General features: G+C 40.5%; 3 protein-coding genes across 6 annotated transcripts in view; 1 reads left to right on the top strand and 2 right to left on the bottom strand.

Annotated features, from left to right (window-relative positions):
* The window catches only part of LOC126637190 (C-C chemokine receptor type 4-like), a 3140-nt gene extending 1134 nt beyond the window's left edge, over positions 1–2006 (top strand). The window contains exon 2 of the mRNA XM_050310187.1: positions 205–2006. Within this exon, the coding sequence (XP_050166144.1) occupies positions 221–1291 (1071 nt within the window). The 5' untranslated portion in view covers positions 205–220 and the 3' untranslated portion in view covers positions 1292–2006. The remainder of the gene's footprint in view (positions 1–204) is intronic.
* Positions 2007–16724: 14718 nt separating this feature from the next.
* GLB1 (galactosidase beta 1) lies at positions 16725–57948 on the bottom strand. The gene is made up of 16 exons (XM_050310118.1): positions 57849–57948; positions 48117–48286; positions 41929–42079; positions 41558–41618; positions 40624–40718; positions 39190–39370; positions 37937–37995; positions 36910–37031; positions 36766–36806; positions 36214–36326; positions 33221–33295; positions 28297–28386; positions 26902–27015; positions 25829–25960; positions 21624–21863; positions 16725–18173 (listed from the first exon to the last, which is right to left on the bottom strand). The coding sequence occupies exons 1-16, from the start codon at positions 57900–57902 to the stop codon at positions 17913–17915; spliced, it is 1959 nt and encodes a 652-aa protein (XP_050166075.1). The 5' UTR covers positions 57903–57948; the 3' UTR covers positions 16725–17912.
* TMPPE (transmembrane protein with metallophosphoesterase domain) lies at positions 50959–57937 on the bottom strand. 4 transcript variants are annotated; one of them, XM_050310146.1, is made up of 3 exons: positions 57849–57927; positions 55614–55763; positions 50959–55138 (listed from the first exon to the last, which is right to left on the bottom strand). In XM_050310146.1, exon 3 carries the CDS (start codon positions 55047–55049, stop codon positions 53733–53735), a length of 1317 nt encoding a protein of 438 aa, XP_050166103.1. In that variant the 5' UTR covers positions 55050–55138; positions 55614–55763; positions 57849–57927; the 3' UTR covers positions 50959–53732. The 4 variants fall into 4 exon arrangements, with proteins under 4 accessions (XP_050166103.1, XP_050166124.1, XP_050166092.1 ...); XM_050310167.1 differs by lacking the exon at positions 55614–55763 and having other exon boundaries at positions 57849–57937; XM_050310135.1 differs by lacking the exon at positions 57849–57927 and having other exon boundaries at positions 55614–57408.
* Positions 57949–63551: the final 5603 nt, after the last annotated feature.

Raw genomic sequence — 63551 nt, forward strand, 5'->3', positions numbered from 1 at the left:
GACTCAGCACGTGCATGTTAAGGGCAGTACATTATGCAAGCATGCACATGCATCCCATAATGCTTACATAATGCCTGAGAACCTGTAGTACGACACGCACGGGAACTGCAAGTCAGTCACTGCTCGTGATTCAGGGCTGCGGAGTAACCGTACGGTCTTGACGCACCGAAAGTCACTGACATTTTCATATTCTTTCCTTCTCAGGAACTGGGGAAAAAGCATGAGTTCTGCAAGTACAGAGTCCCTTGACCTCTCAACCTTCTATGAGTATTATGATAATTATAACGATGCTCCAAAGCCGTGCAGTAAGGAAAGCGTCAGGATATTTGCAGCCTCCTTCCTACCAGTTCTGTATAGCCTAGTATTCCTGGTCGGGCTCACTGGAAACATTCTGGTCATTGTGGTCCTCTTCAAATACAAGAGGCTGAAGAGCATGACTGACGTGTACCTGCTAAACCTCGCCATCTCAGATTTGCTCTTTGTTTTATGCTTGCCGTTCTGGTCTTATTTCGCGCTAGACCAATGGGTTTTTGGAACTCCCTGGTGTAAAGTCATTTCGTGGATCTACCTGGTTGGGTTTTACAGTGGTATATTTTTTATTATGCTTATGAGCATAGACAGATACCTAGCAATTGTTCGTGCAGTGTTTTCCTTGAAAGCAAGGACTGCTTTCCATGGCTTGGTTACTAGCCTTGCCATATGGCTCGTAGCTTTCTTGGCCTCTGTTCCTGAGCTTGTATTTAGAGAGTCTTTTAATGAAAATAATTATACTACCTGCAAGCTGAGATATCCAGGCAATTTCACAACATGGAAACTTTTTTCCACTTTGGAAATTAACATTTTAGGGCTCCTAATCCCTTTTATAGTTATGACATTTTGCTACTCCATGATCATTAAAACATTAGTTCACTGTAGAAATGAGAAAAAGAATAAGGCTGTGAAGATGATCTTTGCTGTCATGATTGTGTTTTTCTGTTTTTGGACCCCTTACAACATTGTTATTTTTTTACAACTGCTGGAAACTACAGGAGTCATTAGAGACTGTCAAGTGAGCAGGAATCTGGACTATGCTTTCCAGGTAACAGAAATCCTTGGCCTTTTTCACTGTGGCCTCAATCCAGTCATCTACTTCTTCATGGGGGAAAAATTTAAGAAGTATCTGAAGATGCTCTTTAAGAACTGGCATTTACCTGGGTATATTTGCAAGTGGTGTGGAGTTCACAGCACTTACCACACTGAATCTACAAGTTCATTCCACACACAGTCTACGGGGGATCAAGATGCTCTGTAACGTGTTTCAGACCAACCACTGAACTCACCAGCAAGCAACTGACAAAAGCAAGAACTTTGAAAAGCTAAGCAAATGCAGATGCATTTAACAATAAGTTAATGCCGTGTAATTACTTACTTCAGCTTTATTTCTGCCTCTAGATTTTCTGGGTGCTATGACAGAAGGTGTCCAAAATGAGAAACACGGGAGGGGGACATGCAAGTTTTCTCTGCTGGGATTACAAATCACTGCTCAGCTGTAAGGGCAGCCTCAGCTCTCTGCAAAGCACCGCGCCATGTGGCTTCTTTTTCACCAGCATCAAGACATTGGCCTGGATGGATGGGCAGAGGCAAGACAGCAGCTTGTCATCAGCACATACGCTCAGAAAATACGTTCATTTATTCAAGAAGGATGGTTATTACCTTTTTTTTTTTTTTTTATTCTACAGTTGATCTATGTAGGCCTTGTTCACTCGTGACTCTTAGGAATCCATTAACAGTACTTGCTACTGTTAAATATTTCATCTGAGGGGGAGGATACACCGTCTGACATTAGTGAAAAAGGACACAAAATATATTCTTTATGTGCACAAACATGCAAAGCCATTATGTTGTGTTGTAGACGTGTTTTTTTCTTAGGTTGACATATATGCCTATACATAGGTATATATATAGGCATTTTGAATTACTTTATCACTGTTATTCAGGATACAAATTCTGTAGTTTTATTAACGTAAAAAGAGTTTTAAATATTTTTGAATAAAAGTGTTTTAAAAAGCTTATTTTGCAGCATGTGTGAATAAATTTGAAGTATCTTGGTTAAAAGTATTTATTTTAAAGTGAATGTTCTTTGTTCCAAAAGTACTTAACCCCAAGACTCAATTTTCATTCATTGGAGATGTATGTGGCAAAATGAAAGAAAGTAAAAACAGAGTTTGTGTAGTAACACAATCAGTCGGTCATAACTTAGAAACCACACAAATCCTTGCATTTGATAACAGCAAAATGCAACAGTGTGATGCCCCAGTAGCCACTCACAGATCTACATGATATTAATCAGCGATCCAGAACAGGAAGGAAGTTCACAAAGCAGTGTTTAAATTTTGGCATAAAATTAATTAAAAAACAGGCAAAAATCAGCAATGTGGTGGCATACAAAGTAAGGGTTGAAAAATATGTATTAGAAGATATTTCTGGTGTGTCTTTCTGCTGGACAACAGCCATTCAGCAGGATGAATTTTATTTTCTAAGACAGTCAATAACAAAATGTCTGCTGCAGCCAAAGCTGCAAAGGGCAAACAAATTAAAATGCATCAGAAAAGGGAGAAGAAATGTAAAAATATTGTAGTGCCATTGTACTAATCACGCTAAATAAGAAACATAAGTGGAAGCTCACCTCCATATGACCTCTTTCATGATACAAGACTGGAAATAAAAAGCAATACACTTAAATACTCGTACTTGCACATGTCCATCATAATTAATTTGGGGAATGCGTTACCATTAGCAGTTTACTGAGGCTGGCAAGCAAGGATCTGCATTAATGCAGATAATGGGAATAGCTGGGGAAGACATTACTTGCAATAAGAAAGTGTCTTTACTTCCAAGAAAAAGACTATAAATTCTTACTACTCAAAACCTTAGAAGCCACTGAGTAAATCACTGGGAAAAATCCATGCAAAGAGTGGGTTAAGACATCCATCACTTATTTTGAAAAGGAAGACAAATTTCAAATGTCGGGTGTTTCAAATTCTCACAGATGTCACCGAACCCAACATATCATGCCAAGTTGGCACAGCACACAGCCCTCAGAGATGGTGATGCTGATAGTGCACTGTGAACTGCTGAGATATGCACTGGTCTAGTGCACAGACTGAGCTGGAAGTCCAACAGGGCAACACAGTTGCTTTTTTCCTGATCATACTCTGTGACCCCTCTACTCAGTAAGAATAAACAGGTCCTTTTGAGAAGGTGTCTTGCTTTGAGAAGAAGTTTTGCTTTCCAGACCAAAGAAAGAGCTGCCTGTGCTGGCCTGGCAAATATGATGGTCAACGAGGAAAAAGCAAGCTGCAGGCTCTCTTAATGACTGCGATACAGGAGAGATCCGGGGCTAAGAGCGGTGTCAAGGAATGGCTCGCAGGCTGGTCCAGGTCTGGGCACACCCTGTGCTGAGCGAGGATGCCGAATCCGCTCATGTGTGGAACTAACAGGCTGCACCCAGAGGCCCTGCAGCATTGCCATAAAACTGAGCTAGTGTAAAGCCCCTTTTCCACACAAAACTCAAAAGTGCTTCACGTTGCTGCTCAGCTTTGTGCCCCACAGCCTGTGCGCAGTTGCCTTTGGTGCAGAGGGTCCTGGTTGCAGCCAGAGCTCCCCACAGGTGAATGTTGTCCTTGTTTCTCTCTGCCAAATAACCTCTTCCAGTTCTCTCTGTAATGCTCACAGTTACTCGGTGTGTGTGCTGGACGAGCAACTGAGCTGAAAGTTGTGCTCTGAGCAGGTTTGCTGAATTGGGTGTAAAGAGGAGCTCACCTCTGAATGATGGGCTCAAGAATACAGGTCCTGGGGCTGAAGCTCATCAAACCTGGGTGGTTTCCTACTCTGTCACTTGGAACAAACCCTCCCCACCATGCACCAAGCTGCAGTGGATAATGACACTCCTCTTTTGAGAGAGGGCTTTGAAATATCTGCTGATGAGAAAGGACGAGATAATGGAATTAATACAGACTAAAATAAAGCAGGGATTTTCAAAATGTCAGTTGACAAAGGTGTCATTTTAGCTGAACAAGAGTTTCCAGCAATGAATGATGTATGTACAGACCCACTGAACCATGAAAGAGAATGGATAGACATTTAAGTGAAGCAAAGCTGACTCATTCTTAAACCCACATTTTTACATCAAGGTTCCTCAGAAGGCCAGCCTGCATCCTCTCTTCAGATCTGCTAATCAGCCGTAGAAAGGTAGATGAAGAGGAAAATCAGTTAATTATACTAAACACAAATAAGGATGAAAAGGTAAAAACAAGTTGATTGGTTGGCTTTCATACAGTGCTTAGGCCACAACAATCCCTCCCTAAACATGAAGCTGAATTACACATTTATCTTTTACTCTGGAGCTTCATCCTTTTTAATTGTGCTGAAGTAGCACTGTGATCAGCAGCCTCCTCCCAATCTGCTCCTCTCAGTCTGAGAGCCAACAGGGATTTGCTCTTCTCCTCCCTATATAATTGCTTGCCACAGTCCCAGCACTAGCTCTCCACACCTGCTCTCTGAAGGGGAGTACAATTTCACAGACACTACAGTGCTCCTCTGTTTCCAGGATTCTTCCAGTCTCAAACTGCCAGCAGAGATCTACATCACACATTTTCATTCAGGAGCTCTTAATTGTTTGTAGTTTTATCCAGTCTCTCTCTCAATGCAGCCAGAGACCAGCCTCTTCAACTCCTCTCTCTTATGCCAGCATCTCAATTTGACTTGATTTACAGTTAGAAATCAAGGGCCATTTAGTAATGTCAATCAAAATGATCATTAAAATGGTGCTTAAGGCAGTGCCTACAGAGAGCTCAACAAGACTTTGCTGCTCCAGTCATGAAAGAAGCATTTAGGTAGGAGACTGGAAATTGTGGTGAGATTTCTAGCATTTGTATAACTGATAAGACCATTCGAAGGTGATGTAGTGGGTGGTTGTATCTGCAATCATGTTGCAATGACATATGTAGGTACCACTGGTAATCATGGAGAAATCACTCCCAATGCAGCAAGCACTATCACTGAGACACCAAGTTAGAGGCTACCAGGATGATTTTCTTTTTCACAGCCATTCAGCAGCAAAACCCACCAAAAACCTAACAAAAGCCCATCTTATGGGACAGTCATTGAATCAAAGCCACTTCTCACAAAAATGAAGCTCAAAAATGAAGAAGCCCTTTATTTGTTCCAGACAATCGAGTCCTCTGACAACTCCTTGATGGAGCACTGGCATGACTGACCAATGCTGCTGTTCCCTTTCCCTTGACAGTGCCTTTCCCTCCATCTATCCCTTGTATGCTTGTTGCAAAAGAAGACTGTTCACAGGCCATCCTTGGGGTTTTGTGTCAATTTATTTCTGATCCTCCTATGAACTCTCAGAAATCACGGTGCGCTCAAGATATCTCTGCTGAAGAGAGTGATATCTTCTGCATCCTCGGAGACTTGACCTTATTTTTAAAACCTGATGTCTTATAGCTAGGGGAGCTGAGGTACAGAGCAAGAGCCCAGGCATTATGAGCATAATGCACATTTTTGACAGAATCTCAATGCCCTCCTACCTCTCCCTGGGGAAAATTCGCACTTCAGCTTGGTGAGGGGGACTTCAGGTAAGAGTGTCCCACACTGATATCCAAATCTGAGATGGTCTAGCCAGGAAAGTCCCCGCTTGGATCCAAGTTTTACAAGGAGGACCACAGATTGATATGAAGAGTATCTGGAGGTAAAAAGATGACTACCTAATGTCATCTTCCGATAAAAGGTGTTCGTTGCTGGCGCAGGAGGTGTTGTCTGTATTAATACACCAGAAAGCAATGATTCCTGTTTGCTGGTGACCTAAAGAAAAGAAATATTCATTCTCTGTGTAAATGCGGTCCAAATACATGATTGGTCAATGCATCATACTAATCCTTTAGGTTTTGTGCTGGGTTTTTTTTATGTTTTATTTCAAGTCGTCTTTGAAGAGGGGAAGTTTCTCCGGATTTTAGTTTCTTGTTTCAAAACAAGTAGGAGCATGCATTCAGTTTAAGTAGCTCTGTAACTGCACACTGCAAGATTTTTGTAAATTCAGGTGTTGCAAAACAAAACTACTAAGGCACTAAGAATGTTTTAGAATTCCAAGACGTTTATTTCTTTGCTTTTGCTTTTAACAATGATAGCAAGTCATCAAGAATCTATCTGTAAGAATCTGATTTTTTTCCACAGGTATAAAACCCTTGTAAAAAGTACTCTCAGTGCTGCTAGCAGCCTGAAAGACAACACAGACTAAATGAAGATTGACATTACTAGATGCACTCTTCTGCTCAAGAGAGACCAGTGGCACTTAATCAGCATTTTCTGAGAAGGTCCAAGCAGTCACGTTGAGGAAGAAACTTTTGTGGCTGGGACAGTGATTGGAAGAAGAAGTGGACATCCCTGCATGAAGAGCAGGGATGTCTTTTTGCACAGGAACTTTGCACTCCTTAAAATATCTGCATTATGGTTTGGGTAGGTAGATGGAAGAGAGAGGCCCTCCCTAACGTTTAACCTGTCACCATCACTCCCAAATAGAAAGAGCATTACTAACACAGCTAGTAGTAACACAAAAACATCTCAACAAAAGTGGAGAAAGACCACAACACATCTCTGTACTTGCTCATAGACCAGTAAACTGAAATTTGCCACAAGTAAGACCACGACCGCAGACTGACTTGCCTTTTCTGCTATTAAAGCATGTGAGAAAGCTGTAAAAAGCACACATAGAAGGGAAAGAAGGATGAATTTTCCTATTGCTCATGCCCTTTCTGCTCATTCACAAGCACCAGGAATGGAAAGGAAACAAGGCTGGCTGATTGCAAGGAGCCCTGAAATTGTCTGCAGGCCCTGCACACAAACAGTGCTGAGAAGCTGAGGAGAAAAGGTATGCCCTGGCTTTCAAGAGACTTGTTTACACTTTTTAGAAGAGCGAAACCTAAAGCATGAGGTGTCACACAAAATCCTGCAATGCTGCAGAGAAGGGGCTGAAGAGTTTACAAAAGGAAAGAAAAGGGAAGTTTGGATTTGGGCTGTTTTCTCTTCAGTTCTGCTTCACAAGCCCATCCTTGCACAATGCGGGCCAGAACTTGCTTCCTTTCCTCAGAAATATGAGGGAACCTCCAAAATCCCCTATGGGAAGGCTGGCTCCTATCTGCTCCTGCTCTGGCTTTTTGCATGAATGTGTGTGCCACAGCCTCCTCTCCACAGTCACATGGAGCCAATCCATTCATTTCCTCACTAGCTTAAGCTCACATTCTCCACACCCAGAGGTCACGCAAGTAGGGTGCCTGTCTTGTGACTACACTGGCAGAATGTTTTGCATTTGACAAGACAGTTTTATGAAGATGACCCTCCTCATTGCAGGGGAGTTCGACTAGACGACCTTTCAATGTCCCTTCCAACCCAAATGCTTCTATGGTTCAATGAAAATCCAAACACCAAAAGGAGCATATTTTTGGTGGCAGCTGCATTGGCTAATGATCAACACCTTTTAACCCCACACACTTTGATATGCATTTTGTTTCAGCTTTAGGCTAAAATTATTTTAAAGTAAGCACAGCCTATTTGTCAACATTACTGAAATAAAATATTTTATTATTTCTGCTCTGAATTCTTGTTATAATTTTATTCTGATGGGGGAAATAATTTCAGAAGTCCTCATGTAACCAAAAATTGTAGAAAAAACTCAAGGATTTGTCTTCTTTAACACACTTAAACAGCTTTGATTGAATAAATCCACCACATTGTTCAGTCAATAGCTCATTCCACATACCCATAGGAATGTGCCAGATTTTAGGAAGAAAGATAGCATGAGAAGTGAAATTTCAGTCAAGTGATGAATGTTGTTGCTGAAGACTTCTGGTCAAAAATAGGATTTTTTTGCTATGTTATTGTTGGGTTTTGGTGTTTGTTTGTTTGTTGTTTATAGAATCTGTAGACTTTGTTCATGACAATTTGCCCAGCAAATAACTTTTGTTGCTTCTTTAGCGTAAAAGACTGCAGTGTTTTATAGACTCTGTCACAAGAGACTATGTGAATAAAATTTAAATGATCAAACATCACATCAACATTTATAGAAGGTCAATCCTTAAGTGATAACTATTTAGCAATTTGTATCAGAGACTGAGAAAGCAATGTCAGTACTAGATACCAAAGATTCTGCTGAATTTTAATTTGCCTTTTTTTTTTTTTTTTTTTAATTCCAGAGTCAGAGCAACTATTAATTGTGTCATAGGCAGAGAAAAAAAAGTCCACCTTTTCTCTAAGGTGATTCACAATGAAGACCTCAATTACAATACGATATGACTGAATGCACCCTGAATTTTCAGGAGGGCACATGCCCAACTCTTGAAGTTCACGCCAGCATAATTCACTGCATATGAAGCGTATGATGTATAGGCCTGCAGGTTCCTGGAAAAAATGTAAAAAGAGCTAAAAACATCTACCATGTTTTCTAGACAAGAGATCACAAGATTATGCAAAGTTACTGCTTTGGCAAAAGCAAAAGGAAACACAGTAAAAAAACCCCCAAAAAACCACAACCAACCAAAAACAAACAAACAAACAAAACAACCAAACCAAACCAAAAAAAACCAGTGAGATCCATCACAGCAAAAGCCTGGTCAGTGAATGGCACAAGTCAGGTGAGTGTACTCCAGCCAGAGCAGCAGCTGCTGAGGACCCTGCATGGGAGACCTCATGCGGATCCGCAGTCAGACGTGATGTTTGAAAGAAAGTGTGTTTCTCCTTTCTGACAGCAAATGTTGAGAGTCCCACTCAGACAGACCATGGCTGGGGAGCAGAACATAACTGGGCCCAGCCATGTTCATGCAGACAGTGGTTGTTTAAGAAAAAAACCCCATGTTTTATTACCTGCAGCTTAGTAGACGGCCTCCACTGTCTGCACTGGCTTCCTTATCATATTGGGCTTGCAGACTTACACCAGGTAGAAGTAGCCCAACCATGTCCCAGTCTATTGACTAGAGTTGATATGGCCAAAAGAGACTGTAGCACCCTTGTCCTTTACTTCTCCCTAATTAAAAAAAAAAAAAAAAAAAAGAAGCTGTTTTTAAGGTTCTGGTTTCAGCCTTGTCAGGGATCTCAGTCAATTCCATTCTTGCATTTGCTACATAGAAATCAAAACTCTGCCTTCCTTTGTAAAACAAGTAACTTTGCAGATAAAAGCACTACAATGAAAATTAATATTATTATAGAGACAAAAATCTGTGTATTCATTACTAGATTTCTTGCCTTGTCTCAAGACATCAAGAACCATGCACTCTGTTTTACTCACTGCACAGAAAGTTTCATCTCCTTCCACAGAAGATGAAAACAACTTCATAATGCATTATTCTAAACACAAGTCTTTGGTTTTGAGCAATTTCTTCCTAACATTTCTCAGTCAGTGGGTGACTGTCCTGAATCATGAAGGTTTGCAAATTAAACCCTCATCCCTTTTTGACTTGCTTGACGCATTGACTCGAGGTTTTGACATTTGTAATCAGCAGGGGGGTTCACCAATTTGCATGAGCGCACTAAAACAGGTAACAGGAAAAAACAAAGTACTTTGCAAGAAAGAACAGGAACATTCTTTCCAAGCCAAAGCAGCAAAACAATTTTGCATCAAAAGGCACACAAGCAATCCCTCAGATCAAAATACACTATGGAGCACTGACCAAGGCTGTGGTACAGAGCTGATGCTTTAAAGTTATTTAATTTGCTGTATTCCAGTTTGCACTGCAGAGTGTGAACTTCAGGATTTTTGCAGCGTTATTTTTGCAAACTGAGTCATGGCAAGCAAGCAGCTGAGTCAGCAGTCAAAGTTGTGTCTCTTCTAAAAAGAGCTTAAATGCACTGAAATTTCAGCTCAACTTTGTACAAAGAAAAAGACTTCACCTTAAAGTTTCAGGTGCTGAAGCTCAAAGAGAGATGATTAGATATGCTCTACTTCAAAAGAGGATACGGGGCTAGATGGACTTTAGCCAAACTCAGTGCCATTATTCTTTTATGAAAAAACAGACCTGAGAAAAAGAAAACAAATACAACAAAAAATATGAGCTGAGCTCTGTGTTTTTTCAAAGCCCTCAGCCTCTGAGACAGAAGCGTCCTTGTGTGCTGCACCAAACCCTTGAGAGGAGAACTGCACCAAACTCAGAGAGAGGAGAAGAGTTGGGAACTTCTGAATGTTCTTTCACCCACCTTGCAGGACAAGTGTAACAGGATGGTTGGATACTCACTCACCAGAAACCACAGTGAAACCAAACTAGGCATCATCTAATTTTATTATTTTGTGAACAACTGAAAACAGGTGATGCATATCAAGGACTGACAGCAACAGCTTGGTTTCTACCTTGCATTGCTTGCATTGCAAGGATAAAATGGAAGACAGGACGCTGATAAGCTGCTGGGGAGCAAGTACCAGCAGAGCTATGGGCATTCCCAATCTTGTGGTCAGGGAGACTTTTTGTTAGATTTGGATGTATTTTCCCTATTTTGCACATCCAGCCAGGGGAGCTGAATCTTTAACCAGTTCCCCTCCTTTCTTTCATGTAAAAACTCTCCACTTGTAGCTAAGAAATCTGAAAACTACAGAGCTCAGCATCATTCAGCTTTGCCAGTTTAGTCAGGTGCAAGGCCACAGCCTGTAGCTGGAGGTACCAGAAGGGAAATAATTTTCCTTCCCCTCTCTGCTGTCAACCTGCTTGGGTTTGAAAAAAAATAAAGGAGAAAAAAACCTCAAAGCAAAAAACAAACAAACAACAAAAACCACAAAAAAACAGCCTAAACAACAACAACAACAAACACAACAAACAAACAAACCACCAAAAAAAACCAAGGAAAAAACCCAAACCCAAACCAAACCCAACAAACAAGCCACTCTTTACCAGACATATTATTATGCTTTCCCTTCTGTCTTCACTAGGCTTTGCATCCAGATCATGTTTTGTAACACTGAATATTCTTTTTTGCTTGTATCTCCATAGTGCTTAAACATCCTCTGTTTCAGCACTTTGCACTCTACCTAGAGAACAGAAGAAACAACTTTCACACAAATCAGGTCTGCTACTGTAATCTCTTTTCAGTATCTTTGCACAGACTGGGTTTTTCAGAACAGAAAAAAAACCAAAAACACTCAAAAAGCCTTTTGGCTGATTTCAGCATAGCTGTCCAAGTTATCTTTATGTCCTAGGATGGGTGAACAAGCTTAATTTTGGGGTGGTAGGGGTGTGTAGTCTGTCCCTCTTCTCCCATTGAAAGACATTAAGAGGTGTCAAAAATTTGGCTAACAGTAAAACATTGTCTCGGCATCACACAGTTTGAAAATTAGAAGGGATCCATAGAAGCAGTAAATTGTTGGGTTTTTTCACCATCTCTGAAGCCTTTGAATCAAAGCCAACAGGTTTGAGAGGTTAGACTCGAAAAAGTTAAAAATGGGCTGCTTGCTGCTAGTTGTTTCTGCTGAACTTTCTTCTATTTCAACAGAACTGGATAGACCCAGTGCTTTAAAGTCAGGTCTGAAAGTTTCTGTGTTTGGCTGCATTTTTTTAACTTGAGCTTTTGAAGTAGATACTGCTCTGGATCAAAGGACCAAAAGAGCAACAGGGGAATGCACGACAGCAGAAGGCACTGCTCAGACAGAGTTTTGCAGGAAATCATGCTAACCCTTTGTGAGTTCAGTATCAGGTTCTTGTGTTCTTCAGCACACCGGATCTACCTATTCATGATTAGTGCAAACCACATCCTAAAATAGAGGGGGGAAAAAAGTAAAAAAGCTTGAAAGAAGATATGTGTATGCAGGATCCAGACTCATCTCTCAGAACTTTAAGTCTTCCAAAAAGCATTTGATGGTGTACCAAAGTGTTACAACACTTAGAAATAAAATTTAATATGGAGAAGACAAGAAAGGAGTGCAAATTTTTCCTGTCTGTAGTTTCTATCTTATCCCATACATACCTGCTGTGAAAACAGCAACCAACATTTGCAGCAAACAGGAGAAAGGTTACAGTCTGAAGCTCAGTAACAGGCAGGACATGAGGAAGGTTAAGACTCAGCCAGCAGTTTCTTTTTCCTCCTTCTCCTCAGTAACTCTGCCTATGATTAGGATGGCCCCTTCACCCATAGCACAGGAACACAGCCAGATCCTGCAGCCATGAGAAACAACATACAGCAGTTCTTGCTTCTTCCAAAGCAAGTGCTTTCACAGATTTCACAGGAAGTGCTACTGCACAAGTCTACAACCAGGGGAGAATTTTGGCCAAATTTGGACTAGAGATCCATAAACAGTGTTCACTCTGTACATCTGAACAAGATTGGTGGAACTTGCTAAAACGAACCTCTGAATGGGATTTGGAAGAAAGGTATAAACAAGCTGGAAGCACGGGCAGGCATTTTAATCCATTTTGCAAACTAGCAATGGATACCCATTGGTTGGAGATTAACTCCACTTCAGACAAACAAAAACACAGGGAAGGAAATTTTTTTAGTTTCTCTATACATAAAACTTTCCTATTATGAGAGGAAGAACTAGCAAGAGTTAAGAAAGAAACAGGAAATAGAGAGGAATAATTTCTTAGCTACAGCATCAGAGGCATGACCCTCAATTGTGAGGTGTTTGCCCACACTGTGCCCAGGTCCGTCCTCTGACTCACAACCACAGAAAAGACTGAAAATGCTCAGTTAATATTAATATAGAAGCATGAGCTCTACAGAAGCACCAAGTTCAATAAAAATAGTGCATATACTTATAGTGAAGAAGGAAACTTAACAGGAAAATCCTTTCAGACCGTAGGTATTGGCTGCATTTTCCTACTGGATTTGTACTGGTATTTAACAGGTCTACTCTGCTTAACAAAGGCCCATTCTGCTAAAGTTTCAAACTCAATTCCCATGTCCATTAAGGAGCCTTTTTTTTCCCTTCTTCTTTCGCCCCCCCAAATTTTTAAAGGCTAAAGTATTTTAAGCTAAAAATTTTAAGGCATGCAGCTGTAGGCACACCAGAAAAGTGCAAGATAGCAATCTTATTGCGATGCTTGCACAGGGTCTGCTGTAAACATGTGCTGGGGAGTCTCACAAGCAAGACTGTGCTTCCCATTAAACCTCTGCAGAGCTAAATGTGGGACCTTCCTAAGACTCTGGCTTTGGAGTTCTATATACACTTGCCTCCTGAGGGACAGGTGTATGTGCTAAAGCCCAAACCAGGAATTAGCAAATACTTTCCCAATTCCTCAGCCATCAGGACCATATATCCTACTGAAAGGGGATTGTATGACCAAGGACCTGAAATAAGCACTGGTTCTGTGAAACTTCTTGAGGTAACACACCATTTCAAGACTTCCCCCAGAGCTGGGGAAGTTCACCACTCCTATATTTAATAACAAGCAACAGGGAATATCTTCTGAAAAGGGATTTTTAAACATACACACTTTATTCAGCAAAAGCGTAACAAAGATCCCTGTGACATACCTTTCCAACATTTTTCCATTCAGCCCTTGGCATCAAGTTCCAGGATAATCTCTTCCTGCCCAGTTTTGCCTTCTCATTGAAGGAGAACCATTAAAAGAGACCCCATTCTTTTGTAGCTTCCAGTTCCTTTTGCCACTTGATCTGCTAGGCAGGACCTTGGGGTTAACTGCCATGCTTTTAAATCCCAGCCTGCAAGACAACTTTCCTGTAACTCGGTCATTTCTTTCAAAAAGTGCTGCTGTAGCACATGGACCAAGTTATTCAGGGGCTGGTCACCCTTTCACATCATTGCCATGTCTTGTCTGTGTTACTCTGCCAATCCAGTCCATAGAGAGATAGAAAGGTAACAGAGAGGGCACAAAACAGCCTCAGAGCACAAATACATACTTTGTGTTGGCTGTGGACAGTGAAAGTGATAACTGCCTTATGTACAACAGTGAAGACTTCAGTTAGTTGTTGACAAGTTTCCCAACAGTACTCAGTGCCTAGGATGGACTGGAGTCGCCATCATAAGAAATCTTGAAGAACAGGTTAAACAAACACACTGGGAATAATTAAGATGCAAATGATGTTGCCTTAGGGTAGAGAGGGACAGGGCCAGACCACCTCTCACAAACCTTTCATCTCGTATTATCTGTTAAAATGATGTTCACAGTCTGGAAAAGACATACAGGAACAGATTAAAGAGAAAATATGGGGACTGCACATCTTTCAGCAGCTCTTTTGAGGAGTCATGTTAGAGCATTTGCGAGTGAAAAAGGGAGGATGATGAGCAACTGCCAAGTCATGTAACAGAAAAACATTCTCAAGTAGCTTCCTGGTGGTACAGACCGAAATGGTTAGTAAATAACCAAGCTGCTGCCAGAGGCTCAGGTTAGGACCTGTCAGCACTGTGAACTACTTGCTCAAATATGGATGGGATTCCAGGAAAAGTAGGGGAATCCTAGGAAGAGTGTCAGAATATCCATTTTGCACACACAGAGGGACAAAATCCAATCCAAACAGAGCAGATTCCTTCCCCTTGCCATCCAAACTTAGGGTTTAGTTAACAGGACGCTTTCTCAGCCTGTAAAATACAGTATCACCTCCTTCAGAGCACACTGTAAACCACAGTATTATTCTTCTGTAATTGCCATTTTTGAACACCTGACACATATTTGTAAAATAGCTATATTATGAACATAAGGGAAAGAGTAGCTTTGTACACAGGTTAAGAAATACAACTATGTAGCGCACACTATTCACCAGTTCATGTTCTTCTTTTTGTTCATTCATCCCAAATAACCACATTTCAAGGTCTTCATTCATGCATAGGCAGGATAACAGTCCAAACTTAGAAACCCCGCTCCAGAGCTGAAAAAAATATAAACCATCTGTGTTGAGCGCCCCTACAGCTAAACTTTACACGCCCTTATAGAATTGAAAGGATCCACATACCTTCCAGATGGCACCAGTATAAAACCTATTTTTTACAGACTGATTCTGAGTAAATACCAGGTTTGCACTGTCCACCCAAACCAGAGAATGCTGTGCTCAGTACTCAACTGCTGTGTCAGCAAAGTAGTTGCACATTCCCAAGGAGATGCAGCAGGGATGTGGGGATCCACGCTTTTAGTATTAGGAACATTCCTTCTCCCCAGGCCTACTTGAAAAACTTCAAACCCATTCTTTCCAGGTTGTTATTGTTATTCTTAGATCTAATCAGAGGCTTGTTTGTAACTCTTGATACAAAAGCTCTTTACTTGCACTACTACACAGTTATAGCAAAAAGTGAAGTTCCATGGATACACTACATTGTCACAAGTACAATGTAAACCAAAATGGAGTGAGAATCAGGAATTCCATGCTCCTCACAGCACTAACAGCCAGAAAAATAAAAGGACTCCTGGCGGTAAAACACTGAACTTTTGTAGAAATAATACATAAATGTGTAATTCTGCACAATGTTGGAAATAACTTTTCTAATTTTTAATAACTTTAATAAACCTTTTGATTAGTTGTTTTAATTAATCACACCTGCTGTGTTAGGCCTTAAATCACTTTTACCCAGTGTTTAGCAAAAAATTGTTATAAGCCACTTTTGTAAGAACATAGGTTGGGAAAAGTACCAAAACTTTAAGTTTTGTTAAACTAACTTTGATATGGATCGGTGAACAAAGCCTGAGGAAGATGTGTTGTTGAAGGTGGACATCTAGAATGAACTGTAAGGATATTTCACAGAAACCAGCAGATAAAGAAAAGAATTAACAAATAATTCAATATACATGCTGGAAGGTCCCCACCAGAGTAGGATACTGAAAAGACTGAAGATGTAGACTTAATTAGCATAGAAAGAGAGGAATTAACAAGCAACAGAAGGTAATTAATGAAAGAGAATCCTGTAATTAAGAACCAATGAACATTAATTTGTTAAAAATGTATAAATAAGTGAAAAAGTGATGTATTGGTGTCTGTGTGGAGGCAGTTTTGTCAGCCACATACACTCCCAGTGCTGCAAATAAAATAATGACTTGCTTTCTAACAACACTTCAAGCCACAAGCCCCATAATTAGTTTGAAAAAAAATTCTGTTTCATCCCTTACTTTCAAGGACTGACTCTGAGGTAATTCTTAGTAATTAACTGTACACAGAGCATGTTCCAGGGTCTCCATAGGGATGGTGCCACGAAGGAAAAATTGTGTGCAATTGCCATTTTTTAACACCAAAAAGGCAATTCTGTAATTGCCTTTGAACACCAAAAAAGGCAATTCTAGGGTCAGTGTAGACCACTTTATTCCAAGAATGAAGTGTGTTTGGTACTGAACACACAGCCCGCAGTCATTAGAACTGGCCTTTGAGGTGAGAAACTACAAGGACAAGCTCTCTGTCTCACATGAACCACATCTGTCTGCTCTGAAAACCCATCAAACACGTCAAACACGTAGCAGACCTACACACTGAAGCTCCTTTTCACCGTCTTCTCCGGTGGCAGTATTGATCCTTATCAGCTGAAAAGAAATAGTGAGGGTTTTGCACTGGTTATCTCAGAAAACAGTGGCACCTCCTGTGTCCACTCAGCCCATTACAGCTACTTCATTTTGTTTACTTTGTAATCTTCATAACACAGAAAATAAATGAGACATCAACAAGAATAACACCTCATCTGCAGTGACTTTACAATCTCATTTCTTCCTTAGTACTGCTCATAATTCTTCCTCCTCCTTTTTTTCCTTCTCAAACACACAGAGGAAAAATTTAATCTTTAAAGAACCATTTTAATAATGTCAGACAAAAATCAAAGGAAGAAACCACTGATTATGAAAATACTTGATTCCATCATACTCTGTTGTTTAAATATCACCAAGGAGTGTGCATGACTGACATCACCATAAGAAGCAAAAAGAAGATTCTGTCTGCTCTAGAAAGTCAGCTGTACTGACAGTTTGTGCATCTTTGCAAATATCAGGCACTTACAAAGACCATCAGTTTACTGGAACAAAACAGATAACTAAAGAGAAGTAAAATTCTTTAATTCAAAGCACTCCACTTTCAAGGTGCTGGCCTATAAAAAGTAGGTACTCCATGCCCATTAGGAAAAAAAAAAGAAGAAAATAAACATAAAAAGGATATATTAGAGGGAAAATGGCTCATTTTAAAACTATAGGTTAGTTAGAGGCCAACCAAAACAGCCTAAATTTTCCATATGTCCTTGTACTACTCAATTTACTTTAAGTCTTCAGAGACAGCAGAATGGAAGCAGTAAACTGGCTTTCTAAGAGGGGACAGATGGATACTACAAGGTCCCTCTCCACGTTACTGCTGTTTGGACCAGCAGGCATTTGAGTGCTCTCTTCTGCAGTTGTTCTCACTGCTCCTGTAAGAAACCAGCTGAAATTTTCCCGAAGTCACTTGCACAGAGGTCATAAAAAAAAATGAGGTCCACTCAATGCTAGCAGTGAGCCCAATCAGAGTAAAAGACGTTGATACCAACCAGGTGATAAAAGAAGCTGAAAGCGTCTTGTCTGTTGGCAGCTCTGAGCTACCAGACCCGAGAGTGAAACCACCAAGGTAGCAGGGGCTGTGCACCCCTTTTGTAGGCTCCTCTCTAGTTGCAAAACATGGTAAAAAAAGTGTTAAGAAGGTTACTATAGTGCAAGCAGCGTACAAGGACTACATTTTTACTAGACTGATGCAAACGTTACCTTCCAGTTGAGTTCAATTTCACAGTCCAATGCACATTTTAAAGCTACAGTTTTTATTTTTAAAAAGAACTTTAATATTTACCTCTGAGAGATTTTTAAAAACAAAACAAAGTCTTTGAAGAATTTAAAAAGTTGCCTCAGATAATCAGATTTCCTTTTTTTAAAGACTTGGTGTCAAATCAGTACGATTTGATGGAAAGGGAAGCAAAGTAGGGGAAAGATAAAGAAACACTCAAATCATTATAAATGGGTCAGCCGCATGTCTCTAACGAAGAGCTGGTGGCTGTAAGTTTCATACTGTATGGTTGCATTGATGTTAGGTTCATCTACAAATTCTATTTCGCAGGCCTGGGTGCTGCAAGGAGAACTCTCCAGCTCCAAGACTGTTATGTTGTTTGGCACCGATGAAACAAGTATATTCCTTGGAACATAAAGGGTCAACTGAGGACCACGGGCTGGCCAGTAGCGGCCAAGATTAAAGCCATTGATCCAAATTTGCCCCTGTTAAGAGAGAAAGAAAAAACAATGTTTTAATAATTTTTCAGATATCAAATGACAAAATAGCTTTAAGCATAATGCTCTTCATATAGCAACCAAATTTCCTTCATCTTTCAGTTTGATAGAACACAAGGACAGAAAATTGAGAAAATGCTGAAGACAGTAAAAATAATCTAAATTCCCTGAGCAGTTAAAGCTATTGTTAATATTTAAAAAGAAAGTGGTCAAATACTGCAGCAATTCCAAATATTACAATACTTACAAAAACGATTGCAGGTTCCTCGTGCTGAATTTTGCACCAAGTTTAAGATCAAAACAAACCTAAAAATTTTATTTGCTTGAAGCTGATTGTTAAAAGGAGAAGGAACTCACAGAAGAAAAATGCAGATCCTAATTCTGTTGTGGCTCTCCGTACAAGTGTAAGACTACACTACCTTGTTAGTCCCTTCCTGTTCCGTGATTTCATGGAAAAGCTACAGCTTGTCTAGACACATGAAACTTAAATGTCTCTTATACTTAGTCAACAAAAGTACTTGTGAAATCACACTGCAAGAAAGTACTGTATTTTGTTGCAGTTAAAATCTTCAGGGGTCTGCTAGTATTAGGTTAAATGAAATTGTGCTTAACTTGGCATAAAAAGTCCCTAAGTCGCTTTTTATAGTTGAGGTGGTCAGAACTCCTAGTTCAAAATATTGTCCTAACATCATGAATACCTTAAGTTCAAAAGATTTAAAAAAAAATGGCAAGGAGAAAAAGAAAAAAGTCAAAACAATCATTTATGCACCACGAAACAGACACACCAAAGTGACACAAATGCAGATTTTTCCAAAAGTCTATAAATTGGTGGGATGCAGAATGTTTAGTAAAACTGTAAACTGACTCTTACTGAGTTGAGCTGAGCTTTGCTTATTAAGTAAGATAGAAGGGAGGATATACAACTGATTTGGATAAATAACTTGCTTTTACTCCTTCAAAGTGTCCTTTCACTGTATGTCAAACAAGATTTCAGTGTCAAGGAAAGGAAGGGATGGGAACAGGTAACTGCATTTGTGTTTTCTTCTTTTACTTTGGCCTTTGGTAATCAAAATATAGAGGAAAAACTAATTCACAGCATTGATGTGCATTGATAAAAATAAAATTGTCTGAATCAGTGGAAAGTAAGGACTTCCGCTGAATTCAAGTAATTTCTAAAGTTTTCTGGGATAACTGAAACCAGAACAATATTTTAACAGGATTTATAGAGGCACAATGGTAATATGGTGAGTATTGCTGTTCAGGTTGTTTTAGAGGTATCTTTCTTGTGTTTCCTTTTTCAAGTATTTACAAAACCAAATTTTATGAAACACGCAAGGGAAACTTTTAAGGAGTTAGAACATTTGCAAATGCAGTTTAGTTATATCAGCTCTGTATCCACTTCCGTGGTATAAGATCCTATCTTGCATCATCCTGCCAAGGTGTTAATAAACTTTGACCCCAAAATTTTTTTCTTTAATCAAGTGAATCTTTATTCAAACCCTCTACTTTGCTGCTGTAGTAGTTCTAGAAGAAAACATAGCATTAATGCCAGCTCCACCCCCACACACCAAGACTAATTAGCGTACCCACTAGACAGACAGTAGCCCTCCTCCTACAGACACTGACAGTAAACCTGTGGGAAGTAGGTGTTTACTGTAGGAATCAACTGCATTCTAGTTCAAATGCTGGAGGCATGATCAGACAGGTCTCAGTTTCTGATCTTTATCAGTCACTGGTTGTAACACATTTTTGCAGTAAAGCTATAAACTTAAATTTCTCCATTCCGAATTGTCTTTATTAACACTGAAGTTTCTAAAGACCCTCAGGAATTTGTGTGCCCCAAACCAGCAAATTTTGACACTATATACACTACCAATGAAAACGCCCTAGACAAAATAAAAGAGGGAGAAACTTTATCTTCAGTAGCAAGATCTCCTTTAGCAGGCAAAGCAACAACAACCCACAATTTCACAGAAATCAAGAACAGTCCTGATTCCAAATCCTATTTTCTGTTGAGGAAAAAAAAAAAGTTCCAATAAATCTAACCATACGTTCAGCATGTATGCTCAAGGGCATCCTGATTCTTCAAGAGAGGGTGAAGGAGGTTTTATTACTAGCTAAGGGCTTAAAAACCACTGAAGGCAAGCGAGCTACAACAGGCCATGACTCTTAAGGCTGCAACCCTTCCTTCCAGGCTCTCCAACATGCTATATTCCTTGCCCTAGTATGCAAAGGCAAAACCATCATTAGGACTATCAGTTTCCTTGATAAGTGTTGCTTCCATGGTTTTCCAACATCTCAAATAGGTGAGTTTTAACCCCTATTCAGAATCCCTCTCCACACTTTGGTATCAGCAATTTATATAGTGCCACTCAAGGAATTAAGGCCCAAATACAGTGGGACCTGAGTGAAATTTATATCCTTAAGGTCCTCTGCCTTAAAGGTATTTAGTAATTGCTTAAGTTACCTGGAAGTCTCAGTTTTCTCACCCAGCATCACCTCAATCTTATTACTCCTAGAAATCTTATTAAAAACTCTGGACCAATCCATATAAAGCTTGAAGGATCAATTCATCAGCCCGACTTACAGTGCATCTGGGATTTCTCACCATGACTGATTTAGAGGGTATACAAACTATGTAAAACAAAGGTTTCTATAGATCAGAGAAAAAGATCTTCACCAATACATAAGAATTCTTGGACTAATTTGCCATTTTAAATATGGGTTTGCCAATAGTCAGGTATGGCCACCACGCTTCCTAAAGATTTATGACCGGTGGGGTCATGGAATTTACTGAAAAAATCTCAGATTCCAGTTGCCATGCAAAAGAAGCTATTTTTAAATTTTATTTAGTGACTGTGTGAGACATGCACATCTACGCAGGAACAGGGACCAAGTCAGACTTCCTCATCCAAGCTCAGTGCCAGCAACACTAAGCGCTTGCAATGAATCACAGTCCTCTGCGTATTGTAAAGTGCTTTAACCACTACAATACTCATAGATAGGACGATCAACAGAGACTCTTTTTCCTACTTTATTTTAATAGCAGTAAAATAATTGTTTCAGAAAGGGACAGGTTTGCTGCCTAACACTGTCACTTCCCTAAACCCTGGATTTAAACGCTTAGGCTTCCAAGAGGAGTGGTACTTCAGTGCACACATTCTGCTACCTCTGTCCCACCAGCAAGCTGAGCTGCTCCTTACCCATCCTGCATGCTGGTGGTTTCAAGCATGGCACTGTGAAAACACACTCCTTGCTGTTCTAGCTATGCTCCAGCCCTGTGAGAAGTTCCCATTAACAGAGATCTGTCCGCAGGCTTCCCACAGCCCACCACTAAAACCAACTTCCACCCACCCACAAAAGGTGGACTTTGATTGTCCATAGAAGTTTCAATAGCTTTCCAAGCAGACTTTGAGTTTTTACAGCAAAAAGTTGTACCTTTGTCCAGCCAGGAAAACTGACATAGGTGTCTTGTGGCAAGTCTGGAATCCCTCCAGGAATTGAAAGACTACCGGTGTAAAACGTAGGTACTTCGTCATTCAGTGGATTGCCAACAAATCTCTCCGGCTGATCAAAGAGAGGAACAATGCCATAGTTCACTGCTGCATCTATGTCTAGAGGATACATTTCCCATCCAACAAGTACATCTTGAGCAAGAGTTAAATTTGAAACTAGACCCTAAAAAGAAGAAAAAAAACCAACACCAAAATATAAGATAATTAGCTTACCTTATTGAAGCTATTTGTCTGCAACTATAAATCAGTCAGGAATAAAAACTGAATCAAAGTACTTGCAACAGCTGGCTGCCAATCTGTGTATGAGAAAGCCAAGCATCTGGTCTTCACCAAGTTATAAGTTCTGCTTAAGAATAAAGGGCTTAATTTTTTCTCTGTGAGAGATCTGTTCATCTTCAAAGTTTTAAGCTTTCATTGATACCCAAGAGGTTTTTTTCAAACTTTTTTCCTGTAACTGGGAAAACTTTTATTTTGCCTTAACGTTAACATGATTACAAAACCTAGGGCTTAACAAAAAGCAGAAGCAACATTAAGCATCATTAAGTCTGTGATACCATCATTTGGTAACACTGAGTCACTAACCCAAGACATTAACCTGCACAATAGCAGAGAAAGTGGTATTTACTTCCTACAAATTTTCTCCAGATAAGATAAAAGTATCACAAAAACCAATGCACATGCCCAATTCAGTGACATACTTTAAGCTTACAGTCAGCTTTAAGACCACAGAGTCCCATTTCATTTCCATGGAACCACACACACATTGGTTCACACCACACCAGGGTACTTGCACAACGAACGCAAAAGCAAGATAAGGTCATGATTTAAGAAGAATGAAAGGAACATTAAGTTACCCCTGCACACATCCTAATTGTGTTGTAGTAGTAGTTCTTTAAGTGGTGTTTCAGTGCAATGCAAGGGGTTGATTTTAACTGCTTGAATAGACCTTGCATAGAAGCTGTTTTTAAGCACAACTTAAGTTCTGTTGCAAACACCACATGTCAAACAGGAACAAGCAAAACCACAGTTTCTATGGCTTTGGAGGGCTGATACTATGTTGTGTGTCTGCTGTGATGTCTAATAAGCATTGCATTGACTCCACAGACCTCATCACCTGTATGAGTACTAAGTGGTTTTTCTTTCCTTTACCTAGATGTCCACTTCGCGGAACAGGAGCTTATTTTTCTTATGTCAAAATAAAATATCTGCAGAGTGTTAAGTGACAAAACTTTTCTACACAATCTAGTCTGTATTCTGCCTAGTAGCCAACTGAAGTAATGCAATGTCACTTTAGGTTGAACCTTCTAACCTGCCCCCTAAGCTCATCAGTAGGCACTATGAACAGAATCATTTTTAGAATGATATGAACTGCCTACTAAACATTTTTACTTTGATCTGCATAAGAATGCACATTCAATGGTCCAGATGTAGATATAAATTTTCCAAGTATAACTGAGACACAGATGGCAGTGAGCATGTGAAAAGATAGAAAAAATCAGAAACCATGCTGTTCCTTCTTTTGTGTCCTTCAACAACAAGACTTAGGTTAGCAGAACATTTTAAAACCAAAATCCTTTTAAGAATCCTTCACAAAAGCTAAATGCCTATTTTGATTTCAAGCTCAAAAAAGTGATAAAAACCCCAGCCAAACAAAACCCTGAAAACCATCCTGTTTGCTTAAAAATGCGAGGCTTCACAAGGCAGGAACTTCTTCCACTAATGTGATTTTCGAAAGCACAAAATATCTAAAACCCAAGGTATCATTACTTTCAGTTTTCAAAATCAACACAAAGAACAGCATGATGGAGGAATTCTATGGGAAGAAGCACTGCACACAGTCCAAAGCTATCTGAGAAAGGCCGCCTTTTTTTACACAGAAGGATCCTGGTTTTAAACGATTATTCTCACCAGGGACACGTCTCCTAAACTTGCTTTCACTCTTAAATCTTTAAACGGTTGAAACCCTGGTATAAGTGTGAATTTCAGCTCAACCACAGCAGCACCGAGCACCTCCCTAATCCAACCTCTAACACCCTATTTTGTTACCTTAATTTAGCATTAAGCACATAAGTTTATCACCTGTCCTGTTATTAAACACAAAAAAATATTGCTGCTGCTTCAACATGAAAGCAAAACACTGGGATACTAGCTTTCCTCAACTACCAGTCAGATAAGGGTGAAGTGCCTTGAAGAGACAGCATGGACAGAGTTGGCACTACTGCTACCCAGCTGTGTCCTAATAATATCAAAACCAAAAAAAAATGGCATGCTGTGAACTGTACACAGCCCAAACACAATGCAAGACTGGCCTCTACAGCACTCCCCTCTTTTATCAACTATCACACAGCACTGGGGGATCCCATTAAGTCTAAAACCAAAAAAGTTTACTTTTTGCCCCTGCCCTTCCTAGTGCTCTGTTAGTGGCCCCCCATGGTACTGTGTTTTCATGGTAAGGTTTTGGTAGCAAGGGGAGCTGCAGGTGGGGCTTTTGTTAGAAGATGCCAGAAGCTGCCCCATGTTGGAGAAAGACAGTTCCAACTGACTCCAAGACAGACCCACTGCTGAGCCCATCAGTGACACTGGGAGTGCCTCTGTGATGACATATTTAAGTATGGCTAAAAACCCCAAACCTGCGTAGCAGCCGTGAGACAGGAGTGAAGAAAAATGAAAAGAAAGAGCCCCAGGGTCAGTAGAAGAGGAGGGGGAGAACGTGCTCTAGGTGCAGGAGCAGAGATTCCCCTGCAGACAACAGTGACACAGCTTGTCCCATCACAGCTCATGGAGCAGGTGGAGCAGGTATCCATCCACCTGCAGCATGAGGAGGACCCCAGGCCAGAGCACTTGGATGTCCCCAAAGGAGGGTGTGACCTTGTAGAAGCCTGTGCTGGAGCAGGCTCCTGGCAGGACCTGTGGACCCGTGGAGAGCAGCCCACGCTGGAGCAGGTTTGCTGGCAAGACTTGTGACCCGGTGGGGACCCACACTTGAACAATCTGTTTCTGAGGGACTGCACCCTGTGGAAGGGACCCATGCTGGAGCAGTGCATGAAGAACTGCAGCCCATAGTAAGGATGCACACTGGAGAAATTTGTGAAGGACTGTCTCTCGTAGGTAGGGCCCCATGCTGGAGCAGGGAAGAGTGTGAGGAGGAAGGAACAACAGAGAGAGCGTGTGATGAACTAACTGCAACCCCCATTTCTTGTCCCCTTTCCTTGCTCAAGGGGAGGAGGTAAAAGAATCTCGAGTGAGGTTGAGCCTGGGAAGAAAGGAAGGGTGTTTTTAAGATTTGTTCTTATTTTTCATTATCCTGCTCTGTTTAATTGGCAATAAATTGATTTCCCTGAGTTAAGCCCGTTTTCCCCATGAGAGTAATCGCTGAGTGATCTCCCTGTCTTATCTTGAACCACAAACTTGTAGTATTTTTCCCCCCTCTCCTGTTGATGGAGGAGTGACACAGTGGCTTTGTGGCACATGGTTGCAGCCAAGGTCAACTCACCACAGCCACTCATGCACAGAGGTGGCAGTCCCACACCCAGAAGAATTTGGAAGCTTTCTAAAAATTATCTCTAACATCTGACCAGTCCAAATCTGAACTGGCACTTTTGCATGATAAAGGGCTTGTGAGACAGCCTTTTCCAGCCACACTGAAATTATTACAAGGGCACACTGCTGACAAATGGAATGGGACAGGGAGAGAGATACAAGAGTGTACATATGTACACATACAAACCTCAAAGCCACCCACCCACCAAATGCAATCCCAGGATTTACAAACCTCAAAGTATAATCAAGTCCTAGACCAATTTCCAACCCATTTATGGAGTTTATACAAGCAGTTTTGCACATTTTAAAATGTTAGCTACCGGCTTAACTCAATCTGAAAGTCTTGTGGGCGACAACATAAGTGAACCAACAAAAAAAGTTTAAAATATGTCTGGCAGTTTTTTATTTCACATTGATTTCAGTGACTGGAAAAACTCAAATGAAAACCAGTGAGTAGTTATATTTTGAGGTAAAGTTCCAGCTGTGTAATCCTGACCTTTTTGCTCTTTCTACCCCATTACTTTCTTTTTAACCTGTGGAAAAGAATAAAAACCATTACAATCCCATAACTCCATTGATTTTACTTACCTTAAAGTCATTATTGTATCTACCAAAGTTGACTCGGCCCATATTCTCTACCAAGAGGTCCAGATTTGCTCCAGCCGTTCCAGTTATATTTATAGTAAGTGACTTGTCCCTTTCAAGGACACCCTGAGGAACCTAGAGAACAACAAAAATACCCTGTTATTTGTTTTTTTCAACTTGCATGAAGAAAATAAAAATGGCAAAAGAAAAAAAAAGGACTTTAAAAAAAAATTTTCTGAACTGCTATGTCAATGTTCACATTTCAGTACACAATAAATGGATGTGCTAGTGGGTTTTGATGTACCTGAATCACAAAAAGCAAGTTCCCGAATTTAGTCTACTGACTAAGAAGATTTTGGCAATATCACTGATTTAAAGGGGCTTCATCTTCCAATTAAGAGTGTATCAATATTTAGTTCTGTTTGTTCCTATTCCCACAACATAAGGAAAAAAGAGCTTGACCTGGACATAAAAGGTGATGAGAGTTCAGCATAGGTCACATAATAATTAAAAAAATAGGTGATAAAAGTCCATGAATTTATATTAATTCTCATTAAGAAGGAATAAAACCCTGCTTATGGGAAGAAAGTTCACATTCCGTACAATAAACTTTTTTTTCCCCTGAAACTGTGATCAGAAGCCAGTTTCATAAGGTAAGACATAGACTCAAGCTTTCTCTTCCTCCCACCCTCAAAGGAAAAAATAAGAGAATAATAATTAAAAAAAAATATTTATGGAAATACTGCAGAAAGCCACCAAGCATATACATCATTAACACATCTCATGAACTTGCAAGTAAACCCTTTCTCTAGGTCTTTTACTCACTTAATTCATGAATCTGTATCAACATTCAAATTTCAAAAATGGCAAGATAACAGTCACGTTTTCTCCAATACAAATTTGAGCATCTGATATGAAATAACTATATACTTCCTTATTTCCTTTGTGTAATTAAATAAGATCAGGGTTGTCTTGGTAATCTAGAGAAGGGAGGAAAAAAACTCTGTAGATTGCATCCATGACTCTCATGAAGGCCACTCGTGGTAGAAATGAACACCAGCAAGCAGTGCTTTTACCCCATCGACAGAGACATAGGCACGATCGTGGACTCCGTTTAAAGGTGAAGACAGTTCTGTTGGCTCCGTACAGTTTTTTGGAAGTGTAGTTCGGTACAGTACAAACCCAAAATACTAGGAGAAAAAAAGAAAAGAAAGGAAAAAAAAAAAAAAGCAGATTCATGAACCAAATAATTCCGTAGTTTCAGTTCAGGTCAGAATTAGAAATATCCCTACGTGGTTGGATTGAAATGTTAACTTTCATTCACTTCAGATAGCATCTATCACAGACACCGCTTCAGATTCAAATTCACTTTGACCTTTAGGTAATGGGTGTAAGTCCCACAGAGTTTCCACTTCTAAATTTCATCAGAAGATTTACGCAACTTTAAAAGATAAGGCTGTATCTAAGAGGTATTTCCTCAATAAAAACAAAGTAGTTAATGACCAACAGTATTATTTCTTCATTAAAATCAGTGAAAAGATAGCTGGAAAATCCCTTCATAACTGACTTCACTGTCACCCACTGCCCATAAATTGACATGTTCATCAAGTCAATATTATCTAATATTATCTAATTATCCATTATCTTTAACTATCTAATTATCTATTATCTTTAAATACTGCATGGTTTACATCAGGAACATTTAGGAATATTTTTCACTAAATTCCTCATCAGGAACAGAAAAAAATGTCATAGCCATTACTGGGACCTGGACAGGCTGGAGAGTTGGGTGGAGAGGAGACTAATGAAGCTCAAAAAAGGCAAGTGCAGGGTCCTGCACCTGGGGAAGAATAACCTCACGCAGTTGTACATGTTGGGGGCTCACCTACTGGAAAGCAGCTCTGCAGAGAAGGAGCTGGGGGGTCCTGGTGGACAACAAGTTGTCCATGAGCCAGCAGTGTGCCCCTGTGGCCAAGAAGGCCAATGGTATCCTGGGGTGCATTAGGAAGAGCACTGCCAGAAGGTCAAGGAAAGTGATTCTGCACCTCTACTCAGCCCTGGTGAGGCTATGTCTGAAATGCCATGTCCAGTTCTGGGGTCCTCAGTTGAAGAAGGACATGGAACTACTGGAGAGGGTCCAGCAGAGGGCTATGAAGAAGGGCTATAAAAAACCCCCAGCAGTCTCTTAAAAATCTGAAAGTCAATACTTCAGAGAGGAGAGAAATAAAGGTGAAAGCCTGGACAGCACAGGTACCTACATTCACAGGAAGAAGAAAACCTCAGGTGCAAAACAGGAGCACTGTAGAATACAGAAAGGCCTCCAATACAAAAATCCTGGATTCCTGTATAATACTATTACTTCTGTGCTGGGATAAGGTGTAAGACATCATGTAAGAAGAGTAACACCACAAAGGGTTGTTCAAATAAACATTACAAAATTACTGCAAAGTGGCTGCTGAAGGAATCCTTACCTGCTTTAGCTGAACAAAGGTCAATGGGTAAGTGCTTTTCACTGGTCCAGAAGGTGACAGCCCATCAAGAACCTGCACCACAGTGCCCACCTGCAGCACAGAAAAAGCAGATATGTGAAGGTTAGTAAGTTTCAGTCCAAATACAACAGCTTGCATACCACCAAGCCAGCTTGCTGCATCTGTCTAGAAAGTTAATAAATCTTTACATCATCCTTGCAGACACATTAATAATCCAATACAGTACAGACAACTGATGAACTCTGAAAGGACCATGCTATGTGTGTAGCAATGTTTTAAAAAAGTAGATGTTATAAACTTGCTATGCATTCATTAAAAGAAAAATGACCCTTTATTATTTAACAAGAACTAACCCAGGAGTTTCTCACCAAATTTTTATAAACAAACACAACTGCTCTGGACAATTATTAGAAAACAACTATATTATCTAAATTTTGCTCAATTATAGTTAGAATCAAGTTAGGGAAAATGTCACTGATATCTATTGAGTTACTCTGAAATCATTCAGAGCTAAGTAGGGATACAATTTGCTTCCATCAAGAGCTATCCAAATTGATTTTACCCTATTTAGTCTTAAATTATTTTAGAAATTTCAAGGCTGTCATTCAGTTGTCACATGTAAGTAGTTGGACTGATTTTAGTAAGACCGGGAGCAAGGTTTAGGGTAGTCAGATACATAAATACCTTGCTGAATGAGGGCTTTGAGGTTTACAATTGAATTGCCTTTTGTTGCCATCCACAATTTCCTTTTGAAATTACAGAGTTTTACACCAATCTACAATTCTGTCTCAAAGTCCACGATCAGTTTTAGGTTAGTCAAAATGTCCACAATATGCCTACTGTCTTACAATCTCAAAAAATCAAATTTTTCCTGCAAGATGTCAACCTGTTTCACCAGAATTATTGTCACTGTTCAGTGGTGTTCAGTTCACATTCAAAATACTTCTCAAACACAGATTTACATTCAAATGCTTGAGAAAAAAAACCAGAAAAAAAAATTCAGGTTTTTAAAGTCTTGCAAAACTGTACTGCAAGAGCATTCACAGCAATTCAAACCTCTGAGGCTAATTCAGTAACAGAACTATTGAATTTTGTGAGAACATACACGAAAATAGTGCTGAAATATTAAAATGTACGTACAGCATTTTGCAGTGAGCAACAGAAGCCAGCATGTATCATCTATGTACACCTAATTAATTCTGCAGTATAGTACTGGTTTTGGCTGGGATACAGTTAAATTTCTTCACAGTAGTTAGCATGGGACTGTGTTTCAGATTCTTGCTGGAGGCAGCATTGATAACACAGGGATGTTTTTGTTACTGCTGAGTCCAGCTTACACGGGGTCAAGGGCTTTTCTGCTTCTCTCACCACCCCCCCAGAGAGCAGGCTGGGGGTGCACAAGAAGTTAGGAGGGGACACAGCTGGGACACCCCCCGTGACCACAGGGATATCCCATATCATATGGTGTCATGCTTGGCAATAGAAGCTGGGGAAAAAGGAAGAAGGCGGAGATGTTTGGAGTGACAGTGTTTATCTTGGCAGGTTACCAATACACATGAACTATTCAAAAGGTGTGATGTGGCACTCAGGAGCATGGTTTAGTGGTGAACAGGGTGGTGCTGGGTTAACCCTTGGACGTGACAATCTCTGAGGTCTTTTCCAACCCTAATGATTCTGTGATGGAGCCCTGTTTTCCTGGGGATGGCAGAACGATTCCCTGTGGACAGGTAGTAGTAAATGAAATTCTTATCTCGCCTTACTTATGTGTGCAGTTTTCACTTCACTTATGCCTGCAATTTTTGCTTTACCTACTAAACCATCTTTATATCTCAACCCACTAGTTTTCACACCTCTACCTTTCTGATTCTCTCCCCCACCGCACTGGGGGAGAGCGAGCGAGCAGCGTGTGGTGCTCAGCTGCCTACCAGGATTAAACCACAACAAGCATGTAGACACAGATCTAAAGAGACTTTTAAAATGAGCTTATCTTAACCCTAGATAGGAACAAGAAAGCAAAAGGATGCCATAAGTATACAAAAGGTAATGTCATTGCTACCTGCAGGTTGGGTCACTCTCGCTAGCCTACAGCTAAGCATGTTAACTCAGGCAACAAGCCTGATGGTCACAGTGTCATCCACCTATGTGCATTAATAGTCTTAGCCCGGGTGGACAGTGAAATCAGAAATGAATGTAAGCAGCATTAAGACACACACGCAGTCACCTGAACGAGCTACTAACTGGCAATGAGTGCTGCTCTGTGCCTTGCTGAACTGAGTATTAGTAGCTTGTACATGTGCCTTTTTGACTTAGTTTTTAAGTTCCTGCTACCAAGAGGGCTTCTATTCTGAATACAGGTCAACCACATATGATTCACTCAGGGACTGGGCTGGTAGAAGCTTGTTTCTTTGAAACTTCAATATATTACTTTTGTTCAGCTTTTCAGTCTTCAGTTGTGCATACAAAAAAACCCTCAAGAGCTGGTCTCGCTGCAAGTTCCCATTTACTGCTACTTAGTGGACAATCAGCATCACAACAGAAACCTAACAGTGAATTTAAAAATCACAAATATTGTCAGGAGTTTTTAAAAACAACCCGAAAAGCAACAAATGACTACTAACAAAAAATAGTAACACTTTAGAGCAAAGTCTTCAAAACCGAAGTGTAAGGTTAAGCATGAAAAAGAAACAAAATAGCTCCAGCTGCTGTTCTGCTTTTGCTTGCCCTCATTCATCATCTTCTGCACTTCTCTTTTGCATCTATGCAACAAGACTTTTTCCTTATCACCTGCTTTCCTGTCTTCTGCTCTTATATAACAATGTCAGTGTCTCCAGCATATTTTAATAAACTATATTTTTTCCCACCCTGGAGGATTCTTTAAAATAATTCAATAGCTCAAACAAGCTCAAATTAACAACCGCTTGATGAGTAGAGTTGGTACTTAGGGACTAAACTGTCACAGAATATCTTGTGGGGAAAAAAAATCAATAGAGTACAGTTTGCTCTGGTTACATGTACTTCTGGACCTCAGCTGCACAGTGAAGCTGCACACAGTACCTGTTTTAGCACTGTCACTGCAAATGATATAGCTGGGAAGTTTACTGTTACCAAAGTCATGTCCTGTTATTTAAAATACTCCCTCTCTGATATTCACCCAAATACATTCAGGCTTCTCCATACAACAAGGTGCATTGGACCTAGTCCCAGCAGAGGCTAGAATGGAGTTGGGAGGAAGACTTTGGCTGGGATGGCACAAATCCTCTGTGATTTGAGACTCATCCTGTATTGTGGGGTAGCCAAGCAGAGCAAACTGCTGCTGAAGCTAAGCAACAGGTCAGAGATCAAAAAGCTGCTTTTCTCACAGAAAACAGTTCTGGACGTTTTCACTGCAGATGGCAGTATATGTACAGGCATGACAGAAACCTCATGCCTGGCAGTTTACACGTGCCATCTGGATTCCTAAAACCGCTGTGTGGAGAGTAAAACACTTCCTCTCAATAAAGCAAGAAGCATAGAAGGTGAAGGAACATGGTTCCCCATGTGATGGCCAGGTCAAAGCTGTGATATTTGAGCAACTTTGGTCACCTGACTCCTTTGTAAGATGGGTGTCTGGACCAGGCACCCAGCAGCATTCATTTCTTGAAGGCATGAAAGAGAAAGTTCATCATTCTAGTGAAACTGGACAGCTTATCTGAGAGCCATGAACCATGAGAAGATCAGAGTCAAAATCTGATAGCTGCGCTCCTAACTGCTGGCAACCCTAGACAGCAGCCACAGTGGTGGATGTACTGATAAGTGCATATAATTAGTCACTACTGCCAGGGGTTGCTGAAAATTATATAGATCTGTTTCAACATCACTGGTGAACCACTTTTTGCAATAAAGTATTTCTGCCCACCAATTGAGCAGAATGACATGAAAATGCCTGCAAAGCCATATCACTACCAAGTTTTGCAGCGCTTCAGTTGCAGTACATAACACATCAGATATATTGCTAACTAGAAAAATTGCTGCCAAATTAAATTACAAAGTATAAAATCAAAGCATTAGGAGTTACGGTAGCCAGTACACTAACTGCAGTAATCCTCCATCTCAAAATTTGACTGTGCCCAGCAGAAGGAATACAGACAAGTTCATACCTGCTCTCTCTTCTGTTGCCCTTAAAACCACTCTCTTCACTCACTTCAGGAACCTACTTCTCAACCATATCTCACAAAAATTGTCCTTGGTCCCAAAACAGTGGTGATATGGACAAACTCCAGATACCTACAAGCTGATCAGCTACAGTACTGTTGTTGTACAGGATATAGTAGGGTTGGGTTTAGCATGCTAGGTTCTGTGTGCTTCTCCCTCAGCAAGAAACCAATTTAATTTTTCTCATCAGCTACAGATTTGCACAAATCTTGTAAGAAACTTTATAAGACACCCAAATTTATCAAAATGTTCCATATTCAAAATTTAAACGCATAGAAGTACTTGAAAGTTATGTATATCCTACCTGCTGCTTCTACTTTAGAGGCGTCACCAGCTACAGAAACAGTTTTTGCTTATAGCTCTTATGGTAACATTCCCCCAGCTACATTACTCATACATGAGTTATCTTCGATAACTGTGACTCTATTGCGTTAATAATATATTAATCTCAGTTAAGTAAAACTTCAGGTACATATGCATATTGTAAAAAATCACCTTTTTATATCCAGTTAAGATGCATTTTCTCATTTTCCAACATGGCCATGATTCCTAACTTCCAAGTTCTGTTCTCTCCTTCCTGAAAGTTTGCTTTCAAGATTTTCCTCTTTATTTTGTATTATATCTAGATTTTGCCATAACAGCCTTACAAACATTTTTTTGGTAAAAAGCAAACACAGAGCGTTACAAAAGATACATATTACAGATGTTAATTTACCTTCTGCAAGCGAACCTTCCCATATGCAAATTTGGGTGTTGTTGGAGGGATAATACCTTCTGGTAACTGCTTATACTGAAACGAGAAGAAGGAAAAAAATACACTCAAAACTTAAATACCAACACATTTCACCTGAATTCTCACTTTACAACTTACAAACTTTGTAAAGTTTGTAATCAGAACTTCGGCTAAAAGAAAACAATCTCACTAAAGGTTACAGATGCATCTAGTCTTAAGATGGAGGAGGTTTTTTTAAAGAAAAAATCTGACTTGATCACATGTAGTATAAATTTTTTAATAACTATTCAACTGGAGGTACCGGTAAAAGGCATAACAAATAAACTGGCTGCCAAAGAATCACAGTGCCCTTGGAGCCCTCCTGTGGCTTCAGCCTGAGTTAATTCTACAACTCTTCTGCAGTCATCTCCCCAGTCCATGGGGGCTTGAGTGAACATTTCAAAATCTGCAAGACAGTATTTTCACCTGACCCTTCCTTAGCAGCACTTCCATATAGGAATTTTTAGCCTCTTATGCCTTTCCTGCTACTCCATTACTTCCTAGGCTGGGGTCTTTGAGAAGCAGGCCTTGAGAACACAGCTCCACGAAGCTCTGAGGTCCCACCTTTATCTTCCTTCTAGTCCTGGTCTACATAACTGTCCAATCAATCACAGGGAAACATGACAAGGAAACACTGACCTGTTACACTTCTGGTTACTTCTTGCCTGATGTCAGGACTTACCACCTGACATCAGCAGAGAGAAGGGATGCACGGCATCCACTACTTTCTTGGACACCTTTGAGGAGTGGTAGACCAGATCAGGCTTTCTGCCCCATAACCTAGCCTTCTCTTTTGTGAGCCTACAACCTTCTTTTCTCCTTGCAATCATCCTCTTCTTCCTTTCTTGCCATTATTTGTCTCATGTAACGTCCACTCTTCTCATCTGTTCTTTCATTTACTAAACATTGCCCTGTCTGCACATTAGAGAGAAAAACCTTCTGCAGGCGAGATACCCATGTAAACAAGCAATCTAAGCCTACATTTTAATACACATCACAAGTGACTGCCCTTGCGAAGGCTGCACATCTGCATATTCTGAGTGCTTACTTTGGCAGATTTTGTTTTAAAAATTAATTTCGTGAGTGGTTGAAAGCAATTTTTTTCTAAAGAGATTTTACTTTGATTTCAGCTGGAATGTTTTAGGACAACACATGATTTTCTAGGTTTACACATGGTATAGCCAGCATCAAACTCAGGCTCAAAAGCTTGGCTTGGCACCAAGACAAGGGGTCTTTTTAATTGGCCTTTTTCTTTTTTTTTTTTTTTTAAACAGGCCACAGCAGTGTAATTCCCAACGCTGTCCTGTCAAGTGTCAATTATGGATGGATGAAAGCCTGATTTATATTTCTCGTAACAAGTTCATTCCTTCTTCTCTGTGTTTGGAAATAATCAAGATATCCAGACTTAAAGGAAACAAAAACTGTATTCACCCAAGAGAAGAAGTCAAAAGCAGGAAATTTCAGTCCAAACAGTAAAACTTAAGAGAATGCTGTAAGCAATGGGTGTAGACTGAAACTCTTCTTCATTACATTTTTAACCAAAGGAAACTGTAAAGGAAGATTCTAATGTTAGCCTTTTAGCGCAGCTAACATGTTGAACGCAGTCATTAGTTACAGGCAACTTTAATTTTTTTCATCAGATCCACCTCAAACTGCAACTAAGTAGATAGACTGTTACAGGTTTAGAACCCACAGGAGAGACAGAAAAACTTCATGAGAACCTATGGATATGAAAAGCAAGACACTAACAAACCACACCAAAAAAAGACCCAACACACCTGAGGTTACATCGAACACTTCAGATCTTATCAAGGTTCTCTCACTGCACTAGCATACTACTAACATCTCAGACAGGGACCTTGCCTTGAAGAAAACAACTCTAAACCAGGAAGTTTGGAGATGTCTCTGGTGAAAAAGGTTGTATCGAGACAAGAGGTTTCCGTTGGAAAGGCCATCAAAATTATCCCATCAGTTTAACCCACAAAGTTTGGGGGAAATTGAGAAATTGAAGGAACGATCCACAGGAGGCCTTCCATAGTTATGAAGATACAGGCATGCTCAACCCTAGAGAAAGGGTAGTACTCTTTTGGGAGATCTACTCTCAGCATAAAAATGTCTTCTAGTGAATAGGAATGTTGCTGGCATGTAACAGGACAAATACAAGCCTGAGCCTTGTGATTCATGTGGAATCTGTTTTTAAGCCTCATCTTAACAGCCTCCAATGCAGGCTATTCAAAATCCAGACACAGGTTCTATGTTTCACTTCAGTGTCCAGTTTGTAGAGATATTTTTACAGCAAGGCAAAGCTGGTCCCCCCTACTAGCTACAGCTTGTAAAATCACAAAACCAAGTTGGATAAGCACGCTTCTTCTCAGAGAGGCCCAAAAGCACAGGACGAAGCTTGGGATACAGACAGCCAAAATACTAAGCCGTAGCACACTGATACTGAGTCATGACCCTAAACTGACCAAATGGTTGATTGACACTACAAGGAAAAAAGCTCTGTGCACTCCTCCCCTATCTCTACTCCCAGCCAAACCCCTCCTGGCTCCCTCTGCTCCCCTTGTGGGCAGCACTGGCTCTCGGCTGACTGAGGGAGCTGATTCAGCTTACTGACCTTCAGCTGAAAGAAAGCAAATACATTAAGAAAGGACAGCTCAATCATTTTGGTGTCAGAGCTACATATGTATCCTCTCCTCTAAAATGAAGGAGAGAGCCATTAGGACAGAAGGGATAGTCAGAGCGGTGCAAGATCTTTGCCCTTTTGTAACAACAAGCCGTGAGGCTGGACTCACTGTCTTGCTCTGCTTCATTTCTGCCACTTGCAGAAAACAGTAAATCCAGAAGTGACTTATACCAATGCTAGAACAAGAGAGTTTATGGTACACCAGGGATGTTTCAAAGAACCATTCTAAAAATGTCCTGGGGACACTCACCATACCAATGACTTCTCTCAAGGCAAAATATTTTTCTGTCAGATCTCCCGCTTCGCTCAGTGGAGCATCGTAGTCATAACTGGTGGGCTGTGGCATATAGGGCATATTAGCACCTAAGGCAAGAGGAAAAAAAGAAAAAGCCATAGAAGCAGTGGAAGAGCTAGGTATTTTCCAAAGGCATCAACTTTGAAAATTCTTTCTGATCACAGTCAGACTCGGCTACATTTTCAGATTCAATGTAGGCCTTGGTACGTGGGATTCCTGATGGAGGACAACCTCCTTGTGAGCTCACAATGCTCTGTTACACAGTCTTCAGAAATATTCTGAAGACAAACACTGTTTCACAGGACTGAGTGAAGCAGAAGTAGCCTTGGGAAAGACAAATACCATATGGGTTTAGTAAAACATGCAGTCAACAGACAGAAAATAGCTAGTGCAAGTCATCTTTTCTCATGTGAAAGTAGGCATAGTTTATTCTTTCACAGAATACATCACTACCTAATTCATAAACAGTTCTCCTACATCATTAGTATCTTTCAAAAAATTTCTTACCATTCCAATAGGCAAAATTAGTCCCACCTATAAACATGTACCTAAAAAGGAAAAAAAAAAAGGCGTCCACTTAAATCAGGTTTTGCTGAACTGGGGAAAAAAAAAAAATCCCCCAAAATTAACCTCTACTGAACACACACTTACAGGTTAACGTTAGCACCACGTGCCAGGATTTCATTAAGTGTTTTAGCTATAGTTTGTGCGGGCACAACAGAATGACGGTGCCCCCAGTGATCCAACCATCCAGTATAAAACTCAGAATTAACCTGAAAGGAGGAAGGGCAAAAGAGGAAGGGAAAACATGAAGAGGGAACAAGAACGGAATGCAATGTGATTTAAGGTTACTAAGTGTGAGAGGGAAGGAAAAAAAGCCACATTGACTCATTTGAGCCATTTTCAAACTACTATAAATACAGCAAAATATATACTAAATCAGTCCTTTTCAGCAGACTGGTCAAACTTTCAGACTACTGGTCAAAGAAATTAAAGGATTGTTTCAATAATTTTATAGGGGCACTCTGAAAACAACTGCTTAAGTACCAAAGAACATGGATTTCCTGGGAACCTGTCAACATGGATGTTTCAGATGCTTGGCATTCAAATAAATGATGAATCCAACATATTCTGTGCAGAATAGCATACATAGACCAGATATAATGAAAAATAAATATTTCAAACAATTTCATTGCACAGAGATAATCTTGTACCCCCAATGGGCCTTTTCCCTTTGCCAAAATGGCTTCCAGTGATCTTACATCCCATTATGGCTTGCCTAAAGCCTCTAGGGTAGCTGAAAACAGGAAACAACTTCTAACCTGCCGTTTTAATTTTGCTTTTAGCTTCCACCTACACACATATCTCACTAACCCATCTAATCATACTTAGCGTTTCCGCTGCTTTGTAAACATTTGCCTTAGCAAGGAAAACTACTGAAACAAAATCAATACATTTTGAGACTAAAATAGCATTTGCAGAACAGCAGTTACTGTGGGTTTGAAAAACACCCACAGAAGCTCCTCTATTCACTTTTTCTGACTGACTTGGAAATTACGTCTTCATCAACGTGTCTCTGAAACTGTTCAATGCACTGTTGTCAACTCTTATTAACTCTTATTAACAACTTAAAGATTAGAAATTTTAAAAGAAATTTAAGTGAAGTGAAAAGACATACCAAAGGGCCCTTAGGTTCACTGCTCCTTTGAGCTAAGAATGCTGCTGTGACATTGCCACCTATAAACAGAAAGAAATAGAACTGAGTTGCTTCATCTGTGACTTTTTGGGTCCTTAATTTTACTGAGATAGGTGTCTTATCTCTCTTTCAACCTAGCAAAAATCATGAGAAGTTACTCCAGCAAACACACAGATCAATAGTTTTGATTCCAGTGTTTAATTTGCAGAACTTACTTAAAGTACATACATACATGTATGCATGCATGTGTATATGTCTTTTCTTTTGAGATACGCTTTTTGAAAACCCAGCTTTTCTCAGCAATGACATTCTGGCACAAAAAAGTCTGAGATGTGTCAGAATTGCTACTTGATCATTGGAAAGTCTAGGTCTGGGGTTACACTACCAAGACTACAGGGAAGAACAGAAGCCAGGCAATCTCTAAAGAGGTACTTCATTTCTGATCACTCCTAGTGGCTCAAGCCATAGTGACTGGAAACAACCACTTCCATGAGTAGCTCGCCATCTCATAAATGATACACATGAAGTTCACTCTAGAATTTCATTCTACTTGTAAGAAAACAGATCCTGCTAAGCACACATTTGGCTGTAGAGAGAATAATGTACAGAACAGGTCACATATTAAAAAAAAAAGAAAATATCTATCTCGGAGTTTGTTTCTTGTTCCTTAAGTCTATTTTTGCCTTAAGCCTAATTTTGCCAAGTCCATGCAGTATATGAACATTTAAATCCTTAACTTTCCTATTAAAGGGGTACTTTCTGATCACACTACTGCTGCTAAGCCATTCTTCAGACCAATAACCCAGCAAATTGTGGCAGTGTGCACATTTTTAATTATGATCTTCAGCAGTACTTTTTTTCTTAATAACAATTGGTTTAAAAAGAAATGTACTTTGACAGTTGGATTCCAGGACAGACGAGGACATTGAAAAACTCAAATACAAAAAAAAAAAAAATAAAAAAATACAGGGAATCAGTAACAACTATTACTGCTAATTTCTAGGAGATACTTACTGTGAGCAGTGTAAATTGCTTATTCATGATTTCAAGATGCGAGAGTCTCTAACTGGGTGCTCATGGGTGATTCTTGTATGTTTAGGAGTACGTCAAATACACATAAATGCCTATTACCCCATTTAAACAAAGCGGTCAGGTTTGTCAAGCAGTCAAGTCAGTTTGTCCTGCCACAACCACACACAAAACAGATTTTTTGGTATCAAACAGTGGTCTCCAACCTGGGGCAAAGTCCACTGTTGCATAGAGACCCTGAAGAGCTCCACATTTCAAGTGAAACTGGCTTGCACCATCAGTTGTGAAAAGCACCACCTCATCACCGAGATATAGGCGAAAGAGCTTCAGAAGGAAACGCAGGTAGTTATAGTCGCAAGCGAAGTAGCTTCCATACTCGTTCTCCACCTGCAGAGTAAAAGCAAGTCAGTAAAGCCACAGACAGTTTCAGTCCACATCCGATACCAAAATTAAAAAGCCCAAATCCAACCCTCTTCTTCCTTTGACAGCAACGTTGAAAATGTCATTTTAACTCCAGATCTGAGGAGTAAGAGAAGACAAGACTTTTAGGCACTGATTCCCCTCACCTGTATCTTAGAGTGGAGAAATCCCTGAGCAGAGCTAAGCCTAAAAAATCAACCCCCACCAAAGGTTTCTACCCTTGCTACTTAGTTATAGTGATCACAACACAATCTCTATTAAAATTTGAAATCTATGACAACCTTCCCAAGCAGAACAATAAAGACATAGAACAGGCTGTGATATGACCAAAACTGCAACTGAACATCTACAAAGGGCTCACAAACAGCAAAGCCCTGCAATGGACTCAAAATTACTTAGGGGAGAAGGACAACACTGCTACTACTGAAAGGTTCACATCTTGCCCCTTTCTCCAGGAGACAGACTTTCAAGCTCCAGATCTCCAATGCCACGCAGACCTGAATCTAACAGGATTCTGAAAATCCTGTTAGAAGCATCTTTTTTCTGCCAAAGAATAATTTTGCCCAGTGCTTCTGCTCGACAGACAACATACATTGTTCAACTAAATGATTTTGGGCATATTACAAGCTCTTATCCCATCCTGTGTCATCCAGAGAGTTTAAAAAATATTGAAATAAAGTTTTCATTATGGTCAAATTCTAAGAATATAGAACAATCACCTCTGTGCATCTAGAAGGAGTTTAAGAGAGAAGCAACTCACCACAAACATACAAGATTGTGTCCGGAAACATTTACAACTTAAGTTAGGTGCTAAGAACTAAAAAGCCTAAGTTTTCAAGTAGTTTTTGTCATGAGGTTTAGGCTTACTCCATACTGCTTTTGCTTCTGTCTGCAGGTTTTCCCTGTCAAATCGTCTCAGGCATTTGTAATTTTGGCTTTACATGAGAACTGGCACAAATATCACATCTAAAAAGCTACACAAGTTCCCTCTACTGCTTTCTGTGGTTTTGGGAAACAACTTTGACAGAGCAGATGAGCTCTCTCTGAATTGTGGAAACAGTGCATTCAGTTCTTTAGCATAAGGTATTTCACCAGAAACTTTCAGCTACCTGAAACTGCTAAGGAACATCTATGACACCACCCCCAAGACCCATGGAGTGTCTGAAAGAGTGGTATGAGCATTCCTGCTGCTAGGATTCATCTGATTTCCAGAAAGTTACCTGCACCATGATGATTGGACCTCCATTTTGATAGAGGTAAGGCCTCATCTTTGGCAAAAGGACACTCATCCATTTCTCTACTGCTGCCAGGTAATCTGTGATACATAAAGCATAAACATGTCACCTAAATGTCTGGGAGTTTATTTTTGTTTTATTTATTTTTGTTTACATATGGATAGTTTTTACCATAGTTCTAATTACACAAAGTATGAACGGCATTTAATGAACAGATTGCTCTTATACTTGAACAGATGTGCTCTTAAAGTTGTTCATAAATGTCAGCATCCAGTACAGTTTACTAAAAAATAAAACATTTAAATATCGATGAACTTGGAAAAATCACCAAAGGGACTTCATCACGTCTCACACAGGTTGTCCTAATACATTTCAAGAGGAGAAGAATTCAAACATTGCTAGGTGTACTATTTTTAGAGTAGATAATTTAACCCGTAATGAGCAAAACTGAAGTTGGATATGACATCTACGTATTTGCTGCCCAACATGCACTCCAATAAACACATTAATCTCTTGTCTCATTTCATCCCTCTGTAACTGGTCCATGACCAGGCAACACCTGAGAATGTTGTAACTAGTTCTGGACTTATGTGCACACTGACCAGCCAGAAAAGATCCCCATGAGGAGCGGCCAGTTGGCCATGACAAAACCGAAGATCTCAAAGCTGAACCTGCCGTCTGTTCCTCAGTGGTGACAATGACTTCCCTCTTGGCACCAACTTGTCAATACCTTGAAAACTTTCTGCTCTATTTTGTTCATTTTATATACTTCTTGAATGCACACTTCTAAGTAAAAGTACTAAAGATTTTATTCACAAGAAAACTTAGGCTGAAATATGAATTATCTACTATATGGCCTCAAACAGCAAGTTGCCTTGCTGCCCAAGTGTATTTTTGATAACCTTTTTTATGTCTCTACCTGCATCAGAAGACCTGAGAACAATAGATGTCTTCTCCAACAGCCATGCAGGAAGACCTCCCTGGAAAAAAAAAGGGAAATATTTCAGTAAACTTTTTTAGGAAATCTAAAAAGAATTTAGTCTTTTATCAGAATATATAGTGAGACATGAAGACTGATTTTATACAAGAAAGTAGTAATTCCTAATGAAAAAACAAATACTGAGGAAGCTTGTATTGTAAGAAGTTACTTAGGATGCATGGATTTAATCATACTAAAAGACAAGACTTTTGTCCAAGGGATACACCAAGAAGGTTTATATACTTTAAGACAGAAATAATTGCATTAGATTTACCCTAGAAATGAGCTAACTGTTACAAAAGGCTGTATACCATGTCCCATTCTGCACAGATGTAAGGTCCAGCTCTCAGGATAACAAGCAATCCAATTTCATTAGCAAGCTGCAGGAAATACTCCAGATCTTTGCCACCAAAAAAATCATATACGCCCATCTGGGTTTCGTGGTAGTTCCATGGGACATACCTATTAAGAGAAAAAGTCACCTTCCATTAGGAAACTGAGACTTACCAGAATTCCGAGTAACACCTATTTGCACTACACGCCCCTGTAGTGAGATCTGTAATGCTGAACTGGTCCTTAAGGTCAGTAAAAGACAAGAGGGCCTTTCTCTAGGGCCTTTCTTCTGTGAGCTACTTGGTACAGCAGAAGGCATTAAAATTAATACTGAAATTAGGTTTAGTACTTTGCAGTATGCCTCCAGCAGTCCGTATCAGTGCAAGAACAGGTTTTGGTAGTGCCGTTTTGAAACCATGATGTCTGTTCCAAAATTTAAGTAGTTAATAGTTTTGAAGTTAGCAAGTCAGGTGCCAGCTACATCATGGTGGGAGGTTGATGAGGAGATGAATATCATAAACCACTCACAAAGGAGGAGGTCAGGAACCAAAGCAGTGCGTGACCCTTCGTGAATGAAACACCCAGATTGCACAGGGAACACCAACTAGGCTGACAGGTCCATCCTGCTGCCACTACAAAGAACTTAAAATTAACATCTAAGCCTCAAACGATACTGCATCTTGGTCCTGAAAGTTTTCATTGACCAGGAGTAAAACAGGCTCTGGAAAACAACAGTGGGAAGAACGGTCAAGTTGGAGTATGTTAAGGTGCCCAAGAGCCTGGACAAAGTAAAACTTCATTTCAACTAAGTAATAAACCTGCCAAACAAGCAGATCACCATTTCAAAGAACACTTCTGTCCTACTTCCAGGACTTAAGAAACCACAACCTCAGCACTGAACATCTCACACAAATAAAAAAAAAAAGCACTCGGGTGTGTTGCGAGTGTTATGGCTTGACATTGTACAAAGTGGCAATCACAGCACAGACAGACATTAAAATCAGGGATGAGTACAGCCTGAGCAAGGATTCAAGGGAATGGGAAAACTCGTTCTCCATGCATTTACTGCTTTGCACACGGGTTTGTAATCCTTTTAGGAGAACTGCTGCCACTGTTCTAGAAAGAATAAATTTGAGAAAAATTTCTAAAATCAAAACTGTGTCCAGTCAAGCAAAGATCCTCTCAGGCAACACTGTCTTACTGCCTGTGTTTGTTTATATTCTGCACTTAACTTTGTAAAATCTATCCAAGAGGGAAAGAAAGTGCATAAAACAGTGCTTTCAACAAGAAAAATAGGAACCCCCAAATAAGTACGCTACTGAAATGGCCATACACAGACAAACAAGCACATGAACATCAAATACAAAAAATTATAACCTTTCAACCTTAGTTAATATGGTTATTAACCATTTGGCATTTCAAATGCCAAAATATTAAGCTTCTGTTTGAAATGATGAAGCTTAAAAATTCATTCAGGATGGAGTCAAAGCAACGCATTCAGGCATCATAATGCAGATTTTTCCCTCTGCATGGTATATTTTATTTATTTGTCAACCTGCTTTAATTGTTTCTGAAGCACATGAATAACTCACTTGTAAAACAAACTAAATTTGCATTGAATGAATGCGTGAACCATGTGAAAATACATGTGATTTTAATGTAGTTTTGTGCAATTTTTCTACTGCTACCACTGCAATATAATATTAGTTTGCTCTGAGCTATAACAGCTCTGTTGTTTTTTAAAACTATTGCTTAGAAATGCAGAATTCTTTTAAGTCACATATATGTGTGACTAAGGATTTGTCAAGGACAAATAAACCTAAATCTATTTGTTCTTTGGAAAATCTGCCTAAAGGATTAAAGGAAAAAATTCATGTCCCTTGACTTAACAAAGCTTTTGGTACTTTGCTGTACCACATTCCTGTAAGCAAGCAAGAAAAAAAAGAAGAGCATAACTCTGATAACAACATACAATAAAAATTAACAAAAAAACAACAACCCACAATATGCTGGGAAAGCAATGGGTTATTTGGAGGAGTACCCCAAGTCCCTTTGGGAGGTCTAACTATACCCAAAGGTTTTATTGACATCTGCATGATTGCAAATGGGGAGCACTTACAAACTGATCGGTGAACATGATGAGGATTCTCAGTGCTCTTAACCAATGAGCAACATGGTCTGATATCAGCAAGGAATTAGAGTTATCCCTTTTTAATTCTCTCTTGGATAGAAAAAGTAAAAGAATACAAAATGAGAATGAAGACATACAGAAGTGGTATTAATAGGAAAAGGGTCTGCAAGTTCCACTGAGAAGTACCATCTGACTATGAATCACCAACATGACACTGCAGTAAGAGGCAAAGTTTTGTCTGTCCCTGTACAGCAGGGAGGTAGATGTAGGAATTCTTTCACTGAAAAGTGCTTCTATAAGAGCGCTGCACCTGTTTGAGCTAAATAAAGATGGCTAAGTATTAACTTCACAACAGTTTCTCAGTGCCTAAAAACAACTACAGAGAGACAGCAACGACTTATACTCTTTTCTTTTTAGTCTACCAAACCAGCTATTTATTACTGGTAAGTAAATTAGAGGTTAATATGAGAATAGCATTCTAGCTGCAATTTAACTACATCTTGTCATCTGTTAGTTATGAAAATATACTCATTTGAGAGTTTTATGAACTTGTTCTAGAAACAAGTCTGAAGGTTTAAATATGCTTAATAGTATCTGAGGTGAGGACAGAAGGGTTTCTCCAGCTTTTCTTCCAAGATGGAAGAAGATAGAAAAATTCTTCCAGAAACAGTTTTCATTTATGTCCCATGCTTCATCACAAGGCTGGAAAAAAAAAGCAGATTCTAGTGAAGAAGGAAGGAAGAAAATTCATAAAAAAATTTAAGTGAAGTGGTTTTCTACAGACTGAATCATGATATAAACTTATTTTAAACACTGGACTAAAAATCGTTATTAAGACACTTTAATCCCCCAATGTTTTCTACAGCTAGAAATGGCCCAAATCATTTTACTTTGAAATTGTTATCATTAATGAGTATAATTCTTATATAACATTGTACAAATTTATAGTCAGTTGTTAATGCAGTACTGCTTCAGCTACAGAATAATGAATTTATACAGGAAAGCCACATCCCTTTTTCAAACCTGAAAAGTGGTATTTCTTCTGTATTTGAGTTATAGCATTTACTTTCCATTTACACACAACTTCTAAGATTTATCCTATAATCTTTTTCTTTAGAAGTCACGCTTTTCTTCTCCTATTACAGAGCTCTAAACGGACAAAACCCCACACTTTAACTATCTCAATATATAAAATTATTCTCTCTGTACTATCAGGGTGGGGTTTTTTAATAGTATAAAATTAAATAACTTCTACTACTTTCATAAATGAGCAGCATATTATACATATACATATTACAGCTAGTTAAATTACACATATACGAGTCTTTAAAAACAGTAAATTGTGTTTAAGCAATTTTAGGAGACAAACAGCAGCTCTTTCTTAGGAGGAGTTTCTACAGGTTTACACTTTTCCACTCATTAGTCAACAAAGGGAGCCAACGAAGAAAATGCTAAACATTCTTTGCCCCTAAAGGTAACTGTATATATTTACCTCCATCTAGTGGTTAATTGTTTATCTCCTCAATGCAAAAAAACCCCCCAAAAAACCCAACCGAAACAAACCCCTAAACTTCAGTCCTTTCCAGATGTCTTTGACAGCACACATTTACCACTGGCAGACTCTGATCAGGAATTGAAAACGTGGAGTTACCTTCATGTGACCAGACACCTTTGTGTGCTGCTTGCTGAGGTGAGGAGTAGAGATCCTCAGTATCCTTTTCCATCATTTTCGGGGATGTCACACCAACTACAACATTAAATTTCAACCTGCTGTTTAGAAGGTGTAGGCCTTGATATTTCAAGCTTTAATGTAAGATCAAGCTTTCTGTCACCTGTCTTCTCATGTTCTGTTATTGCTTAAGATGTTACCAGGTGCAGGCACTTATATACGTGTACTGCCTTTACCTATTCCAGAGTCTGGGATGAGCTGCTGACTCAGCCAGGAGCTGAATGATGCATAAGGCATAGTGACTCTTTTGGAAAAGAGGCTGCAGAGAACAGGAAGGAGAACAGGTCTGGCTGGCTTTGACTACAAGGTATTTACAAGAACAATACTATAATAAAAGGATTCTGTTTCCCTTGAAGTGGTAAGCCTTACTGGGAACACCTTGATAAGAACAAGGAAGGCTCCCACATTTCAAATTATAGCAAGACTGTTTCCTATCTCATGGGAGAAACCCCAAGCTGCAAAATCACCATCTTCAGAGGTGGCCTCAAGACTGGGAGTCCAACTACCACATTCTACCAGAATGTCTGGCAGTGCTGCTCTGCAGTCATTCCAGAGTGACTTCACAGTCCCTTGCTAATAGCATTACTGATCCAGGAAAGAGTATGTAGAAGAAGAGAAAGCAAAAACACAGTTAAATAATCACATACATTGATTTCCATTTTTTAACAAAACCACAGCAGATTTGTTCAAGGTAATAAACATTTATCGCTTTATCTCAAATAATAAAGCAGAGATTTCAACAAGGGAAAAAAAAAGGAAAAGAAATAAGAAAAAAATCATGTTGTTAGTGGGAGATTATAAAGTAGGGGGAAAGCAACAGGAAAAAAACCGAAATAGCCCTGCAGCAATTTTGCCGTTAAACAACAGTGATAAGGTGAAGGGGAAAGAAAATATTCCTATCTCAAAAGGCCTGTGATGCAGTAGAGACATGAACAGGCAATTTCAAATAAAAAAAAAAAAAAAAAAGGAAGGGACTGTTTTTAAAATCTGGAAATGGGTTTTGGGAGGAGGAGGAACATTAATCAGAGACATAAGGGAAGTATGAGACACTATAGATCGCAGGAGTCACAGAGCCACTGTCTGGACCCAGGCTGATGTTCAAACCAAACAACAAAATGTATTAATTTTCAGGTCCACTTTAGATTACTTTCATTGCAGCAAAAAATAATTACACAGGCAATTCCAGAAACCCTGTGTTACTGAGCAAGTGTGTTACTTAATACCACTCTCTTACATAATGTGAGCGAAGATGGAGCTTGCTTGCTTGCTTTAATGGAAAACAACAAAAAACACCCCAAAAACCCACTCACCAGTCACTGCATCATCCCAACAAAGAGAAGAGTTTTAAAATACACCAAAAAAAAAAAAAGAGAACCCTAAGTTTGGAAAAACACAACGTCTTTTCTTTCCCTGCTGTATATTCTTCACATAATAACACTGACTAATCACATCCTCCAGCTACAAGGCAGCCTTGCAACTTGCAGGTCTAACAAAAATACAGACTTCAAGGGTGGGGAAGGAGAAGTGGTGCAACACTCAGAGCACAATGCCCTGGCCTACAAGCTCTGCACTGCCAGAAACAACACTGTCTGGGAGCCCACAGCACAAAAGCAGGCAGTTTTAAAGAGAAGCTCTAAGCCTTGCATTGATTTAAGAAAGAAAAACAAATCTGTTTGGGAATTACAACCACTGATTGAAAAGACTGTGCCTTACACTTTTCCACCACTCCCCTTGTCAAGAAAGCTTTGGCAAAAATTAGAGTAAGCTTCCTTTTCTTTACAGTGCTTTACCTGTTGCAATGAGTATACGACGTAGGAAAGACAAGAAGGATGGACTAAGGGTTTGGTATTCACACAAAAATGAAACCTTTCAAGCTTTTTATTTTTTTTAATCAAGAACACCTAGTTCCCAACCATTTTTCTATGCTCCTGGTGAAAGAGCTTTAAATAGCTTATTGTCTCCTCTCACCTATCTGCCTTTTGACCACAGAATACAAGGTCCTTGGCAAAGGCAGAGCACATGCAACTGTTTCGTAGCTGCCAATGTTCACAGTCCAACCATTTATTTCAGGTCACATTTGCACCCTGGGTTGTGAAGCAAAAGGTGTTGCCTGTTAGTTATAACCTGCCCAATTGCCCCAATTTACACTCATAGGGGTCATCCTGTACCACCCTTCACTTCTCCAGAGCTTTCTCTCCTATTACTTACAAAATAATAAACCAAGTAAAAATGGCAGCATTCCACTTAACTACTCCTAATACACCTCCCAGAACTACAAATCTCTTGGAAAGTCAGTAGCTACTCACGTTTGAATGGCATCAAGCCCCGCCATCTTCATCTTCAATAAGCGGTCCTTCCAGTAATACCGGGGCACCCGTGAGTAGTGAATGCTGCCAGAGATGTAACGGAAAGGTTTCCCATCTTTGACAAAGCAGTCGGAATCATAATCAATCCCAAAACTCCTTGGGGGTACGTTCTGTATGCAAAACAAACAAACAAAGAAACAAACACACGATGTAATTTTTTTCTGCCTTGAAAGACACAGAGAACAGTCCGTACAACACCTGTGGGTTGTCCACAGTAGAAGATACAATGGTCCTAAAATAACACATGGTGAATGACTCTACACTAGCTACCTACAGCCCACCTGAGCCTTAGCACAACAAAAAAGCAAAAAGGGGCCAGTGTAGAGTGCCATAGGACAAAAGAAAAAGACTACAAACTAGCAGATATAGTTCAAAATAAAAACACACCCTCCTGAAAAAGGGAGGATGAAATTACTCAGCAAGTATGCTTATCCCTAGACTGTCACTAAATGGAGCAACAGAGTGTTGCTCATTTCAAGACTACAAATTTCAGTGAGGAAGACTACAGTGTGTTGCAGCTGTAACAGTGGCATCTCTTTACAGAAAACCTAAAAAAAGTTGTGGAAAATGTCCTAAATGCACAAAGTGATTCAAAACATTCTGCCAGCAGTGAACAAGTGAAATTGTGTGGTCGATATATAACAGATATGAGAAGATACAACAATGAGCTGGCAGGGACACTAGAAATGCAAGGACACTAGAAATGTGCCAGCTTCAGCACAGCAGAAGCTTTTCACACTCCCATTCTGTAAACACAGACCCATTCCTAAGATTACTTAACAAAAAGTTCCATGAAAGTTGAAATAAACCTTGACTCAAAAAAGGTATGGGCATGCCAGGCCTCTGCAAAATCAGGACCTTACAGAGTTCAGAAATATAAACCAACTGCTCTGGAACAACTGGAACTCAAAGGCTGGGATTCTCCATAGGAAATTATGGTTCTGTAGTAACTTCAGGCTGTTAGGCCTCAAGTAAACTATCACTGCAAAGGATGCTAAGATATGTACCATCTGCCTACTTTCTGTTCAGTTCAAATATATGTGACTAGTTGCAGATCTTTCAGTTAAAACCTGCATCTTGATTCCTGAGCATGCTGCACTAGGGTGAATTGTACTGTGTGCACCCCAGAACAAAACAATTCTCCCTTACAAACACCAAGCAGATTTTTCACATTCTTCAAATGTTTTTACTGTAGGGCCCTGTGACAAATCACAGTACTAATGCAGAGCTGAGTGTTCCAAATTATCATGACTAAATGAAACTCAGAACCCAAGTGCAGCAACACAGTTCTGCAATGCTGTAAGAGGAAAAAAAAAAAGGCATCATGAAGGATAAAAGCACATTATACGTTAAAAGGCCATTATCCCTGGAAATAAGGAGAGTCAAAGTAAATTGTTGTGGTTTCCCTCTGTTAGAGAATTTTAGTTCCCTCATTTAGGCTTTAGACCACGTCAAGAGGCCTATGGAAAAAACATTTGTGGCAGGTAACTGTTGAGATGATGAATATTGAGACAACTGTTTCCACAGCCTGAGGGACAGACACCTCTGGCAGAGAACCAAGGCTGCCTTAAAGCAATAAAAAAATTAAAAGAAGGTATTAATTATGAAAGTGGTCATCATTGAACCAGTTACCACTTAGAAGTCATGCTCCTAAAGCTGGAAGTCACCTTCCCAACACATATGCTTCCTGACACCGTGTTATTACATGGATGAAGAGAGGGAGGAAGATTTCAGAGTACTTCCTATTCACATCATTCATCACCCATTGTAAACAAACTTCCACTCATGATCAATTACTCAACATTATTTTATTGTCAGTTCATGACCCAGGGCTTGCAATGAAAACAAGAGAGCTCTCCTCATGAATTTATGTCTAGCTCTGTCAATATTGCATACTCGTGGTTGTGAATATGCAGGGAATTCATTCCCACTCTACCTCTCTAGATGAGCTAGTGGGTCTGCTCATCTGGTGAGCCGATTCAACAGACACACCCTAATAGCACTGTTTGGGATGCTAGCTCATTCATATCAAATCACATCAGTGCCAGCTGAAAATTCAAATCCTTAGAGGCAATTTTGCATCTTACTTGCTCAGAGCATACTCACATGAAAAAGGGAAGAACTAAAGAATTTGTCCTTTCTTAAACGAAGGATTTATTTTGCAATCTTAATGCTATTTTGACATTTTATAATGTGTATGTCTCCTGATATACAAAAAAAATACTCATCTTCAACACACCAATCTATTTAACAGTGGCTAGAATCTCTTATTCTCCAAATTTACAAAGCAGGGGTCTTTTCTTATTTGGAAAGCAAGCAGATGTGGATACAAATCCTCAACAAACCTCTCCACCTGTGAAGATTTCTAGCCTCTCTTATCTAGACCATTCAACACAAAACAGCACTTCCCCTACCCCAAAGCTTAAGTAAAACTGAGAACCACAAACCACTTCTACTCCTTTCAAAAAATTCTCTTAGTAACCTTTCGTTGCAGGGGTCATTTTCTCTGCATCACATGCTCATCTCTTCAGCCTGCACCTTTTTCTCCTAATATGCTTCAGGAAAATTTAATAGTGGCCTTGCTTTTCCCACTTTTCACCATGGCTTGCTTAGCAGTGTGGGTGCAAGATTTTTCCAAAACTAGTTAGGTTTATTGTCAGTAGCTTTTTGTTAGTAAACAGAATTAGTGTCTTAAAACTGTGCAGCATGAACTGCTAAATATATATACTGGTACAAAATAAGAGGTCATTACAGGCATATTTCTTGATATAAGAATAAAATTTTATTAAATCCCAACATTGAAAGCATTTGTTATAATCACATCTTACATATTTTTAATCTATTCCATAGTAATTATATAATATAATAAATATAACTTTCACAAAGTGATGATACTATTCTGCTATTAATTCTGACAGTAATTAACTTCCCTCCTGCCCCTCAGCAAACTGGCCTTTTATAGAAAGAAATACATATTCATTTAGTTAAGTTCTCCAGATCAAATACATTACACACACACACAAAATTAAAAAAAAAAATCAAAAAAAATTACAAAATAAGCAGCACAGCAATTTTTCTTCATTTGGAATACTGAACAAGGGTCTACATTGTGGACATTCAAGTCAAATTGGAAAACGTATAGGAAGAACATTGAAGGACAGTTAGATATTGCTCTATTAGATTTCAGAAACAGCTAATTCCTTTCATCAAAAGAAAGTTGATCTAGGACACTTTCCATTCATATTTGAAAAGCAAAATAAGAAAAGGATTTGAAATGTTTTGGCACAGAAAGAAAACATTTTAAGTAATAAGTAATCATCAAGCAAACAAACTTTCAGAGGGAGAGACTTACAGAAAACAAACTGAACAAGAACTGAATTACAATGGGAGAAAATAAATTCATGCAATGACGATATGACCACTCCTAAAAGGATGCATTTAGGCTTTTGAAAGGACATAAAATGATCTTCCAAGAGAGGCACATACAAAGTAATAAAGAAATCCTGGGATGGAAGGACCCCTTCAGCTAGGTTTTTGCACACATTTGGACAGAATAAAGAGAGGAATAAAAAGGGTAAGGAAAAAAAAAAAAAGAAAAAATAATACTAGCAACTCACTGAGAAACTGACACCATTTAAAATCAGTCTGACAAATGCCTCCTGTTAAGGAAACGTGCTTAACAATTAGTCTTCTTTACATGGTAAAACAGTGCAACAAGTGAAAAGCTTTTAACTGAAGGCATGTTGGTAAGTAAACAGAGGGTTACAGGTTATCAAAATTTTCACTGTCCAAGACCATTTGACACTCTGCCACCAACTGCAAAGTAGTGGCACTCACTGCCCACACACAGACAGTGGGCAGTGTTAAATACACATGGAAACTTCGGGATACTTAAGCAGGTATCATCTCACAAGCATAAAAAAACAGTTTACAAAATTACAGGTGTCAGGAAACAGAAATTATCTAGTTTGGCAAGTAGAGAGCCTGGCTGGTCAGGTGTTCAGTTTTCAGACTAAAAGAGCACTGACTTCTCCAACAATTCCACTGACCTTCATGACACATTTACAGTATTTCTTTATATTCCTGAGTAAAAATGCAAGATGCTTGTACATAGGAATAGGATACAAAACCAGTCTAGCAGTTAGAAACCCTGCCTGGGGGAGAGCTGAAGGGAGAGGATGAAGTGAACTTCAAAATTAATTAACTTAGAGAAAAACTCAACTTTACAAAGCTTATGGTACTTTTCAAACACACCTCCTTCAAAACGAGAATGGAAGCTGAAGAACAAAACAGAAGTGTGTATGGTTGTGCACTTCAGGTTCTCACAGGAACACAGGAAAAGACTGAACACCTCAGTTCTGGTCTTGCCATCCTCAGTCTCCCACATTAAAGCTATTCTCTTCTGCCCCATGCTATATGGGTCTGCCTGAGAGGAACCCAGGTGATGGTGGGCAGAAAGGCAGTGCAAGAGAAGTCCTGTGGCTACAGACAAACAGGACAATGAAATGCAAACGCTCTCAAGGAAAGTCACCCGCTGCAGAGTTTAGTCTCCGTTAAAAAAGGACACAGTTTACTTGAAATAATAAAGCCTTTAAACAAAGTTCAAACATTAACCTATTTGCATTGTTTTCAAATAGCATCTCCTTACTCTTGCAAGAGAAAAAATGACAGAGTAGAAATTAGGCAGAAAGAAAAAAAAAACATAGAATGAAAAGACACTTAGTATTTCAGCTTCGGATTTTGTGCTTTACATCAGGAGGTACTGCATGCTCAGATAGCAACAGAAATTAATTTTGAAATTTCTTTCTCATTTGCTTTTATTAGAGCTATTTTCAGTAATTACTAGATGCCCAGCTATTCTGGGGAAATGCCTGAGAATGACTGCTACTTTCATCCTCTGATGTCAGTCTCATCAGCTTTTAAACTGGAAAAAATTGGATTTCAGGAACTGATGCCTGGCAACTTACTGTACTAGTAAGCACAGACTGGAAACCCAAGTGCATGTTGCAGACAGCTAGAAGGATAAGGATATCCAGCCTTAAATAAAAAAAAAAAACCTCAACTATTCCCTTCCCATAACATTTCTAGCATAAGACTTCTAGATTTTGCATACTCAGTGGGCACTCAGTAGTCCCTTCTGCAAAACATGCACGAGTGATTTCACTGGATGAGATCAGAACTTTGCCTGCCTAAGATTTGATAAGGCAGCTGCCTGATGGATAGCAAACGTTGGAACGTGAAGTAGACGCAGGAAACGGATATTACTAAACATGCACAGGACACACATTATCTCTGTGACATTGGCATTAGCTTTCAGTGCAGAATTTCGGTGATAACGAACTCAAAGAATTAACTTCTTCAGTATTTTAACATGCCCCAAATTTCTTTCATAGGTCCAAGATACAGTTAGTGTTTTCTGCTCAAACTTAACAGAACCTGCTGAAGTTCAGCCCAACGCATCTTCTCTGGTTTCCCTGAAAAAGGATTTGCTTTCACAGCAGAAGAGCCAATATACTGACCAAAAAAAGAATGGTAGAAGTCTGTCAAATGGGAAACTCAAGCAGAACGTAGGATTATCTCCGTTATTTCAGCTCTGCTGCCCAACCTCATGGGTATTCCAAAGTACATCGTCCCGGGGCTGACATAGACAAAGGTGTTCTGCCCAACTTTGTACAAACCAACAAAGAATGGATTCAGAAGATAAGCTCCAGCATTTAGGGGGAAAATCTGCCCTCCGTGAGTATGGCCAGAGAGAATTAAATTTATGTCTGGCCTCTCCTGAAGGGCCCACTTTGCAGCAGTTGGCTGATGAGCTAATAGCACTATTGGATGCTCACTGCTACAACCTCTGAGAGCTTTTTTCAAATCCATGCCATGTCCTGAGTAGCGTAATACATCTGCTTCAATATCATCCACGCCAGCCAGGCAGAACCAGTCATCAGCGCTCTTTGGTGAAACAATCTTCACGTTCTCGTTATGCAGTGGCTGAATGTTAAATGATTTTAACAGCTTGAACCAGTTGCTAACATCTGATGTGTAGTACTCATGGTTTCCCGTGACAAAGTAGGTCCCCAAAGGGGAATCAAGTTCTCCAAGAGGCTCAACAGCAGGTCGTATGATCTCTGCCTCAGCGTCAGTCAGGTCCCCAACGATCACCGTGATATCCGGTTTTAAAGCCTTAACCATTCTCACTATCATGGCAAGCTTGGTCTTCCCAACAGTAGGCCCCAGATGGATATCTGAAAGCAACACCACTTTCAGGTTAGTCATTGTTGAGGGCAGCTTGTGAACTGGAATCTCCACTGAATTCACAGTAGGAGGCTGGGAAGCATTTAACAGCCCGACAACAGTCAGCACAAGAGTCAGCATGACTGCCAAAACTGGTTTCATTGCTGCTCTGTTCTTGTTGCCAGTGCCTGCCTTAGCGCCTCTCCCCACTAAGAACTTGTAAGCCTGCTCTACAGAGCCTAGAGTGAAGAGGAAGAAGATGAGAATGATATAGGCCCCCAGGCAAGTGTAGGCAGCTAAAGAAAAGAAATAGGGCTCTTCTGCAACAAGAAATAGCAACGTAAAGAAGCTTGAATGAGCCAAAGCTAGGAACATGAACACAGCTATTTTCCACAGCATGAAACAGAGGGAGCTGGCAGCTGAAGACCTGGTGAACATGGTGACTGTGCTTCTCCAAACATGAAGAGATCCCATCAGCATGAGTGTATTGGCAAATAGTGCCATCTGTAGCCTTAGAACCCAGTGCCGCATCCTGAGATCGAGTTTTTCTGCCAGATAACTTCGCGACAGCATCATAGAGAAGAAAACCACTCCTGCAGCTACTGCAGCCTTTGCTTCAAGGGGCAGTTGCTTGAAGGAGATCATCTTTGCTTCCCGACCGTTCCCCTCTGTCCTGCAGAAGTCTCCAGTAGGCAATAATGTGGTTATGAAGGGATGCCTTGGGTCAACAAAGCCTGCAACCAGGAACCAGTATCAGCCGTTTTAAAATATTACATACATTCCCTTTTTCCCAGACTGCAATAAAGGATTGTTACTCTACGTACTACCCAAGATGCTGGGTCATGCAGAATCACTCTTATAAAGACACAGAGGAGATGTCCTGATGTGGAATAAATCAGACAACAGAAAAGACTGGATTCTGGCAGTCCCCTTCCAAGCTCCCTGCCTGCAGCCCTCTATGATTCCTCCCCCACCCTTTTTTTTTTTTTTCATATGCTCTTTTCTCATTAAGACATCCTTATAGCAGATGGCAATAGATCACAACAGGGATGCAATGAGTCCTGGAAACAATGATTATAGTATTTGGAAATTTCATACATGTTCTGGGACTAAGCTGTTTCTGATATTAATTTAACATGTGTTTTCTCTTCTTCTTCCCAAGCAGTTGGCTCCATCTGAAAAGCAGGCATCACCCTACCTCATTCTTACCGAATGCAAGAGGTTCTACTATCACATGCTACAGCAGCAGTGAAATCCCCACTGGAACAGCTACCAGATGCAACTGTGGTCCCAGAAACTGCAGATGATGTACCAGCAGATATCCTTGCCTGCAGTTGCGAATCAGACTTCTCCAAAGCCCTGAAAATCAGTAGGATCAGTGAAACTCACATTGTGTTTTGCTACTCGCTTCCAGATCACTTCCACTACATGTACAGTTTCCAAGTCTCAATGCCTATTTCAGCATATCCTGGTCTAACAGGGATTAGTTGAAAAGAGATCAAAACACATCATACACTCTGTTTCTTTAGAAGAGAGAAGAGTCTACCACATGTCTGCTCACAGACAGAAAACAACCAAGCATCAATTATGTTTGAATTGCACTAGAATTCCCTGGTTTGCTTTCCATTTTGCTCAGAGTCACAGTGTTTCTACTAATGGATATTTCTATTTAAAATAAACCTACTGTTTCTTTTTAATTGTAGATGAAAAAGGTTTGAATGGTCTTTTATAACACACAATAGAGATCATGTCTGGCATAACAATCACGCAGTGGCATATTGTTTATTTTCAACGCACTTCCTGTCTCTCAGTCCACACTTAACTAGAGAAGAAGCAAGCAATCACTGCAGCCAAAAATATCTCAGAACTAGGACACAAAAGCAGCCTTGGAGGGCTCAGTAGTGAGCTTGAGCCCATAAGTCTCCAAACCGCAGTTTGCCGGGTTGCTTATTTGTAGCTTATGCCTTTCCCAAGTTAGTTTAAAAGAACATTAGCACCTCTGTGTTAACAGGACCCTGCTCTACTTTGAAGACAAGACCAAGTTTTAAAAGGACCCCTTTCCTTATTGCTTGTGTCAGGGAAATGTGGGCTGGTAAGAGAAACCATGTCTGCCGCCTTCAGTTCCTCATGCTCTGGTATTAAAAAACTGCTATTTTACACACAGGCCTCTACAGAAAACAAACAAAGGTAGGAAGGATAAGACCATAAAAAATGCTCTACTGATCTACTGATCCAAGTCCATAGGTCCTCTAGACACCAGGCAATATTCTGTCTGGACAACAGCAATAAGAAATGCTGTTTAAAGAAATGACATGACCCTGGCCACTGTCTGTGGTCTGCTCCCTCATACTCCTCCAGCTGACAAAGCTGCTACACTAGGGATGTTAGAAAGCAAATCCTTGCCTAGTCATTTCTGGCTAGAGATACATTTAAATTTGGCAAATCCATTTTTTTTCTGAATCCTGTGAACATTGTCTGCTTCTACAACCTTACATGGTAGGAAATTCTTGAAACTCACTATATACTTTTACAGTATTTAATCTGTTTTAAACAACTAACCCATTCAATGCCCCAGGTCTGCTAATACTACCAAATTTGGTGAGTATTGGTTCTCCATTCCTCTTACCCACCAATCTTCAGAATTTTGGAAGAAGGCTCAGCCATAACCCCCACACACATTTACTGTCACCCATTCCACAGAGGTCCCACATGAGGCTGTGCTCCTTTTCATACATCTTTAACCTCCTGTGCACAATTCAAGCGCAACATCTGACAAGGTAATAGCGACACACTGCCTCAAACTCGAGGCATGAGCCACAAGACTGCCAAGACCAAGGATTTGTCCTTAGGCGGTGGTATGGGACAAAGTGCCTACTACAGAGTCGATGCAGAACAGGAAAAACTCCTTTCCCTCCTCTCACACACTACATGAATAGGGAGTTTTCCCACGGGATCTGCTCATGGGGTGTCGGCACCGGTCCCCGCACCACCGCGGGCTGCTCGGCCAGGCCCTGCGCTGCACGGCCCCCGGGAGCGCAGGGAGCCCCGGTGCTGTCCGGAGGACAGCTGGCACCTCCATTCCGGGCCGGGCACGACCCTGGCCATCCCCACACCCTGCCCCCGCCGAGGCCGCCACCGCCAGCCCTTCCCCAGCTCCACACAGCCTGCTCGGGAGAAGGGCACGGACCCTTCCTTGCCCCGGCCCCGGGATCTCCCCCTCGGCGCAGCACAACCGCGGCACCGGCGCCCCGCTCGCCGCCCACGAGCCCCACATCGCTCCCGGTTTAATCAAAAAACGGACCAAGGGCGGAGCGCCTCCTCCAGCGGCGGGAGGAGGCCCCTGCCAGCCCTCAGCCGCGCCGGCCCCCCGCGCCCCTCGGAGCCGCGCTCCCCCGCCGCGGCCCCAGGGGTGCTTGGAGGAGGGGGAGGCGAGGAGGGACTCACCGCCGCCCGGGGGAGCGCGGCCAGGGCGGCCAGCGGGAGCAGCAGCCGCAGCATGGCGGGCACGGCCAGGAAACGGCGGCGTCAGCTGACGGCTCCGCCGGGAAACGGGCATCCCTCCTCCCGCCCCACCGGCACCCACGGCACCGCCCTCAGCGCCCTGACTCCTCCTGCCCTCGCTTCCCACCACCGCCCGGCAGGGTTGCCCCGTTGTTGCAGCCCGTCGTCTGCCCCTGGTGCGCTGGGGCTGGGTGCTCTCCGTTCCCATGTTAAAGCACTGTCGTGCCCTTTCAGGAGCTCACAGCAGACTTCTGGATATCACCTCCAATATTGTATACGTCCAAGGGTTGCTCCCACACAAAAGTTTCCAAGACAGAAAGGTATTGCTGGCCTTTACCTCTCCCGGGCGGTGCATGGTCCGCACTGGGGCTAGGTGCTTTCCTTCCCATGTAAAAGCACTGTCACCCTCTTTCAGGAGCCCAGCACTGAAATTAGGATACAACCTCCAGTATTGAATACATATCCAGAGATTGCTCCCACACAAAAGGTGCCCAGACGGAAGGCTGGTTCTGGCCTTTAACTCCCCTGGGCAGACGATCTCCTGCAGCACCACGCAAGCTCCAGGCCTGGTGAACTTGTCCCAGCTCCCCAGAGGGGATGATGGAACACCTCCCTCACCACCTTGGCTGTGCAGAAAGGCCTCACACACCCATGCCAAGGAAACACAAGAAATGATTGATCTCCCAGTCTACAGGCCAGCGACAGAGGCGTGGATGCTGGAGGGACAAAAGGAGGGTGCGGAGATGGCCCTACTCTCACTTCCGTCCATGTGGCCAATTTCCACCTCATGGGCGAGGACGCTTTGGAAGGAGGATGACAAAATCCAGGGCCAGGGAGGGTAAGGAGGAAAGGAATGGAAAAGAAAAAACAAAATGGAAAGGGGCAGAAGCAAGAAGAGAGTCCTCCCTGGCACTCTCCTGTCCTGGTAGTAGCTGGGGCCACCTCTGCTTAGCTTCCCAGCAAAGCAGTGACTACGTGATTGGCAGTCTGGCTGTCCACTACTCCAGCATCTCTGAAGTCCTCCCATGTCCCCCAGCCTTGCTTCCACTGGCCATACACTTTCCCTTTTTCACCTTAGCTCCAGAAGAAAATTCCACCTCAGCCAAACCAGCCTTCTACTTCAGCTGCTTGACTTCCAGAATTTTGGAATTGCCCATTCCTGTGCTCTTCAGGGGTGGCACTTAAAAAACTGACCATTGCTGATGGACCGTTGCACCTTAAAAAAGGGGACCTCACTAACTAGTTCCCTGAGCAGCCTGAATTCTGCTCACTACATATCCAGAGCTGAAGTTTACTGGCACTTTCCCTCCTGTCAACAGAGATTTTAATCTTGATTGCTTCATGGTCACTGTGGCCAGGATGGTCCCAAATCACCACTTCATCCACCAGCCCCTGTCTGTTAACAAGCAACAAATCAAGGAAGGCACCTTTCCTAGACAGTTCCCACAGTACTTGTACCAAGAAGTGCAGGTGTTTTAGGAATCTTCTGGACCTGTTTGTATCAGCTGTGTTGATCTACAGGTACTTCTTGGTTGCTTAAAGACTAATTCGTTGGTGTCATCGTCCTTTCTGGGTGGCCTATAGTATACTCCCACAATGACATCTGCTTTATTTGTTTGTCCCTTAATCCTCACCCGAAGGCTCACAGCTGTGCCATCACCATCTGGAAGCCCTTCCTCTGCCTTGTCTGCCCTGCCTATCTCTCTCCTAAAGAGCTTGTAACCCTCCATCACGGTGCATCAGTCACAGGATTCATCCCCCCAGGTTTTGTCTATGCCAATGCTCTTGCATCTCTGGGACTAAGCCAAGGCTTCTAAGCTCCTCTTGCTTGTCACTTGTGCTGTGTGCATTGGCATAGAAACATTTCAGGTGCAGTTCCTTGTACCCAGCACCTTGTGTAGCCGACTGAGGATCTCAGTGGCACACAGTCCCTCAGACTTTGGTGTGCCATCCCATTGCTCATCGCTGGCGAGTCTGGTTTTATCCCTTTCCCCTGCACATTTATGCAGGCAAACATTCAGGAGTTAAAAGTCACTGTATGAACCAGCCTACAGTGTTGAGTAACAAAGCCAGTAATTCTCCTAAAATAGTAGTTGGACCTGAGATCTGTCAAGTTTTTATATCCCTTGAGGACAGATGCAGCCAACAGAACATTTACTTTAAAATGAGTACTCTGAACTAGGCAAGCAGGCACAGACGGCTCCCAAATTAAGAATACACAGGACAAGAATGTGAATACCTGACCGGAATGAGAATGTTCAACACCAGCCTTTGGGTTTTTTACTCCTTGAATAGGAAGTAGGTCTGGTCTGTCTGTCCTCCCTTACCAAGTGCCAAAGGCACCATTAGTACCTTTACTATAAGAAAGTATCTCTGCCAAGCAAAAGAAGGTCAAGAGAGCTAAACCTCAAGGCCAGCGGAGCCAAACGCAGCTGAGCATCAAACAGATGTACCCACTCGGAAGAGCTTTCAGAAATCCACAGCCACGTGGTTTCTGGTGACACAGCCTGAAGCAGCAGGCTCCAAAGAAGAGCCACCTCTTGGCTCATGAGTTGTGTTTTATATGGACTTGGGTCATCAACAAGTGCAACAGATGAGGAAAAACTGAATAATGACAAAAACTGAAACTAATTGTTATTTTTCCACCCCATTAAAAAACAGTTATGGTTATATAGTTATAAATGGTTATAAAACTATCTAACTTGTCAGCTTGCAGAACAGAACACAGTAACTAACAAAAAGAAAGCCTTTTAGCCAGAACAGATTGTCACATCCATACAAGAAAGTCCTGATTTGGACTTACATCAGCATTATCATTAGTACCTTTTCTGAAGAGGAAATTCTTGTCTTTTTATCAAGTGTCAAGTGCGAGAGCGTGTAAAAAAAACCAAAAAAACCCAACAAACATCAAAATACACCCATACCCAAAACTCCATTCAGATTCTATATGTATGTGTATCTCCAGTGTGTTTTTTCATAGGGAACTCCTCATTCTTGTATCTCAGCCCTACCCTGCAGTGACACCCAATGGGAAAAGCACACCGAAATGTGGCACTACCAAAATACTTCTTGCTGTCCACTCTGCCTTCCAGTTATGCCTATGCTTTACAGGGCACAGGGCTTTTCTGCTGGCAGTAATTGCTGCTATTGCTAATGAATTCACTGGTGGATTTAGTTAATTGCTTTTCAGAGACAGATAGGTGAATAATAAATCGTGCTTATTTCAGCTGTGCTTGATCTAATAATTCGCCTGTTATTCTCAGGTTCAGATCCTCAGATACCTCTCAAGATACAGTTGTTTAAAGCCTGTTTAAAAAGGCTTTTCTTGAACACAAGAAGGATTTTTACCTGATTCAGAAGCAAGTAAAGCCAGGCTGAGGTGGGTCACCTAGGACTGTTGGTACTGACAGTTTTAACCCAAAAGGTTGTATTTTGAATTGTGGGGTACAATCCGGTTCTTTGGAACTAAGTGTTTGCTGCTTAATGATAAAAGGACACCAGTAAAAGCCATTTTTTGTCCTACTGTGTCGTTACAATGGAATGTTTAGTATCTCTGGTACCAAATTCCAGCAATATACAAATAATAACAAAACATTATACTGTTCATCTGCGTGAAAAATACAATTCTGCCTTTCAAGCCTTTTCTTAGAACCTTTTTGGAAAAGTTTATTTTCTGTCCAGTCTCACCTGAATGTGTGCCAGAGCCTACATGGCACATTGTGGTGTGATACACAGAGAGAATGGGGGAAAGAAAAACTGCCAGATGGATTTGTTGTATATCTATGCCTTAAATATTTTACTACATTAAGTAGTACATATTTTACTACATGCTATAATTTTACTATGATACGTAATACAATGTTGCCATTATAGATTCCTTCTGTTTTTCTCACAATAGCTTCAGGCTAAGACTATTAGCCTGAAACCAGCACTAGTGTGTTGACTATTACTGTACCTGAAAGAAAAAAAAAACAAACAAGAATTGAGCTTGAGTAATAAGAAAAAAAAGTCAAGAAATACAAAGAGGAGGGGGGAAAAGACTGAAAAAGTGGAAGAAAAACTGGTGGTTTGTGCAAGATGCCGCTCCACCGTAAAAACATCATCCTATTTCTTATGAAAGGTGCAGTAGGTGCTGCCCACAGTTTTATTTGCTGCTTTGATAAACTTACTCTGTAGAATTACTTTGAAACAACAAAGCAGTATTTTGTAGTCAACACCATCACCAAAATGTGCTTTTACTCATTACAGAATTTGTTTTAAAGTGCTGGGACCCTTGCTGATCTAAATAAGATAATTAATTCCCAACTACTTACTAACATGAGGAACCCTGTTCACATTAAACTTGATGTTTCTGATTTTCAGGGATCTTCTGTAACATCTCAGTGCTCTATAAAAGCAGCTGCTGAGTATATGGCTCTGCACAGGTATTGCTGAAGCATACCTTGCCAGCAAACAGGAATTGGGTTTGCAGAAATATAGATATATATACATATTTGTGGTAGAAACTGGGTAACTGTATTTTCAATACTTAGTAATTCTGCACTTTAAACCTGTCCCACTTATGTGGGAGAAAAGTGCTACTACATTTAGGGTAGTGTAAATAATATTTTTTTCTTCCAAGTTCTGTGTGTGCAACCCATCCTCACAGCCAAAACTAAGTGGGCTTTTGGCTATTTTTAGAAGTTCACCTGGGCAGGCTTGGGCTGGTGTATTTTTGGGCTGGAAGTTCTAATTGCCTGGGCCATTCAGAGAGTTTTCAGGATAGTTTTTTACTTTAGCTCTCTACCTTTCTGAAGAGAAGGAGAAATTTAATGACTCTTTACTCACGCTGGAAATGGGAATAAGAATGCTCTTTTGTTTGCTTGGCATGGAAATCCCCAGGAATCCCTGTGCGTAGTTTACATAAGCACTAACCTGGCAGTCAGAGACATAGATCTCACTGAGTTAGCTCAGTTGGTCAGAGCATGGTGCTAATAATGCCAAAGTTGTTGGTTCAATCCCTGTACAGGCCATTTACTTAAGAGCTGGACTTGATGATTCTTGTGGGTCCCTTCCAACTCAGAATATTCTGTGATCCTGTGGTCTCTAAAATACCCTGCTCGTAGAGGTCAGAGAATTGCAACCACAGCCTCTCCTAAACAGACCATCTGAGGGGTTGCTGAACCTCAAATATAACCTTCTTGGAAAGAAGCAGATTAATGTCCTCTTAACCGAGGAGTGGAAAATAGATATATTAAAAGCCAGATTTAATGTAAACACAGTGCAATTTTTGCTATGACAAAAGAAAACTTCTTGGTCAGCCTCAACAGAGGGTATAATCCCAAGTTTTGTTCTATTTCTGCAAAATCTTTCCAGAACCTGATCAGCATATCAAACTGGGTACATCTCTGCAATTAGTAAATGCAATAAATGAGGAGCTTTAAAATCCATCCCAAGTTGTGCTTAGTATTAAGCACTCCAAATTTAAAAGGAAGACATTTAGGAAATGCTGGTGGGTTTAATTTTCCTGCTTACTTTAAATTAACAAAGAAAAATGTGTTACACTTTCAAGTCCTCTTGGTGAACATGAAAGCAACATATTTGTAAGAAAAAGAGAGATGCTTAGTTTTGTAATGATATAAGCTGAAGGGAAATCCCAAGTTATCT

Source organism: Myiozetetes cayanensis, unplaced genomic scaffold, assembly GCF_022539395.1.
Source record: "Myiozetetes cayanensis isolate MyiCay16 unplaced genomic scaffold, myiCay2020 scf1, whole genome shotgun sequence".
In the NCBI taxonomy this organism is placed as follows: Eukaryota; Metazoa; Chordata; class Aves; order Passeriformes; family Tyrannidae; genus Myiozetetes; species Myiozetetes cayanensis.

Bases quoted from the DNA above. Each gene is read 5' to 3' on its own strand.
- GLB1 (XM_050310118.1), bottom strand. From the start codon at position 57,902: ATGCTGCGGCTGCTGCTCCCGCTGGCCGCCCTGGCCGCGCTCCCCCGG. The intron at 37,032-37,936 runs GTATGTCTTTTC...TCCTCCTTTCAG, and splicing joins GTGAACCTAAGGGCCCTTTG to GTTAATTCTGAGTTTTATAC. The intron at 28,387-33,220 runs GTAAATTAACAT...TCTGTGCTGCAG, and splicing joins GGAAGGTTCGCTTGCAGAAG to GTGGGCACTGTGGTGCAGGT.
- TMPPE (XM_050310167.1), bottom strand. From the start codon at position 55,049: ATGATCTCCTTCAAGCAACTGCCCCTTGAAGCAAAGGCTGCAGTAGCT.